This window comes from Ambystoma mexicanum, chromosome 3q (assembly GCF_040938575.1).
Source record: "Ambystoma mexicanum isolate Mex_15411 chromosome 3q, UKY_AmexF1_1, whole genome shotgun sequence".
Taxonomy (NCBI): Eukaryota; Metazoa; Chordata; class Amphibia; order Caudata; family Ambystomatidae; genus Ambystoma; species Ambystoma mexicanum.
In genome coordinates this window covers 238269181-238341269 of record NC_090926.1, presented here as the reverse complement: position 1 = coordinate 238341269, position 72089 = coordinate 238269181, and the positions used below count along the sequence as shown (strand labels likewise).

Below are 72089 nucleotides of genomic sequence, written 5' to 3'. Positions count from 1 at the left end.
GGCCTGGTGGAGGGTGCCCCTGGATGCAGGGGGGTGGGGGTGCAGGGGGACAGGAGTGGGGGCCTGGTGGAGGGTGCCCCTGACTGGTGGGGGGTGGGGGTGCTGGGGGACATGAGTGGGGGCCTGCTGGCAGGTGCCCCTGACTGGTGGGGGGTGGGGGTGCAGGGAGACAGGTGTGGGGGCCTGCTGGCAGGTGCCCCTGACTGGGGGGGTGCAGGGAGACAGGAGTGGGGGCCTGGTGGAGGGTGCCCTGGACTGCTGGGGGGTGGGGGTGCAGGGAGACATGAGTTGGACATGAGTGGGGGCCTGGTGGAGGGTGCCCCACAGTGCTGGGGCGTGGGGGTGCAGGGAGACAGGAGTGGGGGCCTGCTGGCAGGTGCCCTTGACTGGTGGGGGGTGGGGGTGCAGGGAGACAGGAGTGGGGGCCTGGTGGAGGGTGCCCTGCACTGCTGGGGGGTGGGGGTGCAGGGGGACAGGAGTTGGACATGAGTGGGGCCTGGTGGAGGGTGCCCTGCATTGCTGGGGGTGGGGGTGCAGGGAGACATGAGTTGGACATGAGTGGGGACCTGGTGGAGGGTGCCCCACAGTGCTGGGGGGTGGGGGTGCAAGGAGACAGGAGTGGGGGCCTGGTGGAGGGTGCCCCTGGATGCTGAGGGGTGGGGGTGCTGGGAGACATGCGTTGGTGGGCAGTAGTGCAAGGTGACATGTGGGTTGGCTGGGGGGCATGGCCATGGTGGATGGGCTGCCTGCGGGACATGTGCAGGGGTGCAGGGTAGTCCCCTGTGGTGTGGGCCGCCTGCAGGGGCCGTGGAGGGTGTAGAGGGAACAGCTGGGAGGACCCACACGGCCAATTCACGTGTGGGACTCCCCGGCACCCCTGAAATACACGTAGGCTGCTGGATTCACGTGTGGAATTTGCCGCGCACCCAGAGTACACGTACCCTGCTGAAATTGCGTGGGGAACGTCACGCGCACACCGAAATACACGTACCCTGCTAATTCGCGTGTGAAACTTCCCGCGCACACCGAAATACACGTACCCTGCTAATTCGCGTGTGAAACTTTCCGTGCACCCCGAAATACACGGACCCAGGGCAATCGCGTGTAGAACTTCCCGCAAACCTTGTAATACACGTACCCTGCTGGTATCGCGTGTGGAAGTTCACGTGGACCCATAATACACGTACCCTGATGGTATTGCATGTGAGACTACCCGCGCACGCCTGGAATACACGTACCCAGGCAAATCTCACGGCAAGGGGTGGGGTTCTTGGGAGACAGGAGTGGGGACCTGGTGGAGGGTGCCCCTGGATGCAGGGGGTTGGGGGTGCAGGGGGACAGGAGTGGGGGCCTGGTGGAGGGTGCCCCTGACTGGTGGGGGGTGGGGGTGCAGGGGGGCAGGAGTGGGGGCCTGGTGGAGGGTGCCCCTGGATGCAGGGGGTTTGGGGGTGCAGGGGGACAGGAGTGGGGGCCTGGTGGAAGGTGCCCCACAGTGCTGGGGGGTGGGGGTGCAGGGGGACAGGAGTGGGGGCCTGGTGGAGAGTGCCCCTGGATGCTGGGGGGTGGGGGTGCTGGGAGACATGCGTTGGTGGGCAGTAGTGCAAGGTGACATGTGGGTTGGCTGCAGGGCATGGCCATGGTGGATGGGCTGCCTGCGGGACATGTGCAGGGGTGCAGGGTAGTCCCCTGTGGTGTGGGCCGCCTGCAGGAGCCGTGGAGAGTGTAGAGGGAACAGCTGGGAGGACCCACACAGCCAATTCACCTGTGGGACTCCCCGGCACCCCCGAAATACACGTAGGCTGCTGGATTCGCGTGTGGAATTTGCCACGAACCCGGAGTACACGTACTCTGCTGAAATTGTGTGTGTAACTTCACGCGCACACCGAAATACACGTATCCTGCTAATTCGCATGGGAAACTTCACGCGCACCCCGGAATACACGTGCCCAGGCCAATCGCGTGTGGAACTTCCCGCGATCCCCGTAATACACGCACACGCTATTTTTCACACAGCGTGTGTCCGTGTTTGTCGGTACCCCTTTGCACCTCATTTGTCCTAGAGTGCCACTGTATATACATCATAGCTGTATATGGGTGCTTTTTTTTAGCGCACATTTTAGCGCACATTTATTTCAGGCGCAGGGACGCTACCGCCTGCTTTCTTGTGGCGTACTTGTTTGGCCCTGTGCGCGTCTTTCACCATGCGCTGGTTTGCCCTATTCGATTCCATGAATACGAGTTGTAGGCGAGCGTGTGGGCGTTCCGCGCACTTGCCTCCTGAACTTCCCCCGTGACGCCCATATTTTCACGCGTTCTTCCCCATTCCGAGTGTTACGCCCCGTGTTCCGCCTACTTTTGTAATGTGCGCCGCGCTATGTGCGATTTCGCAGCGGCCGTGGCGCACGCCGTTGGATGACCTGTGCGCCGGCGTGAGCCGCGCTCTTTTTCAGCGCACATCCAACATTTTTCTCGCGCACGGACTTCCATGAATCGATGTGCGCTGGTTTCCCTGCGATTTTCGCAGTTGCACTGCGAATTTCGCACTTTTACTGCGAATCGCACGTTTTGGCACCTCTGCGCCGGAATTTTCAGCGTACATTAATTCCATAAATCGGCCTGAAAGTTGGAAGTGATTCTCACCTTTTGGGTAGAGATGATTAAAAGAGAAGTACTTCAGAGAATGATATTGGCACTAAATGGTCCTGAATATTTTGAGGACAACATAGCCAAGGTGCCTGTCTCAGTGTGGACTACAGGACCCTATGACATAGGACTCTTGAAAGGGATTGGGGAAGTGAAGATTAAACTGAAACCAGGAGCAATTCTGTCAAGAGCCCGACAATATCCCCTGTCTAGAGAGGCAGACGAGGGAATTTTTAAGACAATTTCATCAATGATGGCCAGGGCATCTTGGTGATGTCAGAGTCACCATGTAATACGTCAGTGTACCCTGTGGAAAAAAAGTAAATGGTGTCTTGGAGGCTAGTGCAGGACCTAAGGCCAATAAACAATATTGTTGAGGCCGAGTTCCCTCTAGTCCTTAACCCGTCATAATCCTATATAATATAACCGTTGAGGCAAAACATTTCACAGTGATTGACTTGAAAAATGCGTTTTTTCTCAATCCCGTTGTACCGTGACGCACAAGATCTGACGTCATTTACGTTCAGACAAATGCGTCTCAAAAACACGAGGCTGCCACAGGGGTACTGCGAGTCCCCTTCTATTTTCAACAGAGTCCTGCAGATTGATTTGAGCAATATTGCATTAGAAAGTGTCGTCCTGCAATACGTGGATGACATCTTAATTTGCAGCACCACAGAAGAGCAATGCAGGCACAATTCTGTTCAGGTACTGACTATACGGTCTGAGAAAGGATATACAGTTCACAAGGAAAAGTTACAAACTTGTCAACAAGAAGTGCTGTACATAGGCCAGCTGATCTCACACGAAGAAAAGAGAGTAACCCCAGAAAGAGCTGAAGCCATACTGAACACAGCTAAGCCTCACACGATAAAGCAAGTGCAGAGCTTTCTAGGCCTATGCAATTATGTCAGGGCATGGGTCTTCGACTACAGCTCCTATACTAAACCATTACTTCAGGCCCTAATGAAGGCCTAAGTAACAAAGGATATGATCGAATGGTCTGAGACCATGGAGGAAGGATTTACTGAACTCAAAAGAGCTATTTGCACAGCACCAGTTCTAGGGATCCCTAATTATGCAGAGGAATTTTACCTGTTTTCAAACAGGAATGGCAGTGTCATGACACAGCAGTATTCACACAGAGAACCACGCTGGGGTACAAGCCCCTGGCATACTTCAGTGGGAATTTGGACCGAGTAATGAGAGGTAATTTCCCATGCGAACAAAGTTTAACTGCTGCACCGTTCGCTATAGAGAAGGCTACAATCATCGTGATGGGATGCTCCATGACGTTATACGTCAAGCACTCGCTATTTGGCATTTTAGAGAAACCAAAAAGCACACTGACATCTCAGAGAGCTTCTGCTTATGAAGTGATCATTTCAAATCCTTCAATTAAAATAGTCAGATGTAAGATAGTAAACCCAGCTACGTTGTGCAATTATGAAGAATTCTATGATGAAATCCTCAGGGTGAAGGAAAATGCCTTGGCAGGAGGAGAGATTGTCTTTATTGACGGGTCTTCGAGGATCGATGATCAAAGTGACGGACAAAGATATACAGGCGTTGCTGTAATGAAGCACACAGCAAATGGAGAGTTTCAAGTGCTTCTTAGTGCACGAATACCATCTCATTATTCAGCACAGGCTGCAGAATTATTGGCATTGATACTCGCCATTGAGAATCATGCAGACCAGGAAGTAACGGTGTACAGTGACTCCACCTATGTGACGTCAACAGTGCACGCAGGCCAAGTGACACCCACAAGAAAGGGACAGATTTTATCTCACTAGGTAATCAACCAGCAGACACGGAAGCCAAGTGTGGGGCATCCAAAGGTGAAACGATCATGGCGGTGGAAATTTTCCTTGCCAATGAAAGAATGATGTTACACGAACCACACCAGAGAGTTACAGCAATTTGGGGCAAACACAGCTAATGGAACTCCAAGGGGTGGCACCACAGGAAGAGAAGAACTTGTGGAAAAATCGGGGGTGTTCTCCCTCTGACAGTTTGTGGTGACAAGATAGCACTGGTAAACCAGTAATGCCTGTAGCCCTATTAAAAATAGCGCTGGAGCAACTACATTACCCAGCCCACATGATAAAAGAGAATCTAGCCGCAACACTCGCGGAAGACTGGTTCATACTGAATTTAGCAGAGCATGTTGCATTCTTTATGCTGAACTGTATAATCTGCCAGCAATTCACGCCAGGGCACACATTAAAAGTAAAGAAGGAATCATCCCAAGGCCAAATGGGCCTTTTCAGCACTTGCATGTCGACTACGTCGACATGATTCAAGTATGTAATGGGTACAGATACTTAATTGTTGTGGTGTGTCCATTCTCTAGATGGATAGAGGCAGGTCCATGTACACACCCAGACTCTACCTGTGCGGCCACATTTTTAGTGAGGGAAGTGTTCCCAAAGTGAGGGGTGTGCGAAGTCATGAGATCAGACGATGGCCCTCACTTTGTTAATTCAATATTTTAGGAGATTAGCTAGCTGCTTGGTATAAAGCACAAGTTCTCGTCGGCTTATCATCCGCAACGTAATGGAACCTCTGAGTAGCTCAACGGCTTGTTAAAGGAAAGAATAGCCACGTTGAAGCTTACTCTAAGAAAGGGATGGTTGCACTGCCTTCCACTGGCATTGTATGCACTTTGGAACCAACCAGGCTCCGACCATCATCTTACGCCACACAAGATAGCCACAGGAAGAAGAATGAGGACTCCACTGCCACCCTGAGATAGAGCTAGTTGTTATGCCCTGTCAACAGGAGAGATTTTAGGGTTTGAAATGCAAAACTATCTGAACTGCATGACATCTTGCCTGTGATTCTGTGATGTGACGTCTGTGATTTCAGACCAGCTGCAGCGATGACGGAAAGGGTGCAGCCCAGCACAGAACACAGAAAGAGACCCTGCTGCAGACCAAGTTCAAGGTCTACATGTTCCACTCGTCTTCCCTGGAGAGACTGTCCTGGTGAGAAACCATATAAGATAAAAGTGGGACGAGCCAAGATTCAACGGTCCTTTTATAGTGGAAGACTGCACTCAGTCCGCAGTGAAACTACAAGGCAGAAGAGCGTTTATATTTCTCTGTGATATCAAATCCTACATTGGAGAAGGTCCCCTGCCTGCACCCCAATGAGAGGAATCGACGAGCGACGGGGAAGAACCACAGCACGTGCACAGGAGATCCATGACGAAGAAGAAGAACGCATGACCAGTAAAGTAAAGATAAAGAACTTTTTGCAAGTTGTGGACACTTCCTCTAAGCACAAAGGGGTAAGGACATAAAAAGGAGACTCTGTGCATCCTAGTTGCAGGGTGAATAAGAAAATTGCACGCATAAGCCACAATATAATCTGTTGACTTTGAACTTTGACTGAGGCACACTTAAGCCTCGATGAGACAAATTTTGACGGAGGACATTTACATTGGAAACAAATACAGTATCCCGACTCGTTCCACACCAAGACTTTATTCGGAATCACTTATGGTGTCCCGCAGTAGCGACATCGCCAAGGATGTGGTCAACTATTTCGACTTAGTACTGAGGTCATACCCGTCATTGGTAGGGAGGCTTACCAGTGTCACAGACTGTTTACAAGATCCTGAAAACGAAAAGACAATAAGACAACTCCTCACTGTCATTGCCGAACAATTTACCATGCTCCCTGAGTACAATGAGAAGGAATCAAATGTTCCCAACACAGGCAGAAATAAATGAACTTATCAACGTACTGTTCTTCCGTATATTAAAAGACTGTCCAACTCTTGTCGGAAGAACAACAGATACACTCACATTTCTTCGAGACCCAGCAAACACTGAACATTTAAGCCATCTTTAAATAATATAGTAATTCAAGTCACACTCCACGCAACCGGACAGTGCAGACATTATTTACATCAAGGAAAAAGCATATAATCCTGAACCCAGCAGGACAGGACAGATGTCCCTGTCAACAGAAGACAGCCGATTGGCACACAGTGTCCTTTTTCGTTTAGTCACTGACTTTCCAGAGCTAGTGGGGAGACCTATCGATGTGGACATCCTCACATACATCAGAGACCCAGCTAATATAGTGCAGATGGGAATGCTCCTGCATGGAATCATGCTTCAAGTGGAACTTTCTAACCATCAGAGGAGCTATCTGAGGAGATTCTAAAAAACCTTCCACCGAGGGACAGATCGAGGAAGCAGTGTCAAGCAATTCCCTTGTTATATTAGTTGTTATTTTTCCTATTTTCTACTGATCACAGTAGAATATGTCTTCAGGGCTGAAGCAAATCGGAGGAATAGATTGGGAGCTTATGTACTTTGAACCCGCACAGTAAAAGTGACTCACTGAAGTATTATTTTTATTGATTTGCCATAGTCTAGCAAAGGGACTGTATCCTGAAATAAAAGACAATTGTCATTTACAAGAGGAGGGAAACTTGTGGAGTACCTGACACTCTTAAACACATAACTCGAAAGATGATATTGGGCGAGGGAATAATAACATTGACTTTCGGCGAATGATCGAGATGTGGGTCCAGAGCAGCAACCTGGTCCTCTCATAAGCAGAGAGGCACCCTCGCTTCTCTGAAAGAAAATGCTGTCACCTGACCTACAAGGGCATAATGTATCTATGCATTATATTAATCATTATTTTATTGTCATTAACAATCAGAACTGCATTCTTTTTAGGTGCACAAAGCGTTCCAATTTCAGTGACCCCACCTAGGAATGTACGCATGAAACCCAAAAAAGCACCCAGACCGTGTATAATCATACCAGACCCTAGGAAATCTGACAGTGAAGTAAATTAACTTGAAATGGATGTGATTAGCAATGACACACACACACTTGTTGAAATGGATGAGGAGAAAAGCCGGAGACAGGGTCAGCATGAAATGAATGAAGCGAAGTCACTGACAATCACATGCACGCAAACACTGAATACACACAAAACAGGCCTAGTGTCAATGACCACAGAGCCACAAACCAAGGCAGTTGAGAAGAAGAGACTGCCTGCCATAAGAAACTTCACAGCAAATGTTGTGAGAAAACAAGAGGGTGAATAACCCACAGTAGCAGTCATATCAGAGACTCTTCAGAAAACAAGTGCCGACTCGGAGAAACTCTGCACGAACACAACTGATAATACACTCATTATTCCCGTACATAGCCAGAGCAAGAAAACGACAAGAGGAACTGAAGAACAAAATCTCAGAGACTGTATTGCCAAGCACATATGTTCTGACACAAGGGACGAGTACTAATTCTACGATGCAGATAGACACTGGATCAGCGTCAGGCTGGTGGTTGGTATGGACATTTATAACTAGCTGGAAAAAAATGCAAGAGGAAAAGGAGAGAATTGCAAAACCTCCGCCCACTACATTGGTACAGATGAAGAGACCTGCACCATGGACCAGGATACCTGAGAATCCCATAACCAAAAGGAGCACTACAGATGCATTTAGGGATATAGTTATAGCAAACTACAGGAGAATCCTAAGGATCAAGAGAAGCATGCATGGAGATGACAATGAACTGAACGACTACCTGGATAGCACAGCACACCTGGGAAATAACATTTGGTACCAGCACATGAAAGATGTTAGAAGACGAAATTCAGAACAGGAATGCTTTGTTTGTGCACTCTTACCGTACAGCATGGGGAATTCCAAGGTCTCTGTATCTGTAGAAATTGACGTCCCGACAGCACACTGTCTCTCGCACGTAGCGATGTGCAAAACTAGAGGACAGTTCACGAGAAGAGATGCCTCATTGATATGGGCAACTGAAACAGCTCATCCCGATGAAGATGATTATGTCCAGGACATTAAGACAAGAAACAGAGCTCACACTAGGAATCATGTGATCAGATATGAGAAGCCTGGAGTTAAAGGTGAAGAAATCAGATGGGAAGTGAACCCGAGATTAAATGTCCAAGGAAAAACTCCAGAAGAAGCTCACATTTGGAAAAACAGAGGCCAATTGCAGATTTGGGGAATGGTTCTTTCACCAAACGGTTGGGAGGAAGGAGTAGTGATCTGCCGAGCGTGGATGGTCCTCGGAGCCTGCAAGGAAGCCATCGAAAACTCACAAAGACTGTGTAAGCCATTATAGCCAAAACTTGTAAAACTACTGACATGGGTCGAGGACAGAGGAGGGCCCTTGCAGATAGTGCCACTAGAAAGCCTAAAATTGTGCTTCAGGAACAATGGCACAAGAAAGATGGGAGAGAATCAGAACTGTGGAAGAATTTTTGATGCTCCAGGAATGGATCATGGAACTGCAGTAATTATGGATCATTATTGGGCATGCGGATCCCAAGCATACATCAGACTGCAAGGAACTGGGGAAGCACATGCACAGCAGTGAATGTTGATGTTCCAGCACTAGTAATCCCAAAAAGTGACCTGAGTATTGACAGTTTCCCGAAAGCAGATGCTCACCTGAGGAACAAGAGATCTGTGGAACTGCTAACTCGGATAAAGAGAGAAAATTACTTCTCCACTAAATCAGAAGAAGCATTTCATGCGATCCAATATGAATACAGACTGTTCAGCCTCACCTCATCAGTTTTCACAATGATTTTCATGCTAAGAATTCAAGTTGTAGCAAATACTAAGTGGTTGCAGATAACCAGATGGGAGTACTGCAGATGATCAACACTACCATAAAAGGATTTAATGCTATCAATGAAGAGTTGAGAGCAATCCGATTGATGACTCTCCAGAACAGATATGTCCTTGACATGATCACAGCCATGGATGGAGGAGTTTGTGCAAAAATTGGGAAATCATGTTGCACATTTATACCTTCACACGATGAAGAAAACGGAACTCTAACAGAAGCAATAGGTTTGCTGACCAAGCTACAGAACCAGATGATTGACAAAACTGACGAAGTTGATGATGACAGCTGGTGAGGATCAATATTCTCTTGGGTTCCACAGTGGATGGCAGACATATTGAAGTTCCTAGGAGCCATAGTAGTGATGATATTGCTAGGACTTTGTGTTATCAAGATAATAAGTGGTATAGTAGAGTGGCCTTCGAGCGGCCAGCTCGAAGGCCACTCTAAGGCCTGTTGGGTGCCTGCCAACCCCCTCACTCCACTCTTCCTCATCGTGGGGCGAGGGCAGGAGCCCCCCCAGCACCCCCAGCCCAGCAGAGGAACCACGCGACAAGCGGGGAACAGGACAGGGCCTGCCTGACCCTGTCCCCACACGGCGCCTGACTCGCCCATGCCGGGCGCAGCGCGGCCTGAAACCGAGGCTGAGCCTCATCTACATCAGCTGTAACCGCCGGCAGGCGGATCACGCCGGCGGCCAGCTCGAAGGCCACTCTAAGGCCTGTTGGGTGCCTGTTGGGAGCCGTAGGAGCCAGGGGCCAGGATCTCTGCCCTTTCAACTCCAGGATCTCTCACTATCAGAAGTTGGAGACGCCCTCAGCCGCATTATACTGATTCTAAACATATATGGTACATTGGCCATGTACAGCACCATGATACCTATCAGCTTAACTGAACTGTTTTGGTGAGTAATGCTTAACTACATAAGACGGCTAAGCTCTTATAAGAAATAACTGAAGCGATACACCTACATTTGTAATTGTTGATTTTCTAACAACAAAAGCGGTAACAATCACCAGCTGCGGAAATTCTGAGATTCTCTAACGTTAAACAAATTGCACGCATTTCTTAATGTGTGATTGGAGCTCTCTCACTTACTGAACAGCTATCACTCTATAGTACTCAAGAAGCAAGTACAGTAGACACGAATACATGTTTACTCATACACAGCAATGCCCTCAACACCACAGATCCTTCTTGGTATCATGCGCCCCCCCGACCATGTGGTAGTCTTTTTCTACTAACTGGTCCAACTTGCAGAGTTATCTATATGTCTGTAGCCATTTCTAGCCCAAATGTGATTACCGAATTTAGGTGAACCCCTTGCCTACTTGCATCTACTTGCACATGCCATTTTTAGCCTAAATGTGATTACTGTTCTTAGGTGAACCCCTTGCCTACTTGCATCTTCTTGCACATGCCATTTTTAGCCTAAATGTGATTACTGCTCTTAGGTGAACCCCTTGCCTACTCGCATCTACTTGCACATGCCATTTTTAGCCTAAATGTGATTACTGTTCTTAGGTGAACCCCTTGCCTACTTGCATCTACTTGCACATGTCATTTTAGCCTAAATGTGATTACTGTTCTTAGGTGAACCCCTTGCCTACTGCATCTACTTGCACATGCCATTTTTAGCCTAAATGTGATTACTGCTCTTAGGTGAACCCCTTGCCTACTCGCATCTACTTGCACATGCCATTTTTAGCCTAAATGTGATTACTGTTCTTAGGTGAACCCCTTGCCTACTTGCATCTACTTGCACATGTCATTTTAGCCTAAATGTGATTACTGTTCTTAGGTGAACCCCTTGCCTACTTGCATCTACTTGCACATGCCATTTTTAGCCTAAATGTGATTACTGCTCTTAGGTGAACCCCTTGCCTACTTGCATCTACTTGCACATGTCATTTTAGCCTAAATGTGATTACTGTTCTTAGGTGAACTACTTGCTTACTTGCATCTATTTGCACATGCCATTCTTAGCCTGAGTTGCGAACTCAGGTAAACCCCCTGTCTATTTACACATGCCAAACCGTACAATGTACCTCAGCAAGAGCCAAACAGCCACCCTACTGTATCTCCTCATACATATATTACACTTTACCATCTTCATTGCCACCATAACCATGTACCCTGCAGAAAATGCACCCTGTCCAACCCTAGAAAGAAACACTAGACTACGAGCCAGACTACCCCGTTCCTACGAGCCCATCTACCACAACAAGAGACCCACCCTGCAACACACCAAAATCCACCCGAGACACATCACACCCTGCTACAACTCCACCCAACCCAAACTCATCCCTATAACAATCCAGGATACACCCAACACTACCACTATATCCGGAGCTTTGATCAACGCCAGATCGATAATGGCCCACGCCACAGAAATAGCAGACACCTTATCCTCAAACAACCTCGACCTCCTAGCTATCACTGAATCATGGCTGCACGAAGCAGCAGGCCCAGCACTCTCAATAGCCATTCCAGAAAATTACCAAATAATCAGAATGGACAGGCCCAACAACAGAGGAGGCGGCCGAGCCATCATAGCTAAAACAAACCTCGAGCTAAGACCACTGCCTCAAGCACCTCTCAAATCCTGCGAACTCCTAGTAGCCAAACTACCCATCTCCAACTGTCGCACCTTAACCATCCTTCTAATATATAGGCCACCCGGCCCCATTGGCTCATTCGAAGCAGACCTATCCAGCCTCCTAGCCAACAACATAAAAGACACCACCCAAATATTATTGCTAGGCGACTTGAATCTAGGACTAAACGACCCTGACGACAAATCAGCACAAGCTATAGCCAACATGCTAGATGAACACGGCCTAATCCAAAGAGTGCTCACCCCCACCCATAATAAAGGTAGGACCTTGGACTGGATCGCCACTCTAAACTGCGACACCGTCATTACCAAAACCACTCCCCAGCACTGGACAGACCATCACCTCATTGACTTCACCTTATCTCTCAATAAAGAAGTCAACAAAGGAAAAATCATGGCACCACCACTACCCACTAGAGCAAAAAAAAACATAACCCCTGACAACCTCCTACCACTACTACTGCCAACCCTCAATGCTCTCCCCGATAATCTAAAACCAGAACGCCTAGTAGAAAACTATAACAATATCATAAAAAAAGGACTAGACATCATTGCCCCTCTAAAACTGCAAAAAAGCAAACAGCAAGCCCACCTGAACACCTGGTTCACCCCACACCTGAAAGAACTTATACTGCACAAAAGAAAACTTGAAAGCCAATGGCGCAACTCCCCTACAGAAGAGAATAAATCACAACTCAAACTTTGTGCAAACAACTACAAAAAAGAAATTCTACTCACCAAAAAGAAACTATTCATTGAAAGAATCGCAAAATCGAGCTCCAACACCAGAGAACTATTTGCTATACTAAGGGAACTAGAATCCCCTATACCCCCATCAGACAATATAATTAAAGATAAAGTATGGTGCACCAGCGTCCAAAACGCCCTAACTAATAAAATCAAAACTCTCCAAACCAAAATCGCTCTGAAAAAAGACTCTCTCACCACCAATGAAGCATCTCCCAGCAACCACGACAAAACAGCCAACCGTCCAGGCCAGAATCTCTTCAGATTTACCAAAATATCTATCCCAGAAACAGAAAAAGTTATAGCCTCACTTAAACCATCTAACTGCAAAGGCGACAACTGCCCTCCCCAGATAATCAAGGATGCTGCTAGGGATCTAGCCCCCTTTATAACCAAGCTGATCAACGCATCCTTCTCCTCCAACACCATACCAAGTAACCTCAAAGAATCTTGGGTCCTGCCTCTCCTCAAGAAGCAAACCCTAGACCCCGCTATTCCCACCAATTACAGGCCCATCACCACGGTGCCATTCCTGTTAAAGATAATAGATAGAGTAGCATACCTGCAGATTCAGCAATATCTTGAAACTCACAAACTACTAGGCACCCACCAATCAGGCTTCAGACCGAAGCACGGCACCGAGACAGCCTTAATCGATCTTAAAACCCAGATCAATGAGATTAACGACAAAGGGAACACTGCCATGTTACTACTCCTCGATCTGTCGGCAGCATTTGACCTGGTAGATCACGCAGTCCTGTGCGAACACCTGGCCTCAGCAGCCCACTTCTCGAAAGAGGCCATAGCCTGGATCCAATCATTCTTGGACAACCGAACTATGAGGGTCTTCTCCACCCTAGCCTCAGCAGACCCCATTAAAATAACCTGTGGGGTGCCCCAAGGCTCCTGCGTCTCTCCCACCCTCTACAACATCTTTACCAAGCCCCTATTTGACAAGTTGGACAGACTGGGTGTCTCATATACCAATTATGCAGATGACACCCAGATCCTCATACCCCTTTCAGGCAACTACGCTTCAGATACGGCCTTGGTAAACAAAATATATCTCATCATTCAGGCATGGATGGCCACACACGGTCTATGTCTAAATGATGAGAAAACCGAAATCCTGCTCCTCGGATCCAATACCAATCTCAAAAAACTCAGTTCCAACTATAAGGCCTTCAACATTGATGGCAACACCATCACAGTGGCCAAAACAGTGAAAACACTAGGCTTTCACCTTGATGCAACCATGTCACTAAAAAAACAAGTTAACTCACTAGCATCCTCCACCGCCTACACATGCAAGCTAATTAGGGCAAGCAGAGCCTTCCTCACCCAAGCTAGCTGCATCATCATAGCCAACGCCCTAATACTATCCAGACTGGACTATTGCAACGCCATGTACCTAGGAGCCAACAAATGCATAACCAACAAACTACAGACACTACAAAACAACGCTCTCAGAACAGCCCTCAACCTACCCTCTAAGGAACACATCTCCAACAAAAGGAGAGAACACAAATGGCTTAAAATCCACGACCGCATCTCCCTCAAAACGGCATCACTCACCTACAAATGTTTAAACAACGCAGCCCCCCCCTATCTCGCATCCAGAATAAAGAAAAAAACGTCCACCCGCCCCACCAGATCGATTAATTCCTACTGCCTGCAGGTACCCAATTTCAGACAAAAGAAAACCGGCGGCAGCAGCTTCCCTGTCTTGGCAGCCCAACACTGGAACGCCCTCCCACTCTACATTAGGACAGACCAATCCTACTATAGCTTCAGGCGAAACACCCTCACTTGGCTGCGGGCCAATGATCCTCACGACTAACCCTGCCATCTAATCTGATCATGCCAGTGCTATAACCTGACTACCATGCACAGCCTTAAATATGTAAATATGTAAATGCAACCGAACTGCCCCTATGCACAGCACTAAATATGTAAATTTGTAAGCTTTCGCTCAATTATATGTATATATGCACATCCCACACAATGTAACTGTAAATGCAATGCTCTTTTTCTCATGCCTATCTTATTCTGTAACCAAGTTTTTATGTAATCCTATCTTCCTGACCTCTGTTGCGCCCTGTTACCTCTGGGTTTTGCGCGCTATACTAAATAAATAAACAAACAAACAAACAAACAATAATCTCACAATGCCAGAAAACTGCGAAAAAAGCCATAGGGATGAAGATCATGATTGATGTCGAGCCAGGATGGAAGCCCAAAGACCTGACTGGTGAAGAAATAAGAGACTTTGTGAACACTAGCGAGTACGCACCTTAGGGAACAACGTTTCTTTATCCCAGGACACACAGAAATGATGTGGGAAGATGGATTTACTGTAGCCCAAATGGACAATGTCGATTAATGACATGGAATAAAGACGAACATGTAAGAACAGCAGGAAGCCTGAAAGGAGTAATAAAAATATGGACTCCAAAGAGACACTCGTTCAAACCATCATGTACAGTCCCAGAAGATGGAGAAGGAATGAACCCAGATGATGAAGTAAGAACACATACAGAGGAACTAAGTGAGATGACTACGAAGGAGGAAGTGGAAGTGGTTGATGAATCAACCAGAGGGCGGAGTATAGAGGAGGTCCCCAATAAAGCCTGCACACCCATGGCCCATTTTGAAGTACCAGGAATGTTCACACCAAAATATGTGACGTATAATGAACAGATAGACCAGCAGAGAGACACAGTAGGGCTTGGTCCAGTACCCATCAGAAGAAAAATACCTATCGCAGTACAAATAACCAGACAACCATGGACAGTAAGGTATCCATTGACACAACCCTACCAGCAAATGAAACGAAATGAAGATTGCTTAAGTACCGTCTTGGAAGAAACCTAGAAAGGCCTTAATGGAAGACGAATGGTGACATCATGATGGCCCAGACGCATGCACAGATAGAAGATATGACGACCCAAGGATGAAACAAAGAGACGAAATGCCATGAAGAAAGATATTGTGAACCTTAAAATGATCGAAAGCTATCAAAACGAAAGAGAGTTAAACTGTAAGCAAAATGGACAAAGTGGATCAGTTTACACCTGTACATATGCTTGAAACCGCAAGAAGGCTAAGAAAACAGTACGGCTTGCTATGCTAAGTACAAGAATAGAGCTGCATGCACCATTATGCATAATCTACCTCAAAATGAAGCATAGTATTATAAGTGAGATTACACTTTGCACTAAAGCTTAATCAATTCAGGTTACTAGAGGCCAAACCCAACAAGATTTGTATTCCAGATAAATGAGCAGTGAAGGCTGAATTGAAACTCAGCAAAAGCAACTTGTGCCAGAGGAGCCAAGGTCATACCAATAGAAGAAGCGAACAGTAGCTACACATAATTGAAATTTAAGAACAGAATATCCTGTCTTTGGAAGGTCGAAATAAGGAGGCATAGGCAGATGGCAAGCCGAATAAGAATTAAATGCACAAATTGAGAGGAACTAGGCAAATTCACGGTGTGAGCAGCACGTTACCACCCGAGCGAGAAGGAGCACAGGTTCACACTTACGCTTGGCATTCTCCCAGACAGAGATACCATAATTTTTCCAGACAAGAAGATACAGTTTCGAGGCCAACCACAGTGAACTAATTGACACATAGCCACTAAAGTAATGATGGATTGAAGGAAGGCCGGGTGAATCGTGGGGCCCCTGCACCTGGCTGATAATTCTGCGTGCTGCTAAGCAACGTGGAAATTTAGGGATGGGATTGGTGCCAACCCAATCATAATGGACCAAATAATCTAGGATCCTATAGATAGTAGAACCAATAGGACGTCGTACTTTTAGTGACATCTACAGTAGTGATTTTGAAGGAAGGGCTTAGGAGCCCACCTGATAGTGTTTATCCAATCCCCTCACTCAATTACCATATACAGATATAGTACCTATATTAAAGTTACCTTTTCCTAACCAATAGAAAGGTTTATCAACTTTTGAGTGTTACACTTCAGATTATGACAAGGTTTTAGTATAATTATCACTGTTTGTATGAAGTTCGCTGGAGTTGAAGCGAGAAGGACAATCGCATCACTGCTGATTTTCATGACTCCCCGTTTTTTGTACTTGTCATTAAGCAGACTCCCTTTGCCAAACCATTGAGTTGTCCTTATTGATTGGTGTTGGAGTAATAAATCTGCACCCCCATTCATCTCTAGGTGCAGCTATCTCGTCTTAAAGTACTGCGGAACAAACCTCGGCTCTCTGGGCCAGCAGGGGGTCTCCCCGGTGCACTGTCAAACCCAGTCCCTTCAGTACAAGTGGACTGGGCTTTGCTGTGTGCTGTGAAATGTCAGTGAGGTGAATGACCTCAGTGACGTGAAAGGACCTAAACATAGGTGCACGGTCTGTCACGTAAACCGACTAAAATCTCACTATAGCCGGTATGACTTGGTCATGGCATTAGTGACAGATGGAGGGATGGAGGAGGACACCAATTCTCTCCCAGACCTACTGCACACTGAAACCACAGATGGATCAGTTGAAGGTGTCAACCTTACAACGTACCCATCAGCGCAGCAACTGACCGACAGGCACTGGTTATTGGGACAGTTTGCTAGTCTGTTTTTGCTGACTCCATGCCGTGCAGTTTTGTGCACCCATGATGTGGTCACTGGAGACAGTAAACAGGTGAAGAGAAGCATTCACCGGATGTCTGATAAGGTTAGGGACAACATCAAGGAGGACGTTTCCCAGATGTCCCTAGGAGTGATAGAGCCATCCCGCATGCCCCTGGGCAAGCCCAGTGGTACTGGTCCCTAACAAGAACAGTGGTGGGAAGACTGAAGTTTGCTTTTGTGTGGACTACAGGGGATGCAATTCTGTCACAAAGACAGATGCTCACCCTATTTCTCGGCCAGATGAGCTAATTGACAAGCTCAGAGCTGCAAAGTACATGAGTGCCTTTCACCACATGGCAGGTTATTGGCAGGGCGACTTTACTAATGGAGCGAGGGAGGTCAGCATTCTGAACCCTGGAAAGACATTATCAGTATACTGTGATGCCCTTCAGATTGAATATTGCCCCTGCCACTGTTCAGCAGATGGTTAACCAGGTTTTGTTGGGTTTGAAAAACCTCAGTGTCGCTTATTTAGACAACATTGCTTTCTTCAGCCACACCTGGAAAGATCACTTCTCCCACCTGAAATAAGTGCTTCAGGCACTGCAGAATGCAGGTCTGACTATCAGGACCACAAAGTGCCAGACAGTGCCTCAGCAACTTGGTCGATGGAGGTAAGAAACAACCTATCGAAGTGAAGGTAAAGGATGTGAAGGAGTGGGACATCCCCACCACACAGATGCTGGTGAGAGCCTTTCTAGGTCTCACCAGGTACAACCGGTCATTCATCAGAGGGTATAGGACCCTTGCTATGCCCCTGAATGACGTACCTTCTGAGAAGATGTAGTAGAAGGTAACTTGGAACCCCACCTGTCAAACCTCCTTTCAGGATTTAAAGGATGGATTGAGCAGGGCCCCAGTACTGAAAGTGCCAGACTCCGGTCAGGAATTCATTATCAAGACATATGCCTGTGATTTGGGGATTAGAGCAGTGTTAGCACAGCTGAACTCTGAAGGAGTAGAGCAACCTGTTGCCTACATTAGCAGGCGGTTGACAAAAGGGAAAGGTACTGGGCTGTTATAGAAAAAGAGGTATACGCCGTAGTATGGGTCGTAAAGAAGCTGAAACCCTACATCTTTGGGTCTCACTTTATGATCCAGATGGACCACAGGTCTCTGCAATGGTTAATGTCCACGTAAGGGGAGAAACCTAAGCTTTTGTGTTGGGCCATAGCTCTACAGGGATAAGATATGGACATCCAGCACAAGCCAGGCTCCCAGCATGGAAATGCAGATGGCCTGAGTCAGTACTTTTGCCCTGATGATGAACCAGACCCTCAGTAGGGTGGTGGTTCAAACGTGGAGGATGAAGGACATGTGAGGAATTCAACCATATGCACGAGGAGTGTGCACTTGCGTGGACTTTTTCAAAATGAAACTGAAAGATGAGAGGTCAACCTCCGAAAATGTTTGAGGCCATTTGGCTCACATTTTCCCTGCTCACCGCACAAAACACATAGTCACAGGGATTCAGTGATGACAGAGCCTACAGACACCATCCTCCCTGTCATGTTCAGCTGGAATGTGACAGCCACAGGTACATCAAAGCAGCTCAACAAGGAGGAAGGTGACCCCTTCCTCCAGCCATGTGCAGCCTAATTAAAATATCAAAGGCTCCATTGATCTGCCCTCCTGTTATCTCAACTGCTGGTGGCAGCGCATACTGATGAGAGTTAATTGAGGCAAGCCTGTTAAAGGGGCTTGATCGCAGGACATACAACAGGAGGACATTGCTAACAAGTCTTTGGTATGCAATGTGTCAACTTGAAGCTAGTTCCCACCCCTCTGTTTGAAGGACACTGAATGGCATGTCTGGTTCCACTAGTACCGTATGCAACCCCTGCAGAGTGTACCTCTTTCAGGGGAGAAGTATGTGATTTAACAGAGACAGGAAGCCTGCTCTCATCACAAACTTCAAGAGAAACATGTGCTTTGATCCAGAGCCAAAGAGGGCTCAGTTATCCAGAGAGACACTTTGATATACAAAAGACAGGAAGATGGGTGGGACTTAGGAGTACATGGTGTCACCCCTACCTTTCCTGCTGCAAAGCACTCTGGTCCTGACTTCACGCAAAACAGAAGATTGTTAGTGGAGGCCGCGGATTGGTTCCTTAAGGTAGGCTTAGCCTGCCCCAATCAATGGGTCCCATTTGGCTTTAGAAGAGGGCTGAGCCCCTCATTTACCAGATCATCCGACAACTTCGAAAGGATTAAGAAGAAGGACTCATTTGGACCCTGACTGAAGGTGCAGTCTGCCTTACAGCTTCTGCCAGTGAAAGAAGGCCAGGATTTCCAAAGAGGGAAGCAATATCCCTTCACTAAACATCTCCCAGGGAACAGAGGGAGATACAGAACCCAGAGAACCCTCCAGCAGCACCACAACTGGTACCCAGCCAGCACATAGCATGCCCTGCTATGCTCTGCAAGCAAGCTTCCTAGGTGGAAAAAGCCAGAGCATCTCTGAACCAAACCAAGGACAAGGATGTTGAACACTCTCCTTAGCTTTGGGACGCCAGCCTTAAAGGACAACAGGAGCCTAGTATAGAAGCTTGGAGGAGTGCATGGACAAGCATCAACCAGCGTCCACCTTAAAAGACATTTTTGAGCCAGTCGAGCCCCTCGATCTGCAACCGACTGAACAGCTGACTGCTGTGATGCCTCAGTCACTAACGTTGTCCAAGACACCTCGACCAGCGCTTTAGACCAACCAACCAGCAATGAGGCAATGATTACTGACCCTGAGCAGCTGTGTAGACCAGCCTGCAGGTGTCCTTCCAGCCTCGCTCACAAAACTGCCTGCAGCTGGATACCCACAGCTGTGTTCCATCTTGAACTCTGTCCCAGGAGTTGCACAGTGCCCTGAAACTGACCCAACCCTATCAAGCACCAAGAACTTCTACAAGCAAAAGGTACATTATGGTTCTGTCCCCTGGTCCTTCTCCTAATGCCCCTTATGACATTTTACGACCCATTGCTCCCTTTGTGTTGAAACCAAGTATCTTTGAACTATTGTGATTAATTACGTTACCAACTACCCTCCTGTCAATATCCAGAGGGCATCCCTTCTACCTCTTGAAAATGTCTGTCATTTGCATTCCTTTACAGGGTGGGTTGTATTTTGTAGTGTGCTAGAACGGTCTGATAATAATAAAGTAGATAAGATATTTGTGTACAACATTGACTGGACAGTCCCTTTTATCATTGGGTAATAATTGTATTTTTGCTGTGTTGCAACTAACTAACGATCCACGACCTTGCAGCGATAAACCTGCTGTTCCGTCCATGTTACTGTGGGGTGCATTTACAAGCCCTAACAGAAATCCCTGTCACCTAAAAAACTACATTAAACATTGCCACCAAAAACGGCTATGCTTTGTTTCCAGGCACATGTGTGGCAAGCATTTGAACCCTGCAGTGAAGAATGGCCTTGCGTTTGCTACTCTTTCATCTGCATAACCATAAGCTTTACACTGCAGTGAAGAACAGCCCTGCTTTTGAGTTATTTCATCTGCATCACAAAAAGTTATGCACTACATCAGACTTGTCCAACCTTTTTGAATGTGGGGCCGAAGCATTCACTTTTTGTGACCCGGAGGGCCGGCTAGCCAAAAGTGAACAGCCTGACACAAAGTATATTCAAAAGCGATGGTGTGTGACCTTTGACACACTAGCTTCACAGGCATAGCCATGCTGTCCCAAAGATAGCTTTTGGTGTCGGGGCAGTGATCAAAGGTTAGTTTCTTGTGATTTCTTCCAGTGTGTATGTGTTGATATTTCTCGGAAATAGTGGGGGCGACCGAGCGTAGCGAGGGAACTATAACAATCTAGGGAGGGTTTTGGGGGGGTCTCCCCCACCAAGATATTTTTTTCAAGATATGCGGCTGAAATTGTGAATTTTACAGCAGGAAAAGTGACCAAAAAGCCATAAATTTACAATCTGTTCTACAGGGGAACATGTACATTCCATGTCACTAACAGCAGACAAGAACATTGTAGAACACAACACATTTTAATGATCAATGTGTCCACAGTGTAAGACAGCACTGTCACTGATGTAACACATTGACATTCTGGTTGTGCCCAAAATATGCCTCTGTAGCAACATGTCTATGCTGGCTGTTCCCAATTTAGGCCAGCATTGTCCTCTACAAAGCATGATTGATGCTGCCTGAGCATGTGCAGTGTAATACACATACATTACTTCTGTGTTAATGAAAGAAGCATAATCCAATTCCAGGGGGCACCTGAGGCAGTAAAAGTCCTCTGCCACGGCCCGGTTTATTGGTCGGACCCAACATTGCAGAAATAAATTAATTAATCATGTCCACGGACCCGACAAACATTCAACAAATAAATAAATTGGGCAGGGGAGCCGACTTATGAATTTCCCGGGAGGTGCCCAAATATAGGAAGTGACATAACCAGCACATATATGACCGCATTTGCATGTAGTCGCCAACTTGGTGCGAGAGGTACGGGGGGTGCAGAACAGTGCAAACATTGGATAGCATGTATTGCATATACTAAAGGCAAGTAAGAAGGAGGTTTAAGCCTTCCAGTTGCATTCTAGTAGGCCCATACTGCCCTACTCCACCCCTCTATAATCATCCAGGTTGTAGTAGTCCTCAAAAGGCAGAGCAACTCAACTAGGATAGGAGAACGAAATGCCATCCCATCCTGTGAGTGTGTCAAACCTCAGAGCAAAGACTGTGCGTGTGCCTTGGAGCACAATCTCACTAATTTGGTGCAAATCGCGCAAGTGGGTGCATGGGAATGCCATGCGTGTGTGTGGGCTGCATACCCCGGATCACTTGCTCACTTCTTCACTGTGAAACTCTGTCCCAGGCAGTACTGTCCCAATGGTGAGAAGTGTCGTATTTTCACATTAACTATGCTTAACACTTTGGGTTATTGAATAGTGCTGCTGCATTTGGAGTAATTCCATCCCTTTAAATATATTAGCTCTTGTATAACCACAACAGTGTTGATTTATTCTGATGATGATGAAGATGATGTTAGACTTGCTCAATAGTTCTGGTTCTGTATCATTAAATGTACTTCAGATCTTCAGAGTCTCAGGAGGACAGTTTAGGGGCAACGTGCTCGCCTTGGAAGCAAGACGACAAGGAGCAACACAGATTCGATCCCTCTGGGCATATTATACCTCTACATCTGTGCACCCCTCTTGCTAAGAGGGGTGCACAGAGGGGTGCACAGATGTACAAATACACCCAACCCAAAACGATTTTTAGAAATTGAGGGACAGACTTGCTTTGCATCTGTGCCTCCATTTCTAAATATCGTTTTGGGTTGGGTTTACCTCTACATCTGTGCACCCCTCTTACCAAGAAATTAGGAGACAGACGCTTTGCATCTGTGCCTCCATTTCTAAAAATCGTTTTGGGTTGGGTGTACTTCTACATCTGTGCACCCCTCTTGCCAAGCGGGGTGCACAGATGTACAAATACATCCAACCCAAAACGATTTTTAGAAATTGAGGGACAGACTTGCTTTGCATCTGTGCCTCCATTTCTAAAAATCGTTTTGGGTTGGGTGTACCTCTACATCCGTGCACACAGATGTAGAAGTATACCCGAACCAAAACGATTTTTAGAAATTGAGGGACAGATGCAAAACAAGAGCATCTTGCTTTGCATCCATCCCACACATTTTAAACATTGTTTTTTACCCGGCTTTTACCCGGGCCGCCAGAGAGAGACATAGTATTGATGGAACAAAGGGCCATCCATACTGCGTCTCTTCTCTCCGGCCTGGGGGGCTAGGGGGACCAGAGCACCCTCATACTCTGCGCCCCTGAAACCGGGCCATGGCCTGTAACTGCCTCTGGTGCTGGGGGCACCAGAGGCAGTTACAGACCACGGCCCGGTTTATTTATTTATTTGTTCAATGTTTGTCGGGTCCTTGGACCCGACTAATTAATTTATTTCTGCAATTGCAGAAATAAATTAATTAGTCGGGTCCAAGGACCCGACAAACATTGAACAAATAAATAAATAAACCGTGCCATGGCAGAGGCAGTAACAGTCCTCCGCCACGGCCTGGTTTACTTATTTATTTGTTCAATGTTTGCCGGGTCCGTGGACCCGATTAATTTATTTATTTCTGCAATGTTTTGCAGAAATAAATAAATTAATCGGGTCCACGGACCCGACAAACATTGAACAAATAAATAAATAAACCGGGCCGTGGCCTGTTACTGCCTCTGGTGCTCCCCCCCCGCCTTTTAGGGGCATCAGAGGCAGTAACTGTCCTCCACCACGGCCCAGTTTATTTCTTTATTTGTTCAATGTTGTCTGTACAGCCTCGCTGGCCACATGAAATGGCTTGGAGGGCCGCATTGTGGCCCGTGGGCCGTATGTTGGACAACCTTGCACTACATCAAAAGAATGGCCTTGTCTTACTGTTAATTCACATGACAGGCAAGGAGTTCAACATTGCAACCCAACATGGCTTCTGTTTTCCATTTCATGTGAACCGTAGCGCTCAAAACATTGCAAATGGAAAAAACGGCTTGGCTTGTCCTTTTTATTGCATGTCACATCAAAGAACCCTGTGCCATACCCCTCGGTGTCCATGAACCAACAGTAATAGCAAACCCACTCAAAAAGGCCAAATTAAAAGTAAGCCGATGACCTACTGAACCACATTTCAAACATTAAATGAAATACGGCTTGCACACGTGTGAAAGAAAATAAGGGAAATGATGTTTAAAAGCCACTGTGAGACAGTAGCTTTTGCTTGCACAGAAATGTCAGTGTGCGGTTGGGAAGTTGGCTACACAATGTACATTATGTTTGTCCCCACAAGATTGCGGCCACCTTGGAAAACGACTCAGAATACCAGTAAAACCAGTTTTTGGGCTCAGGCATGAAACTCAATTGAAAGCCTGGCCTCCCACTGGAAGTCGCATTAATAAGTGAACCCTTCCGCAATGATATGTGATGTGGCGGAGGGCGTGATGATCCTCTGCTCTGCCAGACTAGAAGGCAGTACTAGCAGGAAAGACAAAGAAAGCAAGCGTGGCCAGAGTTTGACCAAGAAGTTTGAGTTCCTTTTTTGCACCCACTCCCAAGGACAAACTGACAAACTTCAAAGGGTGCAATAAAAGTCTTTTGTTGCAAGCTGAGCCAGGGAGAGACATTTGGCTGTGGGGGATGAAGCACCACCCTCCCATATGTGACAGATCTTCCAAATTGACATTAAAGGATTTATGCATTTTAGGCATGTTTCCCAGCACTCAGAATAAGAAATAATTTAATTTTATGATATTTATCCATGTGATTTCCAGGCGGATTTTCAGAAACGAAGTGCATGTTTCTAGGACTTTGTGAACTTAAATGGCCAGTCAAGACTCGTTTCTGGCTGATTTTAAAATGGGAGAAATATGACAGTTGGTGGAAAGATGGAGATATACATTATGAAAATGCTTGATCATTTCCAGAGTGATAACTATTATGCATTTCATGAAAAGGACAAAAAGGTGCCAAGGGGACATGCTACCTCGCACAGAGTTGGCTATTGGTTTTCCTAATTCCCCATAACCCCCTAAAACTGCCTATTATTCCTTATGACAGTGTCTAGTATAAGTTAGAAGTTATGATATATGACTTAGTTCTTCTAAAAAGTTGACCGGACAACAAATAACTATAATAAATGACAAACAGGCTGATGATGCTCTCTCCCCTTGAACCAATGATGCCTGTGGGTGGAGGGAGGAATGGTAGGCTGTTCTATCCCAGGGTAGGAGTAATTCTAGGGTACTTCCCGCAGATTGTAAAATAAATGATGTCATTAGGGCTATATAAGGGGAGACTGTACTGGACAGAGGGGCACAGAGAAGAATCCAGGGAGACAGGAGAAAGAGGATGGAAGGAAACTGCACCTTACCATCTTGCAGAGTGCAGAGACCAGACCCTTGCCTAGCTGATCCCATCCAAGAGAGTGCAGAGAGCAGAACCCTTGCCTAGCTGTCCAGAGAGTCCTGAGATCCAGCTGGCTGTCCAGAATCCCAAACCAAAACTTACTTTGTAAGTAGCAAATAACCCCAATCCCAAATTGCATAAACCTCTCTTTTTGTAACATAAATCCCTCAGAAAATCCCATTGAAAGTGCCAAATTGCCAGTATAATTCATTCACCTTCCCATAGAAGAATCTGTATCAGCCCGTGTATGTTAGCATATTCCTTTGATAAATATTTCAGTTCTATGTATAAGATCTGAGTATCTAATTCCCCCATTGAAATTCACGTCCAATATTGTTGCCATTTGAAATCAAGAATTTCATTGAGTGTTTTTTATAATTATAGTCATTAAAGTATTGCCTCAACAGAATTAGTCTCATCACTGAATACCGAATTTGTCAGTTTATTGTGTGCATTCCCTACGAAATCCTATTTGCATCTGTGCTACTAAAAACCTCAACCGTAGTCCCATTGAGAGCAACCACTTTTGCTAGCATCTTACCTGTTACGTGCATCTGTCCTTGTCCATAGAAAACGATTTGCGATTTTCAAAACTAAGCACCTCTCCTTAGCTACCTGTCATTACAAGTGCCATGTGAAACGAATTTCCATTTGCTGTGTGTATTTTTCTTTTGCATTTGCTTTCTCCTCAAAATCGATTTTCCTACCCTGTTTCCACGTTGCCCTGGTGTGCTGATTAGTAGTCTATAAGCTACCCTATCTCCTCAAGTGTAGCCACACAAATGTTCTTTCTAGCTGTCCAACCGAAGTTGTGAGTTGCTCTGCGAGTAATCATCCAAATCCGATTCTTCCGTTTTGCTATAAAAATGGGTTTTCGTTTTCTTTTCTGACTTCCCATCTTGGAGTGGTGGGCTTTATTCCAAATATGACTTTTCTCCCTCTATCCTTACTCCTTGCCACTGCCTTCCATTCAAAAGGAATTAAGTTAGCTGATGTTTGTGGGTGAGTGTTGCAGGCGGAGTGCTTAACCGTGTTGCTATCAATTGCTTTAAAAACGTTTTTACTGTTTTGTCATTAAAGATCCATGTGAACGGTGTTAGGATTTGGAACCAATTGTTCTGTAGGAATCATTGCACTTGTGTTACCACAACACTGGTGGCTGTTGCAAAATTGTATTTTGAATATCTTTCCTTTTCCATTAAATAAATATCTAATTGATACACACTGGCCTGGTTCCTAGTCCATTGTGACATGGGGTGTTCGGGAAGATGGGTGCGAGACAGGTTGGAGGCCTACTCAAAACAAATCTGTGGTTTATTAAAGATAAGCGTTTTTATTGTGTGCCACATTCATTGTCGGGGGAAGGAGTCCCTGGCTGGAGTGTGCCGTGTTATAAAACCTCGACAGTACCAAAATTGGACAAGGATGTTTATAATTTGCTTGTGTTCACAATCTTTTCGGATCCCTTCTGGTGTACTAGAGATGTGGGGCTGATTGATGGTTTAGAACCCGATATTCATCCGTGGAACACTGGTGTCTCGGATGTTGATGTATCATAGAAACAGTGCGTGAAGATGATGCATCTTGAAGAGGAAGGCCTTGAACCCCTTTCTGAACTGCATGTGAGTGAGTGCATATCCAATGTTCACAGGTATGAGGCTCCACAGCCTGGGGGTGAAGATCAATGTTTCCTAGGATTTGTTTTTTTGCATTTCTGCTGCTGTGATCTGAAAAGGTCCTAGCTTCCTGTGGAGAGTTGGCAACCAAAGATGGTGGCCTTGTTGGTCAGGTAGGAGAGAGTGTGCAAGATACTGCCAGCCTTGTAAATGATGCAGCTGGTCTTGAAAGTGAAAGGGGCAACTGCTGTAGTTGAAACATATGGTCAGATTTGAGGAGTTCTTTGAAGAAGCAAGCTGCAGTGTGGAGGTTGTTTCTCTTGGGTGCCAGAGTGGAAATGGGTAGAATGCTGTGCAGGACATTGCCACCGTCCAATTGAGGAAGAACAGGGCCTGCACCATTGATTGGAACGTAATGTCTGGAAGGAAGGTGTGATTTCCCACAAGAGAGCTGGTCGGTACAAAGCTTGGAACATCGAGTCAGGGGGTAAAGCCATCTAGGTTCCTAGTGGACAGCAGGGTCTGGCCACAGAGTGCATAGCTTCAGTTTGCCCCCGGCTCGTGTGTGAGATCCAAGATCCGCTTCACTATTCCCCATACTCCTTTCTTCCCCATCTGTGGAGTCTTCATTCTCTATCTACCTGGGATGGAATGCCAGAAGTGAGGGGTTCTCTTCTGCTATTACTGTAAGTGCAGCATGTCAAATACAACTGTTTCTCCGAGAGAGAAGTAGAACCCTTATATATTAGGGTGCACATTGTCATATGTGTATGTGTGGGTTGATGATGAATGATGTGGGAGTAATTGAGATGTTACAGCACTCCTAAATGCAGGGGAATTGCTACATCTCATATTAGGACTTTGGTTTTTGTTTAGAAGTGAAAAGTCCTGTACAGTTCTTTCACAGTTTTGGAGCAAGTACGTTTTTTTCCATTGCTTTGGAGCGACGCTAAAAAAAAATGAAACACCAAGTCCAACAATTGAATATGAATTTGACATGCTGTTTATTGAGAGACACAAGAGAGACTAGGGCGTGAGCCCTGAGCACCCACTACCAGCAATACGAACAGGGTTCTATGTACATAACAGAGCACCAGGAAGCCTGGCATTCGAACACGCTCAGACAACGACAGTCGCACAGTTGGGACATCTACAAAGTTAGGAACGTTTGGCCACGTTTTCCTTGTGGTGGTAAATTATTTCGTGCGGTGTCTTTTTCAGGCCGTATGGCAGTTGCTGATTTCCTCAGTCCTGTGAATTCATATTGCATGGAAGAGAAAACCTTGACTTGACACCAAGAAGGACAGAAGTCAAGATGTAAAACACTCCCCCAACCCCGGAAAAGAGAAAGCAATTCAACCTCGGTATCCGGCACTTTTCCATTACAGATGCCAGCCTACCGTACGCCCCAATAATGAAGCAGCCAACACGGGTCTATGGTGGGGCCTTTGACGCACGTTACGCTGGCATTCTTTGAGGAAAGCATTCCATTCAAACTTAAGATTCCCTGGTGGGAAGAATGCAAGGATACCCAGGGGGAAGCAGCAGCAGCACAGCACCAATTACTTGCGCAGCATGAAGCCTAAGACTGCAGCAGCCAAGGGGATTACAGCAGGAGTAGTGCTGCGATGGAAGGGACCGCCCACTGCCAGCTCTCCTCTCCTCTATCCCAATAGCAGGTAGCAGTCTATCAACATAGATCTCCTCTCCCATCGTGCCCCTCTAGGCGTGACCTTGCCCATTATTAGGATTTAATAGTCACTTGCGATCTTGAATAATGCAAAGTCTAACCTTGATGTGACGCAGATACCAATAATCTAGAAATCTGCAGGTACAGTGTATTGATGAGACAGAGAGATGGAAATAAATGTTTTGCGATGGATAATTTAAATGGTCGGTGCTGCTGGCAGCAGGCAAGAAAGCTCTTCATTTAGGCAGAATCTGGTTACTTTGTTTTTCAATCTCTGACTTAATAGGATTTCTTCGTAGAGCTTGAAGTCGTTGAGGCCACAGCCACTGAGCTACGGTTGGTGCCTCCTCCAGAGCTATATCCTCCACCTCCAGAGCTATATCGGCTTCCTCCTCCGGAGCTCTGTCCTCCGCCACCTCCTCCAGAGCTGTGTCCTCCGAAACCTCCTCCTCCGGACCTATGGCCACCACTGCCTCCTCCTTCTCCGGAGCCATGTCCGCCACTGCCTCCTCCAGAGGCATATCCACCACCACCACTTCCTCCTCCACTGGAGCTGTGACTCCCACTGACCACAGCTGCAATAAACACACAACAAGAGATTCATTCAAAAGTGGACTTCCATCCCGGGAAAACACATTGAGTTAAGGACTTTCCTGGTATACGTAACATGTCTGAGCTAACCTCTACAGGTGCTTGCAAGCAAGAAATAGGATATAATGAAACCTTGCTGACACAGAAATGATGGCTTGCAGCTTGAGTCTGAAATTACTGTGCTCTGAGCGAAGACCATCACTAGTTTCAGAAGAGGCCCTGACCAGGACCTCGTAGAGTAGTTTAGCATGATCTTTGTATGTACAGGTATGGCTTAGCCCCCATAGGATGTACAAGACGCAGCACATGGATCACAGTTATGAATCTTCCTGCGATCCAATGAATGCAATCCCTCATGCCCGTTTCATCAATTAGCTGGGACAAGGCACCTTCCACCACGTGAAGAACATGTATGAGGTTGTTGAGGCTTTTGTAAAGAGCTCTGACCGGTATTTATCTAGTAACAAGGCCACCCCCTTCCCAGTGAAGACATGAAAGAGCCAGGGTACGGGTACTTACAGATGCTGACCCTACTTTGGGTCTCACCAGACATCCTGAAAAAGAAAGAAAGAGATTGTGGGAAATGGGCTGGGCACGTGTCCTTTCAGATGTAAGCAGAAGCATCACCAAGCAGGCAAACAGGTGCATTGTTTATCCATCAGACCTACTCCATTAGTTCAGTACAGGGCATACATATTCATGGACACACAGGCCATGATAAACAGAAGCTGGTATCATTCTGCTAACACTGTGCCAAACATGACTTGCAAAAAGCTGCAGACTGGACACCTGACTGTGGGCATTCTTCCTCTTCCTTTCCCTCGGGATTAAGAGCAGTCATTTCTGTCAATAGTAAACGTGAAGGCACGCGCTGGCTTTCCATTGGAGCAGCTCTTGCACTCCATTTCTCTTGGGGCAGGTGGGACCAGTGTCCATGGACGTGGGCGTGGCTTGCTCACACTTGGACTAGGTTCCTTCACTTCAGCTGTAATCCATGGGGGTTTGAAAGTTCATGCAAGACAGGAATTGATACAATCATTTCCACTAAATTGTTATTTTTAGAGTTGGACACACACAAGCCTTATCAATATGATTTATACCATCTGCAGCAGTGTCTCACTAACACAAACAACACCTGCATACCCAAAGGAACTTCCAATTTAAAAAAAAATCCGATGCCCTGTAAAGTTTGAAGTTTTACTATAGCTTGAATGGTGGTTGAACATTGCACATTGCCATTGCTATCTCTCTTAACCTAGTTTTCGCATTTGTACTGCTCCCATTGGCCTGGTATTCTCATTCTTGTGAACTTTCAGTATAAGGTGGAGCCTAGTATGGGACTCGCTTGCGGCATGCAGGGCATGGAGCAGTGGGACAGCTGAGTTTAGTTCACCAAGACTTGGTAAAGCTCCTTTTTCATAAGCATTTACTTTTTGCGGCCATGTGAGATTGAACACTGCCTTTTCCCTGCTGCCATGTTGAGCCCCAGGGGTGTAGGAGCATGTTACATCACAGCAACCCTCGGGGTGCAAATGGCTTTCACGCACCGGTGGAGGGAGGAGAAAGATGGCTGATAGTCGGAAACTCCTATCTTGATGAGAGGCACTGCACACAGTGCTTTAAGTGGGCCAGGGCCAGCTGGGCCCGGCAGTCTCTAAACAGTGGGGTTGAGTCGGGGCCCTGCTGGGGCCCGCAGTCCCTCAAAGCCATGGCAGGACACAGTATCCCACCACAGCCATAGCCGTGACGGGAGATGCGCCCACCATTTTAAAGTCAGCCAGCTGTGTGACTGACAGAAGTGCCAGCCAGCCACAGCACTGCTGAAACTGGAAGATGCAATTTCAGCAAGGCGCTGGCTGGCACGTCTGTCAGTCACTGTAACTTCTTCTTGTGCCCCCTCTTAGGAGGGGTCACAAGAGGAAGTTATGGTCCCTCTGTTTCCCCTTCCCAGGTCAATGACCCTCAGCTTACCTGGGAGCTCTGTGATCTACTCTGCAGATTAGATCATGGAGCCCCCGGGTTCGCAGAGGGTCAAAGACCCCTCCGCTCTATAATCTATCTGCTCTGCAGAGCAGAGCACAGATCACTGAGCCCGGGGCGTCTTTTTCCGTTGGCCTTGCTTTATAAAAGATGGCTTGTATTGTGTACTTATCAATCCATATTTTATTTTTGTGTTTATAAAATATGGGCTGAAAATTACACAATTCACGCCATCTTTTATAAAACTGTCCCGACGGACAAAGACACCTCAGGTTTTGTCCGTCCTCAAAGCATTATAAAGATGGCTTGAATTGTGTACGTATCAAGACACTTTTTATAAACATAGAAAAATGTAACATTTCTATGTTTATAGAAGATGGCTTCAAAAGTACATACACCATATTAAGGTGCTCACACAAATATATAAAAGCTTACATACATGTATATATTTGTTTGAGCACCTTACCATGGTTTGCGCACTTTCAGGCCACGCCCACCACGGAAGCCACGCCCTCAAATGAGTCCCCCCCTCAATTTCTTACCCCACTTAAAGCACTGACTGCACATCTGTAATTCCGTGTCATATCATATCTGCCATTGTTCTCACTGGAATGTCTTGCTGAGATGAGCGTTTTCAGAAGCAGAAAGAAAAATGAGCGCTATGTCCAAACGTTGATCTCGGTAGAAGGCATCCACCTGCTTATTACTAGGTACAATAATATGCAGAGGGTGTTGGCGGGCCCTGCACTAACCTGCTCTCTTCACCCTCCAACAGACACCTATAGGTGGCAATTTCAACATCCAGATTCGTCTTGACACGCATCAAATCCTGGTACTCTTTCAGTTGGCGGGCCATTTCCTCCTTGGCCTTCTGAAGGGCTGCCTCGAGGTCAGCCAATTTTTTCTTGCCATCTTTCAGTGCAAGCTCTCCCCGTTCTTCGGCCTCTGCAATGTGTGCCTGCACACTGGTAATCTACAAAGAGCAAAACGGAAACCTGTTCAGTAGCGGTCAGTGTTCTGGAGGATTCCTGAATTACAGTATTGCAGTGTGAACAACATTTTCGTGTAGCTAAGAAAGATTATTGTTTCTAGATCCGGGCAGCTAAATCCAGTCCCCAAGAGCCAACAGGATTGCAGGATAACCACACAAAATACACTCTGCTATAGTGATTCTAAATGAATTAGTACAGTCAGTGGTTTTCATGAAAAACTGGTGTGGTTTAAACTCTCAAGGATCGGATTAGGAAAGTCCTGGTCTAGAGGACTGGTGGACTGAGCTCTTGGGCTACTTTTTTGTGGTTGTCAATAACATGCATATTGTATAAAATGGTTAATATCATCGAACACATTTCTGAGCATCTGAATTATCAGTATGTGCCAGACTTCAGGTGAGTGCTGTAATTCTGAAAGCATACATTTACAATTGTCATATTACAAAAGTGAGACATGCCCATGAAAGAGAAGGGAGCTGCCTGTACACATGGGGTTGGAGGTTAATTTCTCGTGAACGCAAAAGATGTATGTGAAATGTTGCTAAGCGTTTCTCACATGCCTCTGCATCTCTCTGAAGCACACCCTCACAATGCAGGCCCCCAGGATCACCCGCCAAAACCCACCGTTCTGCTTGTTTATTGTGGTCTCCAGTGGTCAGAAGTGAAAGATGCACCTGTTGGCAATTTCGTGTCCTACCTGTTTCTTCACTGCCTCAATATCTGCCTTCAGCTTCTGCATTTGTCGGTTCATTTCGGAGATCTCACTCTTCGTGTTTCTCAGATGGTCGCCATGTTGGCCAGCCACAGCTTGCAGCTGCTGGTACTGGAGAGTCAGAAACAGGAAAAGGTTAGATAGAGGCAGCATGCCAGGAGTTCAGTAGGCACTCAATGTCCCCGGGTCATGTCAAAGTACAGTATGAAGAGACCATTGTAAGGACCGCCTGCACCAGAACATGCCAAATCCTTGATCAGCAGAGATGAGGATCTGCTGTTGCTCGGTGCTTGTGGAGGTTCTCCTCAATGAGTTTCAATTGAAACAATCCTAGACTCTTGCTTTTATCCACATTCCTCTGAGGTCTTTTGACAACACAGGCTGAGTTTGAAGTGCAATGCAACCCATTAGTAAGACCTACCATTCGTCCCCTTTTTTCAACAAAAGCATCCCACTTGTTTTTTTCAAGCTTTGCCGAAGCTTTTTCCCACCCCAATGATCTCTTTTGACGTGAAGACTGCTTTCTTTCTGCTGGTACCGGGAGGCTAGGCAGCTGTGTGTGATGTGCAGGCCATCCTTCCTGCGCCTATGCTACTTGCTCCAGCTTTTGCAGTGACGATGAGGGCACTATATCTTCGTTTGGCCTGCTGGCGGAAGGAAGTCCAGGTGGCGCGTGCTGTGAAGTTAGGTTGCCTTTGCTTTGGTCACAATGAATGCATGTGTAGCTGTCGCTAAGTACAAGTTAATATGGAGTGTGGCAATATAACTGTCATGTGCAACTAGTGTACATTTTCTGTAACAGCATTTAACGGTTTCACTGAAACTACATGACAATTAAACCCGCGTAGCATGAAGCAAGGACACGTGAACTCTTTACCCACTCATTTCTGCAGTGTAAGGCTGCAATGTTATTTCCGAGAATGCAAAGTAAGGACTCAAAAGAGCGTTAACATAGGAAACACGTTCTATAGTCTGGGAATGTAAAATAAAGGACCTGAGATAGTTACCCAGCCTATTCTGGGGTGTGTCACTGCAAGGTAAGGACACAAGAACTCTTTCCCACTAACGTTTTGGAGTGTGAGATTGCAAAGTGAGGCAGACCAGCTGCAGGACACCTAACTCTGGTGAAATCAGGGACCCAGTATGAGCCAATTTCTCCAATAAACTGCCGACCATACCTGCAGTCAACTAGATTGAGACTAAGATCCACCAAGGGGAGCACACAACGTAATGAAGAAAGTACCTCACTTTCATTAACACCTATTGGAATCCGGAAACAAGGACTGTAGCACAAATGCTGCAAGAAGTGGCAAAACTCATAGAAGAAGCAGATAGCAGACCAAACAGTGTGATCATTGTGTGCAGCAACTTTAATCTGGTCTGCAGGACCGGTCAACAAATGGGAGGTACCAAGTCGACAAATACTGGGTCCCAAGAAAGCTAAGAGATGGAAGGCCTGGGCTCAATTGATGAAATCCTGCCATTTCCACGTGCTGAAGGCTGCACTGGAAAAGGATAAAGTACCCAAACCTACCTGGCATGTTGGAACTCGATCGTCCTACTAGAAGTACTTTATACGGAGAAGAGCGGCCATAACATTCTAAGGTTCAATTGGCATGAACTTAACTCAACATTGAACGATATTTACAACCCGAATCTGAGGGTGGACAATGGAGGGACCAGGCTAGGGATGGATAAGCAAGATGTCATAACATTGACACAAACTTTAAAAAGCCAACCTACAACAGGAGTACAAGTGAGGGCTGCTGATGACGCACCACAAGGCAAAACCTTTCATGCAGCACACCCAAACAGCTCACAAACACGCCTTTCACCTGGAAATTGCCAGGAAAAAACAAATGCTAACAAGAGACGTGAAAATAGCACTAAAGATGGATGCGGACGAAAATGCATACAAAATTATTACATTAAAGAAGACCTACAAGAACTGGGTAAAATCCAAGAAATTGGAAATCCTGATAAAAAACGCACAGTTGATGTTAGAAACCATGTTGAGGAAAAACAACTCATGAGAGTCATAGGCAATTATAAACTCGGCTACTGGTAAACAACCCCAGCCGCTGGTCAACGGAGTATGAGAGAAAGACTGGATAGACTTTATATGAATCTTTACATGTGCCCAAGAGATGAACCAACAAGCCGAACCAGAGCCACGCCTTGTAACCTATCATACAGCCAAGAGGATTTAATTTCCTTCATAATAAGCACTAAGCTTCTCGAGCACCTGGCTCAGATGGGTTGACTAACATGATGCTAAAGGAGAACCTGACTGAATGGGCAGCCGCCTTGGATGTGATTCTAAATGTAGTGCTCGAAACAAGATCTATCCCAGAGTCATGAAAGAGATGATTGTGGAACCTATTCTCAAAACAGGAGATGGTGCCAACCCAGAGAATTACTGGCCGATAGCGCTCTTAGATGTACTGGGGAAGCTGTATGCTACACTTCTGCTACAAAGATTGAAAAGTTGGGCCATGGACTCAAGCCACCAAGACCTCTTCCAATTCGGCTTTACTGAAGGAGCCGGAACATCGAGCTCAATGTTCTTGCTTTGCGTGCTAAAAACCAAAATGATCAAATCAAAACAGAAATGCTTCTTGGCATTCATTGACTTCTCCAAAGCGTTTGACAGCATTAGCCATGGAAGAATCTAATGTCCTCCGGATTTAATGGCACACATTAAAGCTCTACATTCAGATACAGCCTTTAGAATAAAATGTAATGGGGAGGGGCTGATGTCGACTAAAATCCGAACGGAGCGTGAAGTCAAACAAGGCTGCCCGTTGGCTCCTTACATCTATAATCTGTATTTCCGTGACCTACACGACTGCATGAAAGGATGCAAAAATGTTTGCCCAAAGGCTGGAGGAACAGAGCTGAGACACCTATTCTATGCAGATGATTTGGTCCTGGTGGACAGGACCCCAATAGGCCTTCTGAGACAATTTAATCATCTAGAGGCATAAACCGAAACAAACAAACTTACCATCAACCAGGAAAAAACGAAGGGGATGCAACTTCAGTACTCCTCCAAGGGGAAAAAACAATTTATTTGGCGAATTGATGGGGAGGAACTGGAGATAGTCACCTCTTTCAAATATCTGGGCCTGCTGTTCTCGGAAAATCTTGTCGAGAATGGCTACACGGCTAGCCTCATAGGGAAAGCAGAAGCAATGTCCAATCAGGCGCCTTTCCCATGCAACCAGTGATGGATTTCTGTAAAGCCGAACTAATTCCAATACTAACTTATGGCTCAGAGTCAACAGAGGCCGCACAAGGCCAATTTTGGTCGTTTATGCAGGGCGAATTTTGGAAGCGGGTAATGGGCGTACCTAAATCAACGCCAATGCAGATATTGAGACGTGAGCAGGGCCTAATCTCGCTGGAGGTCTCGGTGGACTGGAAATCTCTCTGTCTCTTTAGAAAATACATAGACTTGAATAAGACTAAATGCTTTGAACTACTACACAAAGAATTGACAAACATATGAGAACCTCATGGGCCAAAACTGGGAACAGAGATGTTGAAAGCTTTTACTGGCAGTGGATTCCTCGCCTGAATAACTGATGTCAAATACAGATAAAACGTGGAAAAAACGATGGGAATCAGACAGGATTCGAGCTGTGGAGGAAGCAAGCGCATACAAGCTCCACACGCAGCTGGACAATGAGACAAAATCCCTTGGACAGCCCCAGCCGTACCTGAATAAATTCCCTGACACTAAATACAGATCACAGTGAATGGAACTGAGACTTCATTTATTACCGACAAGAGAAATGTTAGCGATCAGATACAAAGATGGTCTTGCCCCTTCAACTTGCCGGTTCTGTAAACAGATAGGGTCTCATGAAACCCTGCTGCACCTGGGATGTTATGTGAGGCTTTATCAGAAATGAGATCCAAAATTCATCAGGGAGGCAGAATCTCTATCAGCAGACGAATGGTGGAAACTGAATGTGTGAGTTTATCAATTGCCTTAATTGACTTTTTTAATGAATGCCTAAAGCCGTCGGAGCAGCCCGGCTCTGACGCTATCGCGACACCGTAGTAAAGGATTGGGGGTCCTGTAACGAGATATGGGCTCCTAAACATCATTGGTCAAAGGGGGATAATAACGCTGAAGATGGGCTGTCGCTAGCGGGGTGGTCAAGATCGACAGTGACATTATACTCGGCCTGGGGAGTAAGCTGAATTAATATAATGTAAAAGGACTTTTCTTTTTCATGAAGTGACCAGAATGTCAGTGTTGTAAAAGGTTTTGTAAGAAACTAAATAAACAATAAAAAAACAAAAAGGTAAGGATACCTGAACAATAAGACCATTATGTGATTCAGTGCGAGATTCGAAAGTAAGGAAATAAGAGCTCTTGAACCTGGATACTCTGAAGTGTGAGACTATATTGTAAGGACGTCTGAACTCTTTAACCTGGATACTCTGAAGCGTGAGACTATATTGTAAGGACGCCTGACCTCTTGAACCTGGATACTCTGAAGCGTGAGACTATATTGTAAGGACGTCTGAACTCTTTAACCTGGATACTCTGAGCGTGAGACTATATTGTAAGGACGCCTGAACTCTCTAAGCTGCATGTTATGGAGTTTGAGACTATATCGCAAAGACGCCTGAACTCTCTAAGCTGCATGTTATGGAGTTTGAGACTATATCGCAAAGACGCCTGAACTCTCTAAGCTGCATGTTATGGAGTTTGAGACTATATCGCAAAGACGCCTGAACTCTCTAAGCTGCATGTTATGGAGTTTGAGACTATATCGCAATGACGCCTGAACTCTCTAACCTGCATGTTATGGAGTTTGAGACTATATCGCAAAGACGCCTGAACTGTTTAAGCTGCATATTCTGAAGTGTGAGACTATATCGCAAAGACGCCTGAACTCTCTAAGCTGCATGTTATGGAGTTTGAGACTATATCGCAAAGACGCCTGAACTCTCTTAGCTGCATGTTATGGAGTTTGAGACTATATCGCAAAGACGCCTGAACTCTCTAAGCTGCATGTTATGGAGTTTGAGACTATATCGCAAAGACGCCTGAACTCTCTAAGCTGCATGTTATGGAGTTTGAGACTATATCGCAAAGACGCCTGAACTCTCTTAGCTGCATGTTATGGAGTTTGAGACTATATCGCAAAGACACCTGAACTCTCTAAGCTGCATGTTATGGAGTTTGAGACTATATCGCAATGACTCCTGAACTCTCTAAGCTGCATGTTATGGAGGTTGAGACTGCAACGTAAGGAAGCACAAACTCTTTAACTGGACCATTTTTGAGTGTGCAAATCTTCCTATCCTAATATTATCAGATGTCCCAACAACTCTCTATTGAGTTTGACCCATGAGGATAAGCAACATAAGGAGAATAAGGCCCGGCCCATGAGGTGCCCAGCTCCAAGATGGTAATGACACTGGGCAGCGTGGCATTCACTGTTCTCATGTAGAGAGGCAGGGATTTAGGCAGTCAGGGGAGTTTCTGCTTTTGCACAGTGACAGTAGAACGTATACCTGATGTGGGCGAAACAAGTGAAGTGTTCATCCAAATGCTCATGGAACAGCACTCGGTGCACATCTATGTGCAATCTGATTGTCTCTTGAATGGTAGGTCAAGAGTGCAGGTCATGTGCAGTACAGAAGCCCAAGGCGTTGTGCATGTTTTCATGCGGGAATGCACCTAAATGAAATATCCATTCAAACCTTGTTTATTCCAAGTCCCATACCTTGTTTGCAAAGTTGCTCTCGGCTTCCTGTTTGCTCCTCTGAGCGATCTCTTCGTACGTTTGCTTGACTTCTGCCATGAGACCGGCCAGGTCCAGTTGTCTGTTGTTGTCCATAGACAGGATAACTTGGGTGTCTGTCGTCTGTCCTTGCGCATGGGACATTTGCTGCAAGAAACATTAGACACCAATCAGCCAAGATCACCTTTCACTGAGCACCATCTTTGCTGGATCCCCTAAACTGACTGCATCATCCTGATGCAAGAGAACAGTCTCACAAGATGTCCAGGGCATCGCATTTCCTCTCTAGTGACAACCATCTCCAGGCTGCAAACATCGCCGCATTCACTCAAACCATGTCTTCACACACCACTAAATATGACCTGCTGGATTCCCAAACTAGAACTCCAGTCGAGAGAACGTATTACAAGAAGAATGGGTACACATCTTACCCCGGACCGGAAGCCAGTGTAGGAATATTGGACTATTGCCCTGTGAACTGAAACGCCCAACCGAAACCCTGGGGAGGGCATCTCAGAGTGCTAGCCTGTTTGGGAATGCTAGAGTAAGTGCTTCTGTCGATATCTGGAAGCTCTGCATTTGAATACTAGCCTGGGCTTGTGCTAATGAATTCTCAGTATAAGAATGTAGAGCTGAGGCTTCTGTTGGTGGAAGTTGAGGAGACGATCAGTCCTAGCCAGTGCAATAAATCGTGAGGTCTCATTGGACACGTAGTACAAAACATCTGGAGAGCTGCGGGTTGCCGACCACTGGGAAAGGTATTATGCTAGAATCATGGCTCCTGTCAGTGGGATATAAGGACAGGTATTGTGATATCATTGGGGCTCCTATCAATGCAAGATCACAATGTACTAGAGTTTCTTCTCTTGTCAATGTAACATCAGGACAGGAATTAGTGCAAGCGATTAGTGCACATATCTTAGATTAAGGAAAGCTGTTGAAGGAACACTAGTACAGGAAAGTGAAAGCCATTACTCATCAAAGGATTGTCAGTACACACAGTGATGTCACTTGGGGTTTAGACATAAATATGAACTGCACTGTTCCTTCCAAACTAAGCACAGATAAGGTGCACTGGAACCTTGACACCTGTTGGTGGAAGCTCATACCAGCAGTGTGAGATTCACTGCTCCTGTCAATTTAAATTCAGACCAGGAACACTGCAGCCCGGACTACTCTCAGTTTAAGCTAAAAAAAAAAGAAAAAAACTGCAAAGCCTCAGCTAGGGCTCCTATCAATCTAAGTTCAAAACAGAGCTACTGCAGCCAGGGCTCCTGTCTGTCTAAACTCAGGTCAGGAACACTACATTCAAGACTACTCTCAGTGTATGCGTGAAACAGGAATACCTGCAAGAAGACTACTGTTAATCTGAGCTCTGAGCAGGACTACTGCTGCCAAAGCTTCGATCAGTCTAATGTCGGGTCAGGAAAATGTGCCGCTCTCTAGCCAATCAGCAAGCTCAGAGTGCAGAGTCCAAAGTCCCATAAAGGCTCCATTCCAAGTTATCCTTGTGTTGTGTGCACACCGGGTACTGGTCAAGGGGACATGGATAATCTGCGTCATGTGAACCTAAAGTGAGGCCACCCTTTCTTGCCCCCGCCCAAGCTCTAGTAGTGGTAGAGCCCTGGCCATCAGGGTGACCTTCACCCTCATTAGAGGCCTTCACCTTAAGATTGAGACCATTAACCTGGGCATCCATCACCGTCAACAGAATAGAGCCCTGTGGTATATGTTCAAATGATGTATGTGTACAGGATGTTTCAATATGGAAGTCGAAGGGTGATTACCATATCATAAATAGTATGGAGGAATTCGAGCTCTGACGTCAGCGAACCTACATCTGAGTCCAGTTTCACCTTGGTCATGTAGAGAGCATCCACATCCTAAGAGACAAACAAAGTGTTACAAATCAATCCTCCTCTCGTGGATACTCACAATACTACACAAAATGGATCTCACATAACATGTCACACTTAGCGCGGGCTTCCTTGAGTAAGTCTGACTTGTTACTTTTGTTAGGCACTGCGCCGTTAGTCTTCGAGTCTGAATGCATGGCAGTAGCAATGACTTCCACAGGTGCACTCATCACTCACCTTCTTGAGGGTAACAAACTCATTCTCAGCAGCTGCACGCTTGTTGACTTCATCTTCATATCTGTCGGGCGGAAGACGGGAGATTCTGATTAGCATATCCTGATGTGTACAGAGGTTCAGTGATAGGGGAATGGGGCGTAGCACAAAGCCCCCATCGCGCCAGAGCGACTGTGCAATACTATAGTAGCTGTCACACAGCGCACTCAAGCCTAGAAGAAACGCAGCTGGAAAAAATTCAGGCGGTTGTGGCAATCAAGGAAAGCCTGGGGCTCTAAGAGCGGCCATGATGTAGATAAACGGTGTGTTGTATACATGCAAACTCAAACTGATGGCTCTCTGCTCGTGTCAGCAGATAGAGTGACCCCCCTGCACATACAGTTTGCAGTGACGCACCTTTTGCACCACGACAAAAATCGCCCCGCGCCACAATGTATCGCTGAATTACCTATTTTCATGGACGCCATTCTTTCCACGCTGTACGTTTGGAAATGCCGCAGGGATACGGACCTGGGCTTCTTTTTTTGTTTCAGTAAAAGTCTCTTCTGTGCACAGTGTTAGGTACTATGTTATCCTGGTTGAAACGACCTCCTCAGAACTATAAACCCTTGCATGGGTGGAGGGCGTTTGCCTGTAGGACTGCCCATTGTTGCCCAGCCTTCAACACTTGCAGTGCCCACGCAATGTGCTCGGAACTCGTCCCCGGAGGACCCTTGACATGGACACTCAATGGTCATGGGAACACGTGCCGGATCAATGCTGGCAATTCAGGTGGCTCATTGAGTACATTCTACGTGTCAGGTGGACATGTCTCAACTGTCAACACCATACACATTCTTCACTCCTTTAGGAATCGTGTTCCAGGTGACCAACCTGTTCTGCACGGAAAACATGCCCACGGATCGGCATGCAACTGCGCCCTTCAACACTGAGTGCTTAAAGGTGTATCTCAAAGTGATGCAATCAATACACACGTCTTTTCACTCGGTCATATATGACAAAGCATTGGAAATGGCAAACAGCTGCATAACTGTGGGCCCACAAGCGCCTGGGTAGCACCTTGTGAGTACTCATTACCGCGCTTTTATGGTGTAACACCGAACGGAACCACGCCTCCTTACTTCAAGGGAGCACTGAAGCACAAGCCCATCAGACACCCACTTACTGAGCACTTTCAGTGCTTCTGTGAAGTACCAGAAACTGTCCTCACGAGTGAATGGCTTATTCTTAGAGCAGTGTGTGCTAGTAGCCCTTTGCCCCCGATCATCGCTACACTTTGATCACTCTTCTCTGGCGCTAGAGTCATGCAAACTATCACACACTTCATTCTTAGCTTCCATCTCCTCTTCTACCTTCAGAAATATGTCATGTTTGTTTAACTCAGTTCCCCACTCACCCTTCCTCTCCTACGGCTAAGGTTTGGAGATCAATGGGGGGGCACACAATGAAGCACATTGTGGACAAGTCTCAGCGCTGTTAGAATAGAACAATGTGGACTGGTGCAGTATAATAAAGCATGACATGACATGACATAGGAAAACGGAAGCAGGACTGATGGACATACTTTTTCTTGTAATCTTCAACCATCTCTTGCATGGATTTCTGCTCGCCATCCAAGCGGGTCTTGCTGCTTTGTAAGCCACTCAGATGCTTATTCAAGTTCATGAGGTACTTCTCAAACAAGGGTGCAAGGTTGTTCTGTTTGGTCCCACCTTTCTGACCCTGTTCCTGCAAGAAGCGCCATTTGGTATCGAGCACTTGGTTCTGCTGTTCCAGGAATCGGACCTTAAACAATAGATGGGGTATATTGCGATTTTACATCAGTTGCATGACTCTGATGCCGCCTGGAGCACAAACCAGATTAAAGCATCAAAAAAGTTGCAGGCACCGATATTAACTTGTATTATAGCATTATCACAAATGTCTTTCTTAGCTTAGATTTCTGTTTAGGGATGGAGAGAAAGCATTCAAACATGGTTTCAACAGAATGCTATATACAATAGTTAACATTTCAATGGAATTATCTTAAAGTGCGACCCTTACCTTGTCAATGAAAGCGGCAAATTTGTTGTTCAGGGTCTTGATCTGCTCGCGCTCCTCTGTGCGCAACTTTGAGATGGAGGAGTCAATCTCAAGGTTGAGTGGTGTCAAGAGGCTTTGGTTGATAGTGACCTGCTGAATTCCACCAGGAGGACATACTGGGAAACCCTGGCCTGCACCACCACCGAAACCTCCTCCGCCACCACCGAAGCCTCCACCACCACCAAAGCCTCCAGCACCACCACCAAAGCCTCCAGCACCACCACCAAAGCCTGCACCACCACCACCATGGCCTCCACCTCCTCCAGCGCCGCTTCCAGCGCCAACTCCATAGCCTCCGTGACCAGGGAGACTGGCTGGAATGAAACTCTTTCTAATTCCACCAAGGTTAACAACACTCATGCTGCTTCTGCCCGCCCCTACATAGTGTGAGGCAGAGGTTGAGCTCGTCCTTACACTACCACCACCTCCTCTTGCACTGCCATAGCCTCCTCCAACAGAGGAAGAACTAAACCCTCTTGCACCTTTGTGTGAGGATTGCCTCATACTCATGGTGGCTTCCGTAGTGGGGGACAGAAATTGAAAGAAAGAGCAAGGTTGTGCAGGAACAGAGCATAGAGTGAAGGAGACTGAACCCCTCTGTTGATGGAGCTCAAGGTTCCACCTTTTATCTGTTTGAAATGTTGGGCTTGGTCACATTAGAGTAACGAGGATAATTTAGAGTAATCATGGGCTTGGCATCTCTGGCAGCGACCCATCCTACTCAACCTGTTAAACTAATCACACCTATAGAATTAAAAAAACTTGCTTGGCTTGCAGACTTCAGTCTTCTGCGACTTGTCATCTAATCCTTCCATGTCAAAAAAGCTGATAACATCATCTTTTTTATAGCGATCGTGTGTACATGCCGTGAGGTTGCATTAGATGGCAGCGTTTTGCATTATGATTCCTGTTTTGGAGAAGCATGTTTTTGTCTCCTTGCTGTGCGGCTCAGTGTGGCACCTCATAGTGAAGGCTGAGCCTTGTTAGCCGAACAGGCAACACACATTTAAGCAGTCTCCCAAAAGGAGAACTATCTCGACTATCATGTTCTTACTGTATTTTCTAATAATTAAGATATTTTAACTAGCACTGGCTTTGTTTCAATGCGGGCTTAGTACAGGTAATGCCATGCACAGAAAGTAGCATCAAAGTCCTTTCCAAGAGAAGTGTCCCCTTCTTACATTCCTACTATGGTTGCATAGAAGGCTTTTCATGCACATGTTGCACCTATTAATTACCCTTTGCTTTTTTGCACCCATTGAGGTTTGGTCATTATGTCAAGTACCCCATTGGTTTACTTCGGGAAAATAACTGCTGCCATGGCCAGGGCAAATGCGTAGTGACAACTGTGCACATTTCCATTCAGTATCGGCCGTAACGCGAATTTAAATATGGAAAGATGGTTATTGAAATTTCATTGTATTGTTATGGTAAGATGCTTCTGTGTGTATTGAACCCAGTCACCACTCGCCCACCTATTGCATTGAACTGGAAGGTGCTCCATTTGTTCCCGGGATTTTAAAATCACTGGAGCAAATCTCAACTACATTTCTTGAGTAGTCCACTGACACTGCTTCTGGATTTCTTTCTGATTTGTAAATAATAATAATAGATGCTCGCAGCCACGGAACTGAAGCAGAGGATCAGTCGCCTTAAATGGTATTTGTCAAATTGTTCGTTTATATTTGATCGAATGGTACATTTGACTGAATTCGGCCAGTACCATTAGATCGATTATAAAACATACTGACAAGTGGAGCAAGGGTTTCAGGGGTGTCCCCCGCTCACCATGTTCGGTATTTTTGGCATTGGGGTGTTGCAGGGGTGTCCAACGCTTTCTCAATAAGGGAGGCGGGAGACCAAAAAGCAAAAGGTTGCAACTTTAGTCGAGAAAATGAGTAGGTTAAAATCATCAAGGTCACCTGGCCCTAATGGTGTGGCCGATATCGCATTGAAATGTAACCCCTGTTTCTGGGCGGGAGTACTAAAGATCCTTTATGATAAAGTTCTGCGCAAAGGGAGAATATCACGCTCATGTCAAACTGCTGCTCTTATTCCTGTTCACAAGAAAGACGACAAGAACGACCTGTGCAACTACAGGTTGCTGTCGCTGCTTGATTGCACTGGTAAGCTTTTTTGCAGGCCTAATCTTAGAAAAACTACATGAATGGGCAGAGAAGGAGCAGATCTTTAACTGGTTTCAAAGTGGTTTTCGGCGGGGTTACTCAACGATGCATAACTTAATTATTTTAGATTATTTGCGTACAGAGGCTAGCAAAAAGGGAAGTCCCCCGCTTTATGCGTTCTTTGTGGTTATCAAAGCAGAATTTGACTTGGTCTGCAGAGATATCTTATGGTCCAAACTAGAGCTGCTTGGTTGCCCAAAAGGCCTTTTATACTATCTAAGGCTTTTTCATCAGAATAATACAGTTTACCTTAAGCTTGATCTTCAAGGTAATATGACGGATCAGGTCGTTCAAAACAGAGGAGTAAAGCAGGGCTGTGTTACGGCTCCTCCTTTATATAATCTGTTTACATATGACTTACCGGCAGCAATTAGAAAGGTACACAACTGTCCCCCGAAATAGGCGATAAGCACTGTCCAGTCCTTGCGTATGCGGATGACCTAGTGCTTTTAAATCATCCATTTAGCAGTCTGGAGAGATCGGCCGAAGCATTATGGCTATAAGCAAACTGCAATGGACTAATAATAAAATTACAGAAAACTCAAGTGATGCTATTCACTAATAAAAAGGTAGCACGTATTAGTCTGAAGATACTGAACTTGGAAATTCTGTATACCCCAAAGTATAGATACTTGGGAATTGACATAGAAACTCTGGGTGACTATCTCCAATGTAAACAGAACAGAAAGATTAGGGCAGCCCAAATAACTTTGCTGGCATATCGCTTTACTATTACTCAGGCAGGTTTCACAATTTGGGCTGCACGACTCTTATACCAACAGGTCCTAGTTCCGATGATGATTTATGGCCCGGAAGCTCTCCTAAATATGGATTTAAATTGGTTACAGGTTGCGGAAGGCAAATATTAGAGAAAGATTTTAGGCATCCCAACCTGCATACCGATGGCCATTATTAGGTTGGAATTAGGACTGACCTCGTTAAAATCTCTAGTGCTTAAAAAAAGGGCAGAATTATATTTATTGATGTTGAGCAGAACAGGCAACCCTCTTGTTGACACCTTGAGGGTGGAATCTTCTAAAGAAACTGGAATATTTTTCCTCAAAGACAAGGTCGATATTTATTTGAAAGAAATTGGGTGGCATATTCCATCTGATGGGTTCACTCCTAAAACTAGGACTGCACTCTCTAAAAAATCGGATATGCATGATTGGATAAGAATTTAGGCCCATTTGGAGAATTGAAAGTCCTATCAATTTACCAAGCTTGTTGTATACTCCTATAATGAGCCACAGTTTTATTTTAATCTCTGTCCAGCAGTCAGACTGAGGCGTTTTATAATGCTACTTAGGGTGAACTATTTGCCGGTTTTGGCCTGCACTGGTGTAATAGACCAGATACCTCAGTCTGAACGCTACTGCCGAATATGTAAGAACCAGTCAATTGTAGAAAATGGGAAACATAATTGCCCTACATTACGTATAACATACCAGACCCAATATGGGAGATATGTACATAATCTTGACTCCATTGCAGAATTGGCTTTCTGGTGGAGCAGTGTTAATTCGCAGGATATGAGCCTCTTGATTGCAATGTACAATGTTTGGCTGGCAGTAGAGAGCCGCCTGGGAATTTACATCTGAAGCATTTGTGTGATGGCCATTCTTTTGTTCAACTCTTAATCCTCAAATTACGAATTATTGTGTTTACAAGGGAGAAGACTCATAATGAGAGAGATAAATGGTTTTATGAAAATTTAAATATCTAAGTATGTTTTATCATTATATCATATTTTAGTTATAGTGTGCCCATTAATTGATTTTCATGATTTCATATTTTTACGTTTATGTGTCTCAATAGTCTAGGTAACAAGTGTTAATGTGTAATAGTTAAGTATTTGTTTATATATTAAAATAATGTTTATGTGTATTTCATTTTGATGTATAAAGTTTATTTATAAACTATATCACATTAAAGTAAAATAAATAAAAAACAAAAAAAGAAAAGGGGACCCTGCGGCTTTGGATCCGACCCACGGTAGAGGTACGGATATGACGCTGCAGGGATGCAGAGGACGTGTAGGCGAGCAAACAGGTAAGTGGGCGAAGGTTGGTGGGGCAACAGCATTTCCGTTTCATATTTATTGGGGTTGTTTGTTCATCTGATCATTGTTCTAATGCAAGCCGATGTATTGTGCACAGTTCACTACGAAAAATTATCAGATGAACAAACAACCCCAATCCAACTACAACAACCAATGGTATTTGACATGGTTATACACTGGTAATACACTGAAGAATAGCAGGCGTTTGTTTGTGTGGGACAGTGTTATTAGGCAGTTCTGGAATGGCCTAATTTGTGGAATAATATGAGTGGTGTTGAGGATGTGGCTAATGATCTGGAGCCCCGCCAGAGTACTATCTGGTGATTGATTGCGCATGCTCAGATGTGGAAAGCAGGATCGGAGTTGGCATTCCACACAGGACGCGTCTGATCGTCCCATGTTCTACCTGCCATGCCCCATGCTGTATGGCGTGACTCAGGACAATGATGGCTTTTAGAACACCTTGACTTGACTCCTGTATTGTTATTCTCTACCGAAACATTTAACCTCGACAGAGGTCAATCTCAAAAGAATAATCAATTAGGTGAAAGATGTCCAACCTGCTAAAGGACTGGCCAATCCATCCTCCCATCCCCTGTCCTCACAGGGACATGCACACTTGAGCATCCATTCATGAAGAGAGTATGTATAGCCATACCATCATGAGATGGACATTTGCCTCTGGTGAAAGGGAGACGGTTCTCTCTGCTGAGTGGATGGGTGAGCAAGACCCATATGCCAGTGAGCATGCTGTGCCAAATAATAGAACAATGACTACACCTGGCAATTAACAGGACTTGCGACCACCAACAGACATTGGCAATATACACAGCACAAGCACCAAGGAGAAATGCAAGACATTCAGCTGGTAAATACCAGAAGCCAAGGCACCCAAATATGGTTCCTGAGCGAACAGTTCAACGTAAGCCATAGAAAGGCCATCATGAAAATGTGACCATTGAAGCTACAACACATGTTGTGACACTCCTGCTTATCATTTTCACATAAGTGTAGTGGATGTCCCAGTCTTAGAGAAGGAGGCAGAGTGGGTTCCATGGATGCCCAGGTACAATGCAATCATTTTCAATGTCACTGGTTCTCCTGTAGAATGCAGTCATGTTTCTACTTGCAGAAACCGATTGATTTGTCTTGTTAATGAATATTGACTATTTACATAGGTACAGCTCCGAAAACATTTGTTTGAATTATATTTATTTGCACATTTTTCTTGGGGGTGGCAATCTTTTTTACACTGGGAACTGTAACACGCTATTCTGTGACGTACCTACCAAACTGCAGTTTGGTCTTTCCCAGGTGCCATTTGCCCCTACTGTTAGATAGGAACAGCAGCACCTGGGTGTACTATGGAAAGTTGCACATGTCATGGCGGGGGAGTGTAGCTCGTCCACAGCCTCACTCCATGGAGCACACTGCGGTAGATGCCTTTTCTTATTATGTTAATGTTTAGAAGGTCCAGAAAAAAGGCGTGACCCTTTGAGAGGCCAAGACAACCTCCGAAGATGCAACCAAATAAGCATACACCTGCAGTCAGACATGGCCTTGATCACGTGTTGCCAGCACTGGTATAGCCTATATCTGCGGGAAGAAGACGACCCAGGACAGGATCTGAACTATCTGCTGGGCCCATTCCAATGAGCCCCGTGCAGTGCTAGTGCCTGGATGGTGCCCTTGATTTGCTTAGTTGCCGAGAAGGGTACAACACACAAACAACATTGCCCTTGGCACTCAAGGGGTGGAGGTCAGCTCTGAATGATTAGACCCCTCCAGATACCTCCACCACAGGCTGCCCCATAACTTGCTTGACTCCAATTTCATATACATGCAAGGCAGCTATTTTGTTCTCAGCCACCTCTTGGAATGAGAAGTCTTGTTTTTACCTTGGCCAGTTAAACTGCTTTTCTCTGAGGACAAATCTTATTGTGAATGTTGTGTCCAGTGGTGGACTGGCCAACAGGGAACTCTGGAGATTTCCCGCTTGCTCTCTGCACCATGGACCACTTTTGTGTAGGCACCCTGGTTTTCCCCTCCTCTTACCCTCTTTACCATCCACACTGCCTCCTTCCTTCCATCTCTCCTCTTCCCCCACATTCATTTGAATTAAAGAATTTGTTATAAAGCTTCCAGTATTTTTGTCCTCACTCCTTGACATGTCAGTTTTTTTATTTATTTAAATGTTACTATATTGTAATCATTATGCAGCAGAAGGAATGGGTTTTAAAATGTAACATTTGGACCCATTTCTCCACATTTTATAGGGGGAGAACAACTCAAGCCATACTTGGGCAGTTGGGTTAGGGGTCTCGTTTGCTACATATGTTTTCACAGTGTAATATGGGCCCACTTTGAACAACATTTCCAGGGCCACTTTTGGTTCCCGGTCCATCACTGGCAGTGTCACCCCTAAAGAAATCGGCTCCCATGCGTGTCTGCCATCGCCAGTGGGCGAGGCTGGCAAGCAGGTGCGGTTCACTCTTCCACACGTGACAGATCCCCAGGGCAGGTGCCTTCCTTATGCAGCCACTTGCTAGAATCCCAGATTGGCGGCAGGAGAAGCTTTGTGCAGTTTTGGACTCGTTCCATATTTTTGTTCTTTCGTGAAAGCTTGGAACTGGTGTGAGGAGGAAGATGTCATAAACAGGTGGAATAATAAGCGACTAATTAAATCATGGGGTATCAGCTAATTCGCACTTCTTATGCTGCAGCAGCTGTAATGAACACCCCAAGGGACCCCAGAAGGGCGCCCTCCCAACACGCGCCGGGCATCTTGCTGACATCGTGATGCTACGCCGGGTTGGAATAGCTCTTCTCTTCTGGCTCCCGCGGCCACACATAAGTATCTGTCATTTCCATTCTGCGGCTTCACGCTCTGATCGCCGCACGCCCTGCAACGGTGGGGGCTCCAGGTGGAGCATGTTCCCCACCTCAATGACCACCTTCGCTTGTTTAAAAAGACCATTGCAACGTGTCATTTCTGGAAGGAACAAGAATATGTTTCCTAAAACCTTAAGCGTACCGGCCCTTGATAGGCCATCACGTAGCTTTAGGCTGGCAATTGGTGGCAGACTTAATTACAGAGTAAATACATTGTTAACAGCAAAGGTGCTGATGGGGATGCCTGCAACTGTACGTGGGCACCTGTGCATTTTGCCAAAGGTTCAGAACATATATTGAAGAATCCCTTAACAAGTTTCAAGTCACTACAAGAAGCAAACTCAAGGCGCCGAAGCATGACTTTGATAGGAACAATTGTAGATGCAGCAGGTGTGCATGCGTTTAGATGCTTGAAACTGAGGAAAACTATTTGGCCGAATTGCATCTTCGAGTTCCTGTGCTATATGGAGCTCAACAGGAACACTTCATGCCACGAACTGCCTTATTAGACCCCTTGCCTTTGACAGGCAACCCCCTTCTCAACCTCTCACATCCATCACATGTCCCAGCTATTGCCATCCTCCTTTCCACTGTACCTTACAGTATTTATTTTATTTTAGATATTTACTGAGCACGCACTTGGCTTCGAGATTTAGCAAAGCAGATGAAAAATCAGCGATAAATAGGAATACAATTTAAATGGGAAAGTTACTGCAGGGTTGTATTAAAGAAGAGGAACAGTAATGAGCGGTGAGGTGGAGATGGCTAGGAGTGGCATTGGAAGTGTAACGGTTCGTAAAGAAGGTGCATCTTGAAGAGGAAGGCCTTGAACCCCTTTCTGAATTGCATGCAGGTGGGTGCACATCCAATGTACACAGGTATGAGGCACCACAACCTGAGGGTGAAGGTCACTGTTTCCTAGGGTTTGTTTTTTTGCATTTCTGCAGCTGTGATCTGATAAGGTCCTAGCTTCCTGTGGAGAATTGGCCTCCAAAGATGGTGATCTTGTTTGTCAGGTAGAAGGCAGTGTGCAAAGTGGTGACAGATTTGTAAATGATGCAGCTGGTCTGGTAGGCTTAACATGTTTATAAGGAAAACCAATGTAGTTCTTTGAAGAAGCAAGCTGCAATCTGGAGGATGTTTCTCTTGGGTGCCAGAGTGGAGATGGGTAGGCAGCTGAGCAGTGCATTGCTACGTCCAGGTGAGGAAGGACAACGGCCTGCATCATTGGTTGGAATTTAATGTCTGTAAGGAAGGTGTGATTTCCCACAAGAGAGCTATTTGGTACAACGCTGTCTATGTTTTCTGTTCTATGTGCGATTTTGAAGGAAAGTTAACTGCTGATGTGGATTCCAAGGGACTTGGAACATCGAGTCAGGGGGTAAAGCCATCTAGGTTTATAGTGGGCAGCGGAGTCTGGCCACAGAGTGCATAGCTTCAGTTTGCCCCAGGCTCGTGTGTGAGATCCTAGATCTGCTTCACTAGTCCCCATACTCCTTTCTTCCCCAGCTGTGCAGTCTTCATTCTCTATCTACCTGGGAAAGAATCCCAGATGTGAGGCTTAAATAACCTTAGTTGATTTATACTTGGGCTTCAAGACAAGAAGGGTTTATCTGGAGCTCTTTGTGGAATACAGTCTATTCGAAAGTCCTCTACTATAGAGGTCAAGACAATGCTTCCAGGAAGAGGAAAGCTTTTCTTCCTTCTCTCCATACCCATCACAGGCGCTAATTTGGGGTGTGACTGCTGTTGACTAAGGTCTCTCTGTGACCTGAGCAATGGAACAAGGATCCTGCTCATTGGAGGTGAAGGACACCTGCAAGAGCCACATAATCGTCCTAGAGTGGAAGTGCGAACAAAGGAATCAACTTGTCCCTGGAGACCCTGTTTTGACCCTCCCCATAGCTGAGAAGCCCAGACACAGTTCAGATCCCTAGTTACAGCCTGAATCCACTTTCAAGTTAGCTTCAAAACATGTGTCTCGCTTCGAGCCTCTACAGAACCTTCAGTTCTGCTTTTGACACTGTATCAGCTTCAATCTGCTTAGCTGCTATTCGAGCCATCTTGAGGCCGACCTGACCTCTTGATGCACATCACCCATCATGATATGACTACTGACTCGACTCTGAAGCACCCCATTTGCCTTGTCTCGACTGCCGATTTAACCCAATAAAAGCATTGTAGCAACCCGATTGGAAAGCCGTCTTGACACACTAGAAGCCACTTACTAATCCATGTCAATTGTCAACTTATCGAAGCGCAAGCATCGTCTTGATCTGACTTAACCGCCAGATCAACCTGTCTCATCACCAACTTGATCCACGGTGAGCCATGTCTCGAAGTTGCCGCAATGCAGACTCTTCATTGGAACAACATGACTCAACCGTCTTGATACTGGTTCAACCACAGAAAAGCACGAAGAAGCCTGGATCAATGCTTTTGAGCACCAATGAAAAGAAACCAAAAGCATTTGAAGAGTCCCAGCCACCCTTGTCTGTCCGCCTTAAAGGAACCTATTGACTGTTAAGCCCCCTTCCATACCTTTATAAAAGATACCTTCATAAACTGGTACATTTTGCTGCTGAAATCCTTGCCTGCGCACCCAGGTCTACAAATCTAGAGAGCCCCTTTATTTGAATCTACATTCTCTGTGTTTTCTCTTACCAGCGTGACCCAGTAGTGTTTTTATTTGTTGTGTGCATTTTTGCTAATTTAATTAAAGATCATATTTAATAGAAATTAGAGAGGCAGATGAGTATGCCCATCATTGCGTTGGCCCTTCCCCTGTTTCGACTCTACATATATGAATGGTGCACTTTGCTCGTGGCATCTACTCCCTCACCGCCACTGTCCCGCTGATGCAAGAGACGATGCTCCCTGAGGCAACCCTATGCACCCTACCCAGACAACGCTACTGAGGCAATAAACCTGCAGGCGATCGAGCAGCTGAATGAGCTGTAATCATAAAAGAGAGAACTGGTGTCAACACTGAGGCCAACACATGTAGGAACATTAGACACGAAGCACATATACATCCAAACACAAAAATACACGAACACTAGGTCAAACTGCCTTTAAACACAAAGAACATCCTTACATCTACTAGGTCAGAAAACATATAGTCGATTTTCTATGCTGAAATGCAAGGCGCATGAGAATACACATTAAAGCTTGCTTAATGAAGAATGCTACTAAAATGAGTAGCCATGTAAACCAAGATGGAGGACACAGCCACAGTAGGTGATTTCAAGACATTGAGAATCCTTAAGACTGCAGAGAGACCCTGTCCTGCTGAGCCAGCAAAAGAGCAAAGTCTGTACAGCTCAGATAGCAAGTGCATGGTTTGCCAAGGTTATCAGGGAAAGGCAGGTTTGGATCAGCAATGAAAAAGTACAGATGATGAACAGGTTGCAGACAATGGAAACACCACTATCTGGAGAAGCAAAGAAACAAATGTTGCAGGGAGATCAGAATCCCGCCGACTGAGACCTGACATAGGGAGGAAAGTAGCTCAAACAAGTCTCTAGAGGCCAGGAAGGTAATGATACTCATAGTAAAAAGGGCTAAAATCCTCTTGAATTACTAAGCAGACTAATTCGGAAATGTTGTCCCTAGACACGTAACTTGCAGCTGGCAGAGAATGCCTATTTATTAGATCCAGACAGGGGTAAACAGAGATCTTCATTCTCATGCATCTCTAAATGTCCTGGCTTGTGGCCTACAGAATTGGAGAATGGTAACCATATTAGGACAAGCAGCACCATGGGGCTGTTCTCATCACCTTCAATTGTTGCTCATGTGCTGGTAACTGTCCAGGATGCCAAGGCTTAGAAAGCCATCCTTGACCAGTCCCTATTCACCTTTAACGCTCACCTCAACAGTGTTGCATCCACCACTCACAGAATGCCTTGATGGCATGTTTCCCCATGTATCATTTTGAAGGTAGTCCCAATGCGGAGCTACCAGATATGACTTGACCAATTAGACTACTAACCCATATAGAATCCATACTTAACCACATTACTCACCCAATCACATCCCACCTAGGTTTGTGCAATGTATCATTTGTGTGTGATGTCACAGTTGCTTATAACCAAATGGAAGAGGTGGAAATCGTGGTGATATCTATTGCTGTCCCTGTCTTATCTGCATTCTGTTAATAAAACAGTACTTTGCCACATTACTGTACTCTTCAATTTTCTGGGCATGGGATTCCCCCAGGCCTGTCCGCTGACATTTTATTTCCCACTGCAAGCCCGCTGAAGGACTGCGTCATACCTCGTGAGGACAGGATTGTTAATCACCTGTGAAAACTCAGACGGCCATCATAAGCCCCCTTGGAGACATTTCCGCCCGCTTCCTGATGGACACCCTGCAGACCAGAAGGCAGAGTGGCAGATTGTGGAAAGAGGCGGTTCCAGAGGTGTTGACTGACTAACAGATGTAAGTATGAGAGTAGTAATCTGGCAAATTTAGGGGGAGGGAAGTAGTGTACATATTGTGGGGAAAAAGAGACAAAGAGATTATGAGAGAAAGTTTCACTGTGACCAGGGCTTCTGCAGGGTTATGAAGGTGGTGCCTTATGACGTATTACAGAAAAGTGAGGCATGGAAAAAGGGCAACACCCCTGATGGCCTAACGGGGCTGTTATAAAAAATGATCTTTCCCTTGACATGAGTTAGGCATGATGATGACCATGGGGTTAACATTTTTGATTATTGTGTTGCTTTAAGAGTGCACTCATATGTTGTATGTCTATAGGGGTAGTTGTTGGAGATAGGGTGTAAGTACAATTCGGAAGATTGACAAGAGGAGGTTGTTGACCTAGGATAAGGGGCACCTAGATTGCAGCACACTGACAGAAAATATCTTGTTTTTTGTGGCAACAGGTAATAGCCAAAGAGTGGGGAGTCGGCTCGAGGTTGTGAAGCAAAGTTGTTTTGACATTAGCACAGCCTCCAGGAGCACATGGAGGTTTGAATTGGCCTTAAAGGGTAGAGTTTGGAGTGTGGGCAGTGACTGTGGTGCGCGTTCCAGTTGATGTTTGTGAAGCCAGGGAGGCATGTGGAAAGGCTTGAGAAGTGTTGAAATTCAGAGAAAATATATTGATTGTTGATAAAAGATTTTGAGAACAGTGTGGGGATATTTGAGATACAAACAAACGCCCATTTTGAGGTCAAGTAAGTATCGGTTGTCGAAAGAGTGACTTTCCATCATGGGGGACACTCTCCTAATGCACAGGTGCAAGTCCCTTCCACAGTGAAGATACAATAAATGGAGCCAAGTTAAATAATTCAAAGTCACTACCCATGCGCAGTGAGTATAGGGAGCACTACGAGTTGCAGGCAAAGTTAGCAGAAAGTGACAGGGAATAGGCGACAGTGGACAAGAGCGAGTGGGTTTGAGGACAGATATTGCTTAAACTAGACTGACAATACAAAAAGAACTCCAAAGACAAGAAACGGGATGCTAAAGACAAACAGGATAAAGAGGAAGACGAAGCACACCAGAGAAGGAAATTAGAGACAGAGGAAAGAGAATGGAAAAATCAATAGAATTGGAAGAAAAGGAGAGGCAAAAGAGAAAACGGCAGGAAAGTAGGTTGTGGGAATTAGAAGAAGCAGAGAGGGAGAAAGAAAGGGAAGTGATAAGTAAAAAGAAGGAGAAAAGGAAAAAACAGAAGAGAGGTCAGCAATAGAATCAGTGGAAGAAAGTCAGAGACAGGTGCAACTGAATTTGAAAGGAAGAGACGGGAGATAGAAAGGCTCATCCGAGAGCATTTTTACAAGAGCGAGGAAGTAAGTAAACAATAGGAGCAGGAAAGAGAAAGGACTTGGGAAAGACAAGTTAAGGAAATGGAGGAACTAAAGAGAAATCATATGCTTCACGACGAGGATGAGGGATAGGGGATATGAAAGAGGATTGGGACATTATACCAAAGCAGACAGACAGCAGGGCTGCCCTTATTGTAGCAAGGAGCACAGCAGGGTTTCCGAAAAGGGAGGAGCCACAATCGTTAGACAGACCTATGAAAGGGTGACAGGGAGATGCATACTGAAACGGCTGAATTTTGAGAGTGAAGAGGATGAGTGGCGTGATGTCAGTTGTGGGAAAATGAGGTCAGATAAAGAAAGCGAGGAAAGTGAAGGTGAGGAAGAGGGAAGGAGCATACCCGGCCCCTCTGAGTTGGCAAGCTTAGAGAGGGAGGCAGAATGGACAGAGAGGGAAGAGGCAGAAGTAGAAAGGCCATAAAATGCATGCTAATCACCTAAAGGTTCACTCACATAGCCTGGATGAAGATACCCCATTTGCATAGAGGCTGAGGACATTACGAGGATGGAAGAAGGCAAGAATGACCAGAGCATTTACAGTGACAAAGGTCCGGACACACCCAAGAGTTACACAGAGATAACCCAGTATCTGCTGTTAGAGGAAGGGGGAGGACGACCACAATATTTTCCCTGGCCCCCAATGGATAAGGATAATCTGAGATGAAAATTGCCATCATCAACAGCAGGGGTAGGGAAATGGATTTATGAGATTGATAAACTGACGGCAGGGATGACTCTAGCAGTGGGCGACATTAAACGCGTATTCTCCACCATCCTTGGGGAGAGCGCAGACCACATTTGGAAATGGGTGGGATTTCACCATTTAATAACTGCAGGGCAGCTGTATGGCAGGCACTCAGAGTACAGTATACCGACATGTCAGACATAAGTGTGATTATGACATGCAAAATGCATGATGTTGAAAACCCCTTTGCATACATTCAAGAGATCCAAGAACATTGATGTCTTGAGACTTGTGAACCGTGGGTCAAGACAGTGAGTTTATTTGATCACATATTAAGTCCGATAATACTCGAGTATGTAAAAAAACAATTGAAACAATGAGTGGGGATGGAAGCAAGACCATGGCCAGAGATTCAGTTGACTAAAGTGCACTATTGTCGGTTAATGCAAGAGAATACTAGGAAGAAACGCGCAAAATGAAAGCTGAATGAAGCTAAATTAGTTCAGAATACATTGTCAAAGTATTCGATGGACGGGCGGTGCTGTCAAGTGGAGAAGGAGTGGTTATACGGGAACCTTAGCACAGTCAGCAAATGGCAGGAGGGAATTTTGCAGGAAGGGAAGTATAGAATCATGGCCCTGGGGAAGAGGATAGGTGTCCAGAGCGATAGGGGTTGGATTTGAAGCCCCTAAAGGAGGAGGAGGGTTTTACGAGGGACAGGCAAGGCCATGGGACCCTCACCACAATGTTGAACATGCAGGAAGATTGGCCACATATATTGGGTGTCTATAAGAAGTTAAGGGATGCAACAGACTTGGCAAGACCCAAAAGCGGGGAGGTCATATCCACCAGCATACACTACAGAGCAACCTGACTATTATGCCCAAGATCACACGAAGTATCAGACACATGCACCACAAATGCAACAAGTTCCTCAAGCACCAGTACAGTCACAGCAAGCACACATGCAGACACAACAACTGCAGGCACAACCCCAAGCACTGATGTAGCAGAATACCATGACTACATGGAATCCAAACACCACAGTATAGACTCCTGCACCCAGAAAAGGGCAGGTGACAGTAGTGGGAGGGAACAATTTCATCAAGTCAGGGATGAATATATACCCACAATAGGACAGCTCACAGGCTGACTTGATGTGTTCCATCCTATCTTTCACACGAGAAATGCCATGGGTAGGCGTGATCATGGATGACAAAATGTGCACTTTCCTTGTAGATATTGGGGCCACCAGATCCTGTGTTAAGGAAGGGAGATACCCAATGGCACAAGGCTTTTCTGGGGTTACAAATTTGGTTCCATTTACTGACATATTGCCCCTCACTTTTGGGGAACACAACCTTACGATGTCACTAATATATTCCCACCAGATGCCAGTGAACATAAAGGGAAGGGATATGATGAGCAAGCTCAACATAACCATCTAATTTACTGAGCAGGGGATAGTTTGCTCAACTCCATGGATCCACTACGTGAATGCACAAGAATTCATTCTAGTGTTCTGTGGTCAGACAGTACAGAGGGGGGGTCCCCCTAGTAGCTGAGGTGTTCCAGTATGGGTGAGTCTTATACTAGCATGGCTCCCAGGGATACAAGGCAAAATATTGTGACTGCCTGCAGAGATTTTGTTTAGACCATAAATTCCCAGTGATGAGGAAGAAGGTCATGTGTTTGCATTAAAATTAGAAACGGTCATTATAAGGAATGAGAGAGTCGCTCTTTATGGGACTGATGATGAGGGTAAAGCATGGCGAGCAGTTATCACCCTAAACAAAGGACACAGGCTGACTGATTTGAAAGATGAAGAGTTGTTTCGAGAGAATGATTCAGACAGTGAAGTGGTGTTTTCTATAAGCATTATTTATTGGATGAGGATTAAGAATAGGAAAGTACCACAGAGGATGGCCCTCATGAAAAAATGCCATAATTTCTTGAGGCCGACTTGGCACAGGTGCCATCTGTCTTGTGGACCAGCAGCCCCTATGATGTAGGTCTATTGAAGGGAGCGGGGGTAGACAAGATCAAATTGTAGCCAGGAGCAATTTTACACAGAGTGAAACAATATACCATGTCCAGAGACGCAGAGGGCATTTTTCAAACAATGTCAGCACTAGTACAACCAAGAGTTCTAGTGCTATCAGAGTCCCCATGTAACACGGCTCTGTACCCAGTGAAGAAAGCAAAGGGGGGGAGGGTCATAGAGATTTATTCAGGACTTGTGCCCTTTAAACAATATTGTTGAGGCCCAATTTCCATTAGTTCCCAACCCAGCAACCATATTACGCAATATCCCATCGAAAGCCACACATTTCACAAAGATTGACCTGAAAAACACATTTTTCTCAATACCCCTTCATGACGAATATCAAGATTTCACCTTGTTTTCATATCGAAATCAAAAGTGGAAACACACAAGATTATCCCAGGAGTACTGTGAGTCCCCTTATATATTTAACAGAGTGCTTCAAATGGATTTTGGGAACGTAAACATGGATAGCGCAGTAATTCAGTACGTGGACAACATTTTGGTGTGTATTGAGACAGAAGAACAGTGCCGAAGAGACTCAATACAACTGATGACAGTCCAGGCAGATAAGGGATGCAAGGTAGACAACACAAAATTACAGTACTGTCAGAAATAGGTCCTATACATTGGACAGTTGATCTCACAGGATGGTAATCCCGGAAAGAGCAGAAGCAATCACGCAAAAACCACAGCCAAAGACAGTGAGGGAGATGCAACCGTTTTTGGGCCTATGCAATTATTGCAGGGCATGGGTATTTGATTACAGCACATACATCAGTCCCCTACAGGCAGGACTCAAAGAGGTTCAGAGGGACAACAGAGAAAAAGCCTGTGCAAATGAAAGGATATAGGTTTTTGACGAATTGAAATGAACAATATGCACAGCGCCCGTTTTGGGTATCTCTGACTACAATGAAAAATTGTATCTATATTCACACTTATATGGGGTGGTGATAACAGCGGTACTCTCACAGAAGACTACCTTGGGACACAACCGTTTGGCTTACTCCAGCAGCCTTTTAGATTGAGTAATGAAGGGTCATTACCCTTGTGAACAATGTGGGATGTATTTACCCATGCATACAAGCCCTACCATAAAACTGTGCAGTACTGGCATGGAAAACATCATGATGGCCAGAACTCCCTAGAGAGTGCACAGGGAAAACATGAAGAATAGGCTGCCACCCATTTTTGCCTATGTTGTGAGCACAGGAGGGCACTGCCTAAAACCTCCATTGGGCTACACACACAGTAGCCTGAAACCATTGGGAATGGCAATGCTGATTGCCAAAAAAGCAACTCAGAACTGTGGGGAATTCATTTTCTTAATCCCAAAAATGGTTGCATTACCAGTACTCACCACTATCAGAAAGCCGGCGTTTTAAAACCACCAGACTTTTGTGTAAAACTGAACAAATGAAACAAAACTAGACCAAGGAAAGACTTGCTAAGAGGTGGAAGAATGTAAAACCATATTCTGAAATGACTTGAAGGAAGTAATTATTTAATGTATAGGTACAAATTGTCAGTTTGATTTGAATGTAGAAAAATGGGAACAAAAAGTGACATTTAGCTGAAACCTGGCTTAGTGGAACTGGATTCTGCCTGACAACTACCCCCAACAGGAGAAACCTGTTCAGCCACTCTTCCCAGGCCTAGCTGCATCCTGCTGCCCCTTGCCAAAAGGAGTTGTCACCTCTCTGATTAGATTAGGGGTGGAGCACCTGGGAACTGGAAGGAACAGAACAATGCAACTCCCTTGACTCAGGCAAATGTTATATTGGGGGCATCGTAAAGTGGCTTCCTCTTAGGGGAAACTGGGAGGGGCAGTGCCTCTGCTAGCAGCTGAGCTTGGGGGAAGTGGATAAACCAGTTATTCCACCCTGTGATGTGGGAAGCCACACCCCTTATTGACCAGGGCATAATTTTAAAAAGATAGATAACTCATAGTGCAGACTTGTCAGAATTATATAAGTAATATCATTATTTTTGTGATTTTTCTGTGAACATTTTGAGAGGTGTTAGGACCCTGTGGTGTATTCTGGGGGGTTGCTAGGGGAAAATAGGGTCTCACTCCAAATGTCTGCATGTTAAAAATCTGACACTTCATCAATTAATGTCCATACTCCTTGCGCACATGTGTGTAATTTTGGGTAAATGTCCGATATTGCAAAACCAGTTAAAAAGCGCAAAATGTTGTCATTTTTTAATGCAAGCCCCCAGGAAGATCAGAGGCGGACAAGCATGGACCATAAGGAATATATAATGTGCACATGTAATTTCAACAAATTGTATATCTGGGAAAGATGTATTTGAATAAAATATAGATGTGTGGGCCAACTGACCAGGGGAGGATCCTCTGACCCATAAACAGACCTCATCATGATGACAATCCATTTCCTTCCCCCAATCATGGGAGAGGGGTGAATTGGGCCAATGACAAGTAGAGAGGGGCAGGCTTAGCTAGGCCCAGGCACACACCCATTTTCAAAACACATAAAAAGAGACTGCTGGGACAGGTAGAGACATTCAATTCCATTTGCTGCGGAGCATGCTGACCGACGACTTCACATCCAGAGATCCAACACTTAGACTTCCAAGCTAAACAGAGACTACAGAACTTTGAACCAAGAAGGCCCACTGCAAGCAAAAGTATTTGTCAGCAGGCCACAAAATCATTTGCAAACTATTCCACAGCCGGGCGAGCTGTCTGAATTCTTTTGCCAAGAACTCTTGCAAGTACCCAGAAAGCAGTGTTACATCCAGAATCCACTTGATCCGGACCGGAAAGCAGAGCAGTATCCAGAACCAGAGGCCGCTGAATCCAGAGAGGCTAGACCAGCAGAGCAGAGCTCACCCAGATCGCTGTGTGCAGAACCGGTGCCTGATTGACCCGCCGAGCAGACAGAACCGCAGCCGGACGTGTTGACCAGATCCGTGACGAGGCCTAGTTCAAATTTATATTGTGAGTACCTAGCAGAACTGTGCAGAACCAATCTCTTAGTTAAAATAATCTAATCCAAACTATTTTAACCTAAGTAGAACAGCCTCCTAGAAATCGTGTCATCTGTCATTTGTAAAGCTGCACAACTGTCACCTGTCAATTCTGAAGCTGCAAGCTGTCACCTGTCATTTTGAGTTTCTCTGGAACCGTTTGGGCTAGGAACGAGATTTAACTTTCCTCTGAAAGCTTAGAATCTAGGCTTTCCAACGAACCTAGGACCGACTTCCTCCTTATACTTTTTCCGCAATTGTGATTCACGCACTGGCGAAATTTACCGCGATTTGCGATTTTGGCTCAATTTCTCCACTTGTCAAAATAGCAGCTCCATTCTTTCTTTTGTTAAAATCCGTTTGCAACTTGGTAATAACTCATAGAGCATCGCTAAAGTGAGCCTGAACCAATACCAACACGCATCTCCCACTCACCCTGAATCTCTAGAGGGAATTAAAATCAGTTGGCACATTTTCCCATCCATTGCCATCACATTTAAAAAGCATGTTGGGCCTGTGTTTCAAACTCCTACCTGTTTCCTCTAAGCTTGCTGGGGGGGAACTGAATTTCGTATTGTATTTGATTGCATTCCTGAGAACTGTGTGCTCCTCTTTCCATCTCCTTCCATTTCTTACATTGCATAGGGGAGGGGGTGAATTGCCAGAGAAAAAGTGATTATCTTATCTTTTGCTAAAATCATATCAAGTATTTCTGTTCTGCATTTTATTCCTCATTGCTTTTCCCTTGAAATCATAAAAGTAGTTTTGCTACTTTATCCATCCTATACTAACTCCTCATTGATTGTAAAGAAGTGTGCTAGTGCCAGATTACCCATTGTTGATCAACATCATATGTCTAAGTGTACTATCAGATATTAATTTATTATAAAGTGTGATATATATATATATATATATATATATATATATATATATATTTTTTTTAAATTCTCAAATAAACCTTTTAATTTGCAAAACAAACCTACTTCTTGGCTCAGTGGGGTCAGGGGGATTCTAAGAGGGGGGTGTTATACAAGGGTTGTCATCCAGAGTACTGAACTGAATATAAAAATACATCAATAAGGGTTTTCCTCAGCATCCCAGACTAGGCATTGATTTAGCTGTAGTGTTGATTGAATATCGCTTACAACAAGCATTGGCTGCAACAGCCTTTGCACTGGAGAAGTCTGCGAAAATCACAGTGGGCTGTGGAATAACACTGTATGTGGACCATACCGTTTTTGCCATTCTTAGGAAACCCAGGAGCACATTGACAACACAAAGAGCATCTGGGTATGAAGTAATCATTTCAAACCCAGCAGTGAAGGTGGTGAAGTGCAAAGTAGAGAACCCAGCGATGCTCATAGCAGAACCAGACGATGAAGGAGATTATGTACATGACTGTGCCAAGTACACTGAATATTATGGCAACGTATCCCATGCCTGGACAGGCCTTTGACAATTGACCAGACCTCAGGAGAAAGACACACTGGGATTGCAGTAGTGAAAGTGAGACAGGGTGGGAATCTTGAGGTAGTGGCTGGTGCAAGATTGTCCACACATTTTAAGCAGCAGAATTAGTAGCACTTATTGTAGCCCTTGAATCACATGAGGATGGGGAAATCACAGTATATTCCAGTTCTGCCTATGTGATGTCAACAGTACACGCAGGGCTGGCAAGTTGGAAAAGGCAGGACTTCCTGCATGCTGACAGCAGACCAGTACAGCACACACCCTTATTGGACAGGTTTATAGACACACTACAATTCCCAGGAGCCATTGGCACTGTGAAGTGCACGGTTCATATGAGGGGGAAGGGCGTAATCTCCCACGGTAATGAAGCTACAGACACTGAGGCCAAAGAAGCACCATATTTTTCAAAAATTACTGAGTTTGACACCCCACCCAATAAAAGCATGGGAGCATGCAACATGGTATTAAAGGAAGGTTTTAATTTACTGCCCACCACCCAGATAATATAATTACATGGAAGAGCACCACCAGAAGAGCAGGAACTGTGAAGGGGAAGGGGGTGTTCAGTATCCCCCACAAATGCCTTATGGTTCCAGGAGTGCACTGGTAAACTGGTTATGCCCCCTGCTTTATTTCAGACAGCATTGGAGAAACTCCATTACCCCACCCATACCAGTAAAAAGAGTCTTGCAGCACAGATTGCAGAAGATTGGTTCACTGCACATTTGGCAGAACACGCTGTTGGCCTTGTTTTAAATTGTGCAGTTTGTCAACGATATACAGCAGGACATACTTTGTGACAAGTGAGAGGAGCAATACCCTGGCCCACGGGGGCCCTTCCAAAATGTGCAAATAGACTATGTCGATATGATTCCCACCTCTAATGGCTACAGGTACATGTTGGTAGTCGAATGCCCTTTCTCATGCCAAATTGAGGCCGATCCGTGCACCCAAGCGGTAACCACCTGTGCTGTCAAATCCATGATACAAGAGGTATTCCCATGATGGGGTGGGCGCAAATTCCTTCAGTCCTACAATGGATCGCGTTTTGTAAATGAAGTCTTTGACCATATCACAACTGGATTAAGCTTACATTCACCTGCACTTATCACCTGCAAGCGAATGGGGTTTGTGAGTGCTTCATTGGCCTGCTCACAGAGCGTATAGTTAGACTGAAGATGACATTGAAAAGGGGATAGCTACATTGCCTACCCCTATCACATTTTGCATTTTCGCAATCAGCCCGGCTCTGACCAACACTTAACTCCTCATGAGTTGGTGACAGGACGCTGTATGGGCATCCCACTTGCTTCTCCCACTAGTGCGCTAACTGAAGCGCAGAATACTGCTGTTATTTTGGGAACTGAAATGCATGAATATCTTGCAGTAATGATGGTGAGTGTTTCTTTTAGTTCTCGACCTCTTCAAGCACGGCAGGGGATTCCAAGAAGAATGAGGAAGACAACAAATCACCAAATACACAAGAACTGCTTAAACCCCGTCACTTATATCCTTGGGATATGACCTACTGAGAAATGTTAACAGGGCATGTCACAAACCTCGTTTTGATGGTCCCCCTGTTGTTGACAATGTTACCCCCAAAGCTGTCAAACTAGTAGGAAAGAGATCCCAGCTCCACATAGGAGATGTCAAATGCTGTACAAGTGAGACTCATCTGCCCCACGTCTCAGATGAAACAGCGTAAAAAGATGAAGAACAAAGAGTGACACGGGGTCCATGACAAGAAATAGATGAGCAATATCAGAGAATTAGTCTAGGCACACTGTATTTCTTTACATAAGTGACCAACATCACGTGCAAACTACATCTTTGGAGGAAGACATTTACTTGCATAGTAAAATAAAGGAGTCTAGAGCACTAGTATTAAATGTTGTCCTTTCAGCTTTTCATGTATGCCTTTATCACATATGTAGCAACCTCTGCCAAGCACTAGAGAAGAGCAAGGTGCCCATTGCTGCCTTACTTAGCAATACCAAAACACAATTAATCTTTGAGCACATTTTGCTGGCGATTTTGACCCAGTTCTTTTTGTAGAAGTTTTAGTATTCATAATAAGGGTGAACACGTAAAGAAAAAAAGAAAGAAAACGATAATGATACTTAATGCTGTAGATTTTGAATAGAGTTATAGCGTACAGACAAAGAAATGGACGGGCACACATGCAACACATGATTTACAGTACTAAGGCAATTGTGATTATATTTTTTTGCATTCTGCTGTCTCTATCTCTTTACCCTCCTAGCATTACAACCAGCAGCAATGTATTATTTACCTCAACCAGTATTTGCCAATGTGACACCTGGCCCTTTACTAACTGAAGTAATGACCCCACCCCTCACAGGTGCCGCCCAAGAGATAAAGAGGCTCAAACAGAGCATCACCAACAACCTTGAACATGTGAATGCCTACATGAGTAGTCTGGCCCACGTCACCAATAACATGTGGTGCTAGCATATGAACCATGTGGGGAGAGAGGCTTTGGGGGACAGCTGCTACATTTGTTTGCTCATTCCCTATGCCATGAGCGTCTCCATGACTTTAGTAGCCACTGAAATCCCAGCAACTAGAGCACAGTGCCTAATGCAACTGGAGCTTTGCAACACTGGGTGCCAATTTCAAGGAAAGTGAGTTACACTAAGATGGATATCACAAAAGACATTCCCATATGAGGATAGCTATATAAGACCACATACAATGATAAAGGATTACTGGAGCACAGATAACATGTTACAATATGTACTGGATGGCCCCCACAGATGGGAAGCTAGAAAAGTAACACAAAAGGAGTTGCAATGACTTAAACTAGAAGAAGAGTGGTAGTGGAAATGCTGGGATGCTGTGAGAGACCCCAACTGCTAGTATATGGACAGGTCTTTACAGTAGAAGAATCAGTCATGGGGCTGATGACATGCAAAGCACAAATACTCCTGCCAGTTCCAGTGGAAGTGGTGCAGAAAGAAAATGATGACTCCCTGAAGGATTGGGCAGAGCATTCTAAATTGCTTTCATGGGTAGAAAACAAAGCTGGCCCTCTACCCATAATAACCCTCAAGAACGCATCATTATGTTACCAGAACGATGGTCCAGTAAAGGATGGAGAAAACAGAGACTGCAAAAACATATCGAAGATACATGGAATGTAAATAGAAACAGCAGTACTCAAAGACCACTATTGGGCCAGGAGTTCCAGAGCTTACATGCAGCTGCCCCCAAATTGTGGAGGAATATGTTCCTTGGTGCTACCGAACACACCAGCCTCGGTAGTACCCTAGAAAGACATAAAGATATATGGGTTCCCCAAAATGGATGCACACCTAAGGAAAAAAGGTCCCTGGAACTGGACAGAGTAAAGAGAGGAAATTCCATCTCCGCAAAGATGGAAATGGCACTTGATGCAAAATCGGAGGAGAACAGGCTGTTCAGCAGAACAGAGATGTTCTTCGCCTCTGCCGTTCTTAGAATACAGACAAATTAGAATGCCAAGGGGTTGTAGATTACTCGATGGGAGCTGTTTCAGACAACTCAACAGTAAAGGGATTCAACACCATAAAGGAAGAGCTCCGAACAGTGAGGCTCATGACTCTTTTAAAATAGGTATGTTCTCAACCTTATAAAAGCAATGGAGGGTGGTGGTTGCACAACAATCAGGCCATTCTGCTGTACTTACATACCTGCCCATGATGAGGAGAAAGGGACGCTCACAGAAGCAATAACGCTGCTGTCAGACCTACATGTTAAAATGGAAGAAGAAACAAATAGAAGGGGCAGATGATGGTTGGTTGGTGTATATCGTTTCCTGGATCGCGACCTGGATGGCAAACAGACCAAAGGTCCTTATAGCTGCACTAGTGTTAGTATTATTTGGACTCTGTGTCATCAGAGTAGCAGTAGCATGATGTAAGAAAACTCAGAGAACAATAGGAAGGAATTAAAATATTAGTGTATGTGGATTCTAAGACAGATGGGAACACACAAACATTCGAAGTGCTGCAGTCACACCCGAAACAGAGTCCTCTCTTTCCTCCAGACACACAATCCTTTTATTCCCTGAGACCTGAAATTATGAGGGACGTTGGGTCTGGGGCAAGCCAGAGGGGGAGTGCTTCTATATGACTTGGAGTGTGGATGAACATGTGAATTATATCATGACAACCTGAGTCGAGTAGCAAAGATGTGGACCTCCAAGACACCCATTAGTGCAGACGGTCCTCCAGTAAGTGTGGTTGATGACTCGACCACAGGGGGGAATGAAGAGAGGCAGATAAATGTGTCCATTATTGCATAGGCCCTTCCCCAATTTCAACACTACAGACATGAACGGTGCACCTCGCTCGTGGCATCTATGCCCTCACCACTCTTGTATTACCAATGCGAGAGTTGTTACTCCCTAAGGCAACCCTATAATCCCTACCAAGATGTCACTGAGGCAATACACCTGCAGCCAATGTAACAACTGAATTAGCTGTAATCATAAAGATACAAAGGAAGTCATGGCTGAGGCCAGCACACGTAGGTGCATTAGACGCAAAGCACATATACATCCAAACACGAAGATACACAACCACTAGGTGTCATGATCACCAAGAGCTCTCGCTCAATCACCAGGAACTTTCGCCCATACACTGGCATTCCACTCGCGTACACTGCATTTTGGGTTGGGAGGACACAGAAAGGGGAAGGCTGGAGCTTGTTGTGGCACACCTGGCACTTTTAAGGACCATAAGCCCAGGCTTACTGCTGCTGAGAATGCCCTCCAAGATGGCCACTCCAAACACCCATCCCAATTCCACCAACATGGCCGACAGCTGGGCAATTAAACCTCTTTTGAACTAGCAGCCTAGTTTGCATGCGTGGGTTCCTATTTAAGCCACACCCACGCGTGTTGCATCACTTTGCGTTGCTCTGACTTCTGCACCGTTATGCTTATTGAATCCTGCAAATGAAGAAAGACACATATTAAGGACAGGAAACACTGTGACGTATCATTGTATTTCCAGAACAATTACCTCTTTGATCGCTCCCTCGTCGTACTCGGAATTCTCGGCTGCATCAACCCAGTAGCATTACCGGCTCCTCCAGATCCGTGCTCCTGCACTGCTCCTGTCCCTCAGGGCTCCCGGCTCACTAAGCTTTGGCCCAACACCTGCAATGAAGAAAAGGGAACGTTTGTAAAGAACGCCCACACAAGCACATCGCTTCAAGTTTACATACAGTTTACAGCAAAACTAAAAACACGCGCTCAGTGCTCGCACTGGTGAAATACTTCATAAGGCAACAAGAGTGAACACTCAGAGACATGTATCCAAAGGCAAATTAGAGAGAAGGAAGGGCAGTCATTCTAAGGCAAACAGGAAAGAATAAAAGGACAGTCATACTAAGGCAAACAGAGAGAAGAACGGACAGTCAAAGCAACAGCTGGTCTGGGCTTTTCCAGTGAAGTAACTGGAGCAATTTAAAAGACAAGAAGCAAGAAAAGAAAGCAAGAACCAAGCACCCCCACAACAGACAGCAGGAAGGAGAGTGCCATAGAGTAAGCCAACAGGTAAGTCCAGCCTTCCTCGGGAGGTGAATCTAGGGGGTGCATAATACCAGTCTTACACATGCATAACACACGTGTTCTTGTTTAGGAAGCAGTCCCAAGAGCTCACATCCACCCATGAGGTTACAGATGGTCCCGCAGAGTCCAAGGTAAGCGTTGCACTAGGTCAAACTGCACTTAGACGTAAAGAACATGATTGCATCCCACTAGGTCAGAAGAAATATACTCTCTTTTCTATGCTGAAATGTAAAGTGCACAAGAATAACTAAAATGAGAGGCCATGTAAACTAAGATGGAGGAAACAGTCAATTTAGTTGAATGGGAGATATCAAGAAGCCTTAAGACTGCAGAGAGACCCTGGCCCTCATTCCGAGTTGGGCAGTAGCCATGGTGCTATTAGCACCATGGCTGCCACCCAAACCGGGTCCGGTACCGGTCTGGTTGAATGGGGACTTACCGGGTCACTCCGACCCTGGAGGACCCGGTAAGTCCCCATTCAACCAACCATTCCCCATTCCCATTTGAGCCCCCATAGGGATCAATGGGAATGGGCAAGGCGCTAATAACGGGCCCGCGAATAGCAGGCCCGTTATTAGCGCCCTGGTCCCTTAGCGGGACCCGTAAAGGACATGTGGTCAGACCACTCGTCCTTTACGGTTCCCGCTAAGGGACCTCGGAATTGGGCAGTAAGGGATTACCGGCACCCATCTCCTTACCGATGCCCGGTATCCCTTACCGCCCAACTCATAATGACCCCCCCTGTCTTATTGAGCCAGTAAAAGAGCCAAGTCTGAACAGTTTCGATAGTAAGTGCATGGATTGCCAATGTTATAAGGGAAAGGCATGTTTGGACGGTATCAGGTAATATTATCCCCAACAAAAATATCACAGTACATATGGTCGTCGGGAACGGCCATAGGCGATATTTTTGGTGGGGATAATGTATGGGGTAAATGGGTGTGGGAGTTGCGGGGGTGTCCCCCGCTCCCTTTAAAAACATATGGGGGTTGCAGGGCTGTCCTCCGCAGGTTCCATGGGGTAATATCACCGCAAAAATATGGCGAAATTTTTGTATGGCGATATTTTTGCGGGGATATCATCACATGGAACCGTTTGGACCAGCATTGAAAAAAGTACAAATGATGAACAAGTCCCAGACGATGGACACAAATCTATCTGAAGCAAAGAAACAAATGTTGCTGGGAGGTTGGATTCCCAACAACTCAGACCTGATACAGAGAGGAAAGTAGCTCAAACAAGTCTCTAGAGGCCAGGGGGGTAATGACACTCACAGTAAAAAGGGCTAAAATCCTCTTAAATTACAGAGCAGACTAATTTGAAATGCGTTCACTAGGTTGCCAGATAAAAGGTCGAAAACAAAAGGATCGAATGCCTTTTGATCGACAGTAAAATGATCGAAAAAAAGGGTCTATTTTTTTTTTAATGGGGGGTTCCCCCCCAAACCCCTGTTTTCTTTATTAAAAACATTTTTTTACCAACCCAAACTAAAAAAAATATATATAAATAAATAAAAAAATGCGAACTTTTTTTCCCCGATCATTTGACTGTCGATCAAATGGTCATTCGATCCTTTGTTTTCGACCATTTGACTGGACACCCGTTCACTACACATGTGACTTGCAAGTGGCAGAGACTGCCTATTCATTATAGCTAGACAGGGGTAGACAGAGACCTTTGTTCCCATCCATCTCTTTGGGATGAAAGATGCAATAGAGTATAAAGTTGAAAGCTTGATGTCCTGGCTTGTGGGCAAGGGAATCAGAGAATGCTAACCTTTTTGGGACAAGCAGCACCTTGGGGCATTTCGCATCACCTTCAATTGTTGCTCATGTGCTGGTAACCGTCCAGGATGCCAAGGCTGAAAAAGCCGTCCCTGAGCAATCCCTATTCACCTTTAATGCTCACATCAACAGTGTTGCATCCACCACTCACAGAATGCCCTGATGACATGTTTCCCCAAGTATCGCTTTGTAGGTGGTCCCAGGCGGAGCTACCAGATACGACCTGACCAATTAGACTACTAAATCCATATAAAATCCATACTTAACCAAATTACTTATCCAAACCCATCCCACCTAGGTTTGTGCAATGTATCATTTGTGTGTGATATCATAGTTGCTTAAAACCGAGTGGTAAGCCTGTACAAAGCTGAGAGAGAGGTGGAAATAGCTGTGATATCCATTGCTGTGCCTGATTTATCTGGATTTTGTTAATAAAACAGTGCTTTACCACATTACTGGACTCTTCCATTTTTTGGGCATTGGATACCCCTAGCCTGTCCGCTGCATACCTAGAGCTTGTTTCCTCCCCATCTCAACATAATCTTGCTTGGACATCTTATTTTGGTACCCCCACACTATTGTTGATTTTGTAGCTTCTGTCAGATCATACCTCTCCTGAAGAGTAAAGCCTGCACTCGGCACACGTTATCAAAAGTGGCAAAGGATAAATTCCTGTCGGGCTGTTCCCGTTTCATCTTTATGATTGGGATCACTGCTGGTTTCATAGTACTGCAGGGCTTAGTAGGTGCTTTAGCCACTACGCATCCTTCTACTCCCGCAGAGCAGTAGTCTTATTGTCACAATACCCAACACCCTGTCTGCTACTGTCAGCTCCCCCTGCACATATCAGGTGCCTCTTATTAGGTCCCCGTTTATCTCCCTGAACCCAGACAATGCCCCTTCACCTCCCAGTATTCCCCATATGCGCCATCTCTGGTGCAGTGATCTTCCCAACCTTGACCTGCACCATGTTGAACTCTCACCGACATTCTGAAAGCAAGTCTATTATTCTTTTTCAAGACACCTGTTTGTCTTTATGAACCCCACCCCTTTCCCATTGCATTCTGGAATTCCTCTTCCTGCACCTTGCCATGTCTAGCCTTTCATTGTTCCCTAAAGCAACTCTTCTCCCTGCCACTTCCAACCATGCCACTAAGGAATGGCTATACAATAAGGCAATCCTAAACCGAAGTCTCAGGTGCCATTATCCCTGGTGGTCAGTCGCATATGTTCCCCAGAAATCATCAAATTCTGTGGACGCAGGATGATGCCATAATGAAACTCTTCCTGAGATGGAATAAAATGCACTGGCCCTGATGCCAGCCCTCTCCTTTCCTCCTTCCCCAAACAGTATTTAGGGCCTCATGACGAGTTTGGCGGTGTGGTTAAAACATTGCGGTAATGCAGTGGTAACACCACCGACCTACAGGTTTGGAGGTAAGGCAGAGAAAATACCTCCAGCAGAATACTGGAGGTAATTCCTCCACCTTACTACCCAAACACGTCTAAATCAGTGGTATTACCACTGAAATACTGCCAAAATCCCCATGAAGTCTAATGGACTCCGATTAATGGGGGCAAACACTGCCTACCACCACATGTAATACAGTGGTTATACTGCTGGGGGTAATACTGGCGGACCAATTGGTGATAACGGTAATATTGTTTGGTGGCATCTCACTGGTATTATCGCCGAGATACCACAAAACTCATAATGAGGCTGCTAGTCTCCTCCTTTTTCCTGCCGCTTTATGAAACCTGATGCCAGGTAAGACCAGACCAAAATGGCAA

General features: G+C 45.5%; 1 protein-coding gene across 1 annotated transcript; it reads right to left on the bottom strand.

Moving 5' to 3' along the window:
- Positions 1 to 27851: 27851 nt before the first annotated feature.
- LOC138582370 (keratin, type II cytoskeletal 1-like) lies at positions 27852 to 43379 on the bottom strand. The gene is made up of 9 exons (XM_069653633.1): positions 42731 to 43379; positions 42252 to 42472; positions 40691 to 40751; positions 40385 to 40480; positions 38580 to 38744; positions 32815 to 32940; positions 31878 to 32098; positions 29665 to 29699; positions 27852 to 29129 (listed from the first exon to the last, which is right to left on the bottom strand). Exons 1-9 carry the CDS (start codon positions 43277 to 43279, stop codon positions 28834 to 28836), a joined length of 1770 nt encoding a protein of 589 aa, XP_069509734.1. The 5' UTR covers positions 43280 to 43379; the 3' UTR covers positions 27852 to 28833.
- Positions 43380 to 72089: the final 28710 nt, after the last annotated feature.

Excerpts from the sequence above, each read along its gene's own strand:
- LOC138582370 (XM_069653633.1), bottom strand. The coding sequence starts at position 43,279 with ATGAGTATGAGGCAATCCTCACACAAAGGTGCAAGAGGGTTTAGTTCT. Across the intron at positions 40,752-42,251 it reads GTTGAAGATTACAAGAAAAA|ATATGAAGATGAAGTCAACA; the intron begins GTATGTCCATCA and ends TCCGCCCGACAG. Across the intron at positions 38,745-40,384 it reads TCCATACTATTTATGATATG|CAAATGTCCCATGCGCAAGG; the intron begins GTAATCACCCTT and ends TGTTTCTTGCAG.